Source organism: Peromyscus californicus, unplaced genomic scaffold (assembly GCF_007827085.1).
Source record: "Peromyscus californicus insignis strain IS unplaced genomic scaffold, ASM782708v3 Scaffold_4__1_contigs__length_199733344, whole genome shotgun sequence".
NCBI classification, from domain to species: domain Eukaryota; kingdom Metazoa; phylum Chordata; class Mammalia; order Rodentia; family Cricetidae; genus Peromyscus; species Peromyscus californicus.
The window spans coordinates 59,199,581-59,271,219 of NW_026294562.1; the positions used below are offsets into that span (position 1 = coordinate 59,199,581).

General features: G+C 46.6%; 1 protein-coding gene across 3 annotated transcripts; it reads right to left on the reverse strand.

The window, feature by feature from the left end:
- Positions 1–17,445: 17,445 nt before the first annotated feature.
- On the reverse strand, positions 17,446–48,193 carry LOC128125787 (uncharacterized). Of its 3 annotated transcripts, XM_052763499.1 has the most exons (9): positions 48,077–48,193; position 47,282; positions 45,328–45,485; positions 37,142–37,252; positions 35,076–35,160; positions 28,899–29,060; positions 21,775–21,963; positions 19,628–19,809; positions 17,446–18,206 (listed from the first exon to the last, which is right to left on the reverse strand). In XM_052763499.1, the coding sequence occupies exons 1-9, from the start codon at positions 48,191–48,193 to the stop codon at positions 18,063–18,065; spliced, it is 1,149 nt and encodes a 382-aa protein (XP_052619459.1). In that variant the 3' UTR covers positions 17,446–18,062. The 3 variants fall into 3 exon arrangements, with proteins under 3 accessions (XP_052619459.1, XP_052619460.1, XP_052619461.1); XM_052763500.1 differs by lacking the exon at position 47,282 and having other exon boundaries at positions 45,328–45,456; XM_052763501.1 differs by lacking the exons at positions 35,076–35,160; position 47,282 and adding an exon at positions 36,677–36,755 and having other exon boundaries at positions 45,328–45,456.
- Between the last annotated feature and the right edge of the window lie 23,446 nt (positions 48,194–71,639).

Below are 71,639 nucleotides of genomic sequence, written 5' to 3' on the forward strand. Positions count from 1 at the left end.
TGCTCAGCCTGCTCCCTGGCTCCTGGCCAAGAGATGAGGCTGGCAGAGGCCACACCTTCCCACCCTCAGGAGCTAGTCGGCCCAGCAGCCCACCCTGTGGGGACAGACCTACCTAGAGTGGAGGACTGAAATGTACATAGTTGGCTGTGTTCCCTAGTGATCTTACCCCACGAGATGCCAGGCCCACTCTCCCCACTACTCATGACAACCAAGATTGTCTTCAGACACTGCCCACTATCCCCTGGGCAGGAGGCGAGGTCACCACTGAGGGAGCAGCTGCTAGGAAACCAGCTCAGCCTGCAGCCTGCACTCATACAAACCCGAGACTTCCTTCCTGACATGGGGCTGCCCACATCCCTCTGTCCACAGAAGACAAGAAAAAAGCTTCCAGCCAAGTGGTTCTCCAGAAACTACCTACCAAGACCAGTAGTTGGAAGGATGCCAGAAGAATACCAGGGCCAAGAGGTGGTGAGATGGCAGAGAGGCCTGGGACAGGGAAGAAAGGCCTCTCTACAGCCCAGGAAGGGGCCACCATGGGGAGCCATGGCTACAGGGACTAACTGGGTGGCTGCAGTGGAGTGAGGCATGGGAAGACAGATGGGAAAGAAAGTAGAGAGGGTCCCTGCCCAGCCTGGCACAGCCCCAGGACTCCTGGGCATGTCCTAGCATGTCTTCCATCTCCTGAATTTTTGTCATCTGGATGTAACCAGGGGTCTCCAAGACCATAGCCCTGCCTTTGAGTATCAACCAGGATTCTGGAGGGGGTTGGAATTGGCAGCCACCCCTCCCTCTTGGTGCATTCTGTCAATGCCAACAATTGGCCTGCCTGACTGCCTAAGGGAGGAGCCTTCTGGGCCTAAGCTAAGCCCCTTCCAGTTAGTGAGCTGTGCATTTTCCTAGGGCCATGGGGGCAGGGGAGTGATACTCTGCCCTGGACCCTCCTTAGCTGCCATTCGGTCTGAAACTCCTCGGAAGCCTGGCTCTGCCAATGGAGGCAGGGTGGAGGGAGAAGGGCACATATTCCCTTTCTCCATAATCAGCATGTTTGTCTTCTAAAGCAAGATCAGCCAGAGACCTGCAGGTCCCCTGGAGCCCCATCACAGCTGTGGGAGCCAGCTTTACAGACTGATGCTGGACTGTCCCTTGAGGAGGGAACAGCTGGACATTCTGATCTAGCTGGCAGCCCTGAAGCTTCCCCATGGACAGAGAAGGACAGATGGTGACCCTCCGTTCATCCCTCTCCCAGCTCCCAAAGGCACTTAGCTATGCAGAGGCACATGGCTGCAGATGGCCATGGCAGGAGGCACTCTGCCTGCCTCCTCCACAGCCTGAGCGGCTGCACAGTCCTGGAAACCCTGAGCCCAGTCTCATGGAGGGGTGTGGTCTGGATATCTGAAAGGCTTAGTCCCTAACTCCAGCCTTGCAGACCCTTAGGTGGAGTCCCATTGAATTCTGACCCAAGTAAGAGTAAGCAGGGTGTTGAGAGAATAGGTTCTGACCCATGTGCTTCAGGACGAGTTGGGCCACATTTGGGTGGGAGCAAGCAGCCATGTCGACAAGTCTCTATGCCTGTGACCCAGACTACTCCAACAGCAATAAGAGCTACCACAAGCCACAGCACAATTCTGGTGTGGCCCTCACTCTCAGTGGGGTAGTCTCACCATCCCCCACTCACTAGTGAGGCCAAAGGATAGAGAAGCTTGGCTCAGGGCCATGCATGAGCCATCATGCCCTGACTCCAATAGAGCAATCTACCCTGGGAACCCTAGATATAGTTCCTGGACTCTTATCAGCAAGTCTTCTGCAGAGAGAGGATGCTCAGGGTTGGAGTATAGGAAAAGCTGTTAGATGGGACCTCAGGTGTCTGTGTCTGCTTGTCTTGGGACTGTGACCAATGATGCTGGGTCCCCAGTGGGTCCTTGTCCTAGTTTGGATTCTGTTGTTGTTATAAAACACCATGATCCAAAGCAACTTTGGGAGGAAAGGGTTTGTTTGGCTTATGGGTTGCAGTCCATCATCGAGGGACGCCAAGGCAGGAACTTGGAGGCAGGAACCTGGAGGCAGGAACCTGGGCTGGGCCCTTCCATGTTAATCAGCAATGAAGAAAAGAAAAAGCCCCGCAGACATTCCCACAAGTCAATCTGATGGAGGTAATTCCTCCACTGAAGTTCCCTCTTTGCAGCGTGTCAAGCTGACAACCACGGTTAGCTACCACCGTCCCCACCCGGGCCTCTTTCCACTGCCTCTCACTGGTGTCACCTGTACTTTTTAGTCTTTGTGTGTATGTGTGTGTGTGTGTGTGTGTGTGTGTGTGTGTGTGTGTGTGTGTGTCTTCACGAGTGTGTGTGACTATAATCTGTTCCTGGGAGGTGTCTTAGTTTGGGTTTCTATTGCTGTGAAAAGACACCACAACCACGACAACTCTTGTAAAGGAAAATGTTAACTGAGATTGGCTTCAGGTTCAGAGGTTTAGCCCATTGTTGTGGTAGCAGGAAACATGGTAGCATGCAAGCAGACATGGTTCTGGAGACGTAGCTGAGAGCTCTACATCTTGATCTGCAGGCAACGGAAGGAGACTGTGTGCTGCACCGGATGTAGCTTGAGCATATATGAGACCTCAAAGCCCACCTCCATAGTGACACACCCACTCCAACAAGGCCACACCTCCTAATAGTGCCACTCCCTATGGGCCAAGCATTCAAACACATGAGTCAATGGAGGTCATTCCTATTCAAACCACCACAGGAAGCAGAGACAAGAAGACCCCTAGAACTTTTAAGACAGTCGGACTACCTGACTATGACCATTGGGTCAGTGAGAGAACCTGACTTAGAAAATAAGAGAGTGGCTGAGGAAGGCACCCCACGCCAACCTCTAGTCCAAAGACACGCACACTCACCTATATGAGCATGTGCACACATGCATGCACACACAAAAAGCATTTCAAGACAAGGGGCTGGGAAGATGGCTCAGTGGTTAAGAGCATCCGCAGCTCTTCCAGAGGTCCCAGCACAGTGGCTCACAACTCCAGTTCCAGGGGACCCATCATTTTCTTTTCTCGTCTCAGTGGACACTGCATGCACATGGTGTATAGATATACGCTCAGGCAAAAACTCATACACAGAAAATAAAAATAAATAAACATTTGAAAAGGAGTTATTGGATGAGTCATAGTGAAGTCATGTTAATGAATTTGTCTAGACAGATATACAGGAAAAGGATAGCACACACACGCACATGGGTGCAAGCTTCTTGGAAGAACCCTGCTTAGGTGTGTTTACAAAAGTTATTCTATGTATTCCTGCTTCTTTCTGTGTCATATCCCTCTAAGGATGCAGTTTACAAGGTTTAAAGATTAAGACACGCTCAATATTTAAGTAAAATTTTAATATTAAGTAAAAATATATGCACTGGCCTTCTTATTTTTCCTAAGGATCCATAAATGGGATTGTAAGCATCAAGCTCAAGGTCAGAAGCATCCTTGGCTGGAGGTGAGCACAGCTCATCTGTTGTTTTGAGCATCCTTGTCTGGGTTGGCTTTAGGAAAACACACATTGTTCTGCAGGCAGTTTTGGCTTGATGCGCTGAGTTCTTGTATCATGACTCTCAGTCAGCAGAAAAGGCAGGTTGGTCCTGGGGTGAGAGGCTTCCTCTATTCCCATGTCTCTTCCACTTCTAGCCTGCGTCAGCTCCAGGAAAGCAGCCAGCCACCCAGACACCTGCATGGCAGGTGATGGGACCCACTGCAGGATTAAAGGCGGGGTCAGATGGGAAGTCTCCTTGGTGAGGGTCCCTAGAGTCCCAACTGTCCTGTGACTTTTCACTAAGTTCATGGACCCCTGATGAGACTACTTCTACTGTCTTCTGCTGACGTCAGAGGGAGGCCAAGGCATGGGGTGCCAGGGTTGTGAAGTTGCTGAACTTAAGTGTGCGCTTAGAATGTTCACCTGACCCAAAGAGTGTGGTGAAGGCACTATGCTCCTGGGTCTTGCCTGTCATTCAGCTTTGCCCTTGTCTCCCACCCTCTGGCTTGTCTCAGCCACCAAGCTGTCGGTGGTGTGAAGGCATTGAAATAGAATGTAGTAGTTAATATTGTCAACTTGAGAAGATCTAGAATACCATGAAGAAAAACTGCTGGGCATGTCTGTGGGGAATTTTCTAGATTAGGTTAGTAGGTGGGAAGACTCATACAGAATGTGAGTAGTGCCATCCCTTGGACTGGTGAATAGAAAGGAGAAAAGTGGGGCTAAAGAGATTGCTCAGCAGTTAAGAATACCAGCTGTTCTTCCAGAGTACCCTGGTTCAATTCTCAGTAGACAAATGGCGGCTGGCAACTGTTATTCCAGTTCCATAGAATCCAACACCCTCTTCTGGCCTCCTCAGGCACTGCATGCAGGCACGGTACATAACATGCATGAAGGAAAACACCTGTGCACTCAAGAATGGGTTTTTTGTTTTGTCTGTGCCGTGTTAGTTATGTGGGGTGAACAGACATGTTTGTGTTCACATCTCCCCAGAAAAGAGTCACACCCCAGAAGATTGGACCCATCTCAGTCCTTACAGGAAACAGAATCTGCCCTGAAATGGCTCCATAGAGATGTTATGAAAGGACTCTCTACAGATGTCTGAGCAGTGCCTAGGGAAGAAGCCAGAAACTGTGCCATGACCATGCTAGCAGTGGCTGGAGAGCTGGGTTCTCAGAGTCCCAAAAGTTCACCTTGAGACTCTTAGGAGGGCATCGAGAGTCACTGCCTTCCCACAGCCACTCCCTCACATGGTCACTGATGTCCCAAACAGCTACCCAATGAGACCTAAACCGAGGAGAGGGCTGGGGTCTCCAGCTCCAGCATGATCAGAGTGATTCATACTTAGCAGGTATGCAGTGAGGTTGATAAGAGGGTACACACCATCCCAGTACCACCACCCACAACAAATGCCACTGACTGAAGGGCGACGTCATAGGCTCTCCGGCATACCTAGCACACCCCAGTGTGATGGACCTGCCTCTGCCTGAAGACACCTAGTGTGATGATTGGTTCTGATTGTCAAGTTGACAATTTTACTGGGAAAGACAGTCTCAATGAGGGCTTGTCGAGATCAGGCTGGACTGTGGACCTGTCTATGGGGGACTGTCTTGGTTATGTTAATTGACGTGGGAAGCCCCAGCCCGGAAGGGGGGGGGCACCATTCCCTGGGTTTGGGTCCTGAACTGCCCAAAAGTGAGAATGGTAACTGAGCACGCATGCAGATCTATCTCTGCTCTTGGTGGGTGTCACGTGACTAGTTGCTTTGAGTGCCAGCCACTCGACTTCCCTGCAATGGTGGACTATAACAGCCAAATAAACCCTCCCTTCTCTAAGTTGCATTTTGTCAGGGTATTTTATCACGGAAGCATAGACCACCCTGCTGTGGAATAATTCTTTTGTATACTGTGAAGATTTGTTGCTGTGATTGTTTTAATAAAGAAGCTGGCTGGTCGCTGGGAAGGAGAAGGGCGGAGTTAGGAGTCACCAGCCAGATACAGAGGGAGCAGGAGATGAACGTGCCGTGCTAATAAATGTATTGCCATGTGGCAGAGTGAAAATAAGGATTATGGGTTAACTTAAAATGTAAGAACTACTTATAATAACCCTGAGCTATTGGCTGAGCATTTACAGTTAATATAAATCTCTGTGAAAGTGGCTCCTGGGGTGAGAAAACTCTGCCTACACCACCCAGGGCCCCACAACAGTGTTAAGGTGCAAACTTGGGCCTGGGATGGGTGGGAGCTCAGGTCCAGTCCTCAGCTTCCAGCGCAGCCCCCTTCCTGGAGTCTCTAACCTTGGACATTTGTCAAGGACAGGCTCTCCTAACCCTGATTCCTCCTTAAATGCCAAACATGAACCGTGCCTTCCTTATCTCTCTGCGTCCCTCCCTCAAGGCAGGCTGTCCACCCAGAGGCATGGACAAGCAAGCTGAGAGGTGATCCCTGCTATTCCCACCAAGGTGCCTCTGAAACCTTCACCAACCTTGTCTTCAGGTCAGAGTGGGATCTGGCAACCAGTGCTAGGGTGACATCTACTGGTGGGCTCTAAAATTGAGGGATTCCAGTCCAAACTGGAAGACACAGAGCTTTTGGGGACTGAGCTCTTGGGTCTTGGTTCCTCCCCAGAAGCCCCAAATGGTGGCCTGGGGCAGGGCATTTCTAACAAGTCTGTGTGAGATGCAGTGCTGCAGGTCTGAGAGCCCCAATGGCACAGAGCCCATCTCTGCAGAGATGCAAATATTTATGGGGAGAACAGCACCAGGCATCGGTCAGAACACCCAGAGTGTGGCAGGGGAGCACATAGACAGGGTCCTGCTGCTGGGATGTGCCTCTGAGACATGGGGTTCAGTGGGAAGGTCTGCTGGTGTGTGATGCCAGTCAGGTGACATCACAGCTCTGTCAGACAGTTCCCACCTGAGGTTTGGGAGTATTGGTCCTGAGCTCCACAAAAAGAAGTTTGGAGCCCATGGACAGTTGTATTCTGTGGACCATATGCTGTGGGATGGTCTGTATGTCAAATTGCTCTGATTGGTCAATAAATAAAACACTGATTGGCCAGTGGTCAGACAGGAAGTATAGGCGGGACTAATAGAGAGGAAAATTGAGAGAACAAGAAGGTGGAGGGAGACACTGCCAGCCGCCGCCATGACAAGTAGCATGTGAAGATGCTGGTAAGTCATGAGCCACGTGGCAAGGTATAGATTAATGGATATGTATTAATTTAAGCTATAAGAACAGTTAGCAAGAAGCCTGCCACAGCCATACAGTTTGTAAGCAATATAAGTCTCTGTGTTTCTTGGTTGGGTCTGAGCGGCTGTGGGACTGGCGGGTGACAGAGATTTGTCCTGACTGTGGGCCAGGCAGAAAAACTCTTAGCTACAACCATACCCAGCCACCCAGAGCCAGTCAGAACCACTGCGGTGTGTGAACTCTCAAGGTGGTGGTGTAGTCTCCTCATGGCTTTCAGAAATGGCTTGTGAAGGAGCAAGCCACAAGTGGCTCCCTAACACATACAGTCAAAGTTAAAGAGACCTCTGTGGTGGTCAAAAAGGTGTTGGTTGTCAGGGTTACAGGATGTCTGACTGTTGTCAAGGTTACAGGGCATCTGATGAGCAGACATTATTAGTAGGTAGCTGCTTTGTTTGTTTGTTTATTGAAGACCCCAGGAAGGCGGGAGTTCCTTCAATCACACGGCATAGACAGACCAGTGGCCATTACCTCTTCAAGTCTGATTCTCCAAGCCGTTAGACTGGCTGTCCTCTCTGTCCACGAGTCCGCCTTAGAAGCCCTTGCAGTCTCAATTGGCATTACTCACTGTGCAGGAGTTGCAATAGTGCCAAGCCTTCCTTGGCCAGGGCCTCGTGACATAGAACAGGAGCCTCAGGTAGACTCAGCCATGCTCTGGACAGCCACTCTGTTGGCCCCTGTTTTAGAGATGCTCCTATGTCCTGGTCACCATGTTGTGCTCCCTGCTCTCAGATCCCTTCCCAACAAGAGACTCAGGGACTCAGTGAAAGTGGAGCAGTTTATTTATTTTTTTTACTTTCTTCTTATTTATTCTTTGTGTCTTTCTTTTATACCCCTCATGTTTTGTTTTATTTTATTTTATATAACCACAGTTTCCCCTCCCTCCTCTCCTCCCATCCCCTCCTCCACCTCCCTTCTCCCTCCTCCTCCCTCTCCATTCAGATGAGGTAAGGTCTCCCTTGAGAATCAACAAAGCATGGCATATCAAGTTGCAGCAGGACAGAACTCCTCCCCACCCTGCATCAAGACTGAACAAGGCATCCCACCATAGGGAATAGGTTCCAAAGAGCCAGCTCAGGGACAGGTTCTGGTCTCACTGCTAGGGGCCCCACAAAAGACCAAGCCAAACAACTGTCATCCAGATGCAGAAGGACTAGGTCAGTTGTGGTATTGTGTTCCCCAAAATATTGTGCATGCTAATAAACTTATCTGGGGTCAGAGACAGAACAGCCACAATATTAAACACAAAGGATAGGCAGTGGTAGCACACGCCTTTAATCCTAGCATTCCAGAAGCAGAAATCCATGTGTTCAAGGACACAGCCAAGCATGGTGACTCACGCCTTTAATGCCAGAAAGCGAGCCTTTGATCCCAGGGAGTGGTGGTAGAAGGCAGAAAGGTATATAAGGCGTGAGGACCAGAAACTAGAAGCATTTGCCTGGTTAAGCATTTGGCTGGATAAGCTTTCAGGCTTCTAGCACAGTTCAGCTGAGAGCCATTCGAATATGAGGACACAGAGGCTTCCAGTCTGAGGAAACAAGACCAGCTGAGAAGTTGGCCAGGTGAAGTTAGCTGTGGCTTGTTCTGTCTCTCTAACCATCCAGCATTTCACCCCAATAACTGGCCCCAGGTTTGATTTTATTAATAAGAACTTTTAAGATTCCTGCTACAGTCAGTCCCTTGCTGGCTCCCTAGCTGCCGTCCAGAGTCCATGAGCTCCCACAAGCTCAAGTCAGCTGTCTCTGGGTTTCCCCATCATGATCTTGACCCCCTTTGCTCATACAATCCCTCCTCCCTCTCTTCAACTGGACTCCTGGAGCTTGCCTGTGGATCTCTGCTTCTGCTTCTATCAGGTACTGGATGAAGACTCTATGATGACAATTAGGGTAGTCACCAATCTGATTATAGGAGAAGGCCAGTTCAGGCACTCTCTCCATTATTGCTAGGAGTCTTAGCTGGGGTCATCCTTGTGGTTTCCTGGGAGTTTCACTGGCATCAGGTTTCTCCCTAACCCCTTAAGGGCCCCCTCTATCAAGATATCTCTTTTATTACTCTCCCTCTCTGTCCTGACCCCAATTCAACCATCCTGATCCCTCATGTTCCCATCCCCCATTCCCTCCTGTCTACTCGCCCCCCTCCCAGTTCACCTAGGATATCTCATCTATTTCCTCTTCCTAGGGAGATCCATGCATCCCTCTTAGGGTCCTCTTTGTTACCTGGCTTTTCTGGGGCTGAGGATTGTAGTCTGGTTATCCTATGCTTTACATCTAACATCCACTTATGAGTGAGTATACACCATGTTTGTCTTTTTTGGGTCTGGGTTACCTCACTCAGGATGATTTTTTTCTAGTTCCATCCATTTGCCTGCAAATTTCATAATGTCATTGTTTTATTTTTCTGCTGAGTTATACTCCATTGTGTAGATACACCACATTTTCTTTATCTATTCTTTGGTTGAGGGGCATCTAGGTTGCTTCCAGGTTCTGGCTATTATAAATAATGCTGCTATGAATATAGTTGAGCAAATGTCCTTCTGGTATGATTGATTATCCATTGGGTATATGCCCAAGAGTGGTATAACTTGATCTTGAGGTAGATTGATTCCCAATTTTCTGAAAAACCACTACACTGATTTCCAAAGTGGTTATACAAGTTTGCATTCCCACCAACAGTGGAGGAGAGTTCCCCTTACTCCACATCCTCTCCAACATAGGCTGTAATTAGTGTTTTTGATCTTGGCCATTCTGACAGGTGATGGTATCTCAGAATCATTTTGATTTGCATTTTCCTGATAGCTAAGGATGTTGAACACTTCTTTAAATGTATCTCAGCCATTTGAGATTCTTCTGTTGAAAATTCTCTGTTTAAATCTGTACCCCATTTTTTAATGGGATTATTTGGTATTTTGATATCTAGTTTCTTGAGTTCTTTATATATTTTAGATATCAGTCCTCTGTCAGATGTGTGGTTGGTGAAGATCTTTTCTCATTCTGTAGGCTGCAGTTTTATCTTACTGACAGTGTCCTTTGCTTTACAGAAGCTTCTCAGTTTGAGGAGGTCCCATTTATTAATTGTCAATCTCAGTGTCTGTGCTACTGGTGTTATATTCAGGAAGTAATCTCCTGTCCCAATGCATTCAAGGCTACTTTCCACTTTCTCTTCTATCAGGTTCAGTGTAACTGGGTTTATGTTGAAGTCTTTGATATACTTGGACTTGAGTTTTGTGCAGGGTGAGAGATATGGATCTATTTGCATTCTTCTACATGCTGCCATCCAGTTATGCCAGCACCATTTGTTGAAGATGCTGTCTTTTTCCCATTGTATGTTTTTTGCTTCTTCTTTTTAAATAATTTTTTATTTTTATTTATGTCCATTGGTGTTTTGCCTGTATGTATGTCTGTGTGAAGGTGTCAGATCTCAGAGTTATAGACAGTTGTGAGCTGCCATGTGGGTGCTGAGAATTGAACCTGGGTCCTCTGGAAGAGCAGTCAGTGCTCTTAACCTCTGAACCATCTCTCCAGCCCCTATTTTTGGCTTCTTTGTCAAAAATCAGGTGTTCATATCTGTGTGGATTTATGTGTGGGTCTTCAATTCGATTCTGTTGATCCACATGTCTGTTTTTATGTCAATACCAAACTGTTTTTATTGGTATAGCTCTATTGGAGAGCTTGAAGTCAGGGATGGAGACACCTCCAGAGGTTCCTTTACTGTACAGAATTGTTCTAGCTATCCTGGGTTTTTTGAAGTTGAGTATTGTTCTTTCGAGGTCTGTGAAGAAATGTGTTGGGATTTTTTTTTTTTTTTTTTTTTTTTTTTTTTTGGTTTTTCGAGACAGGGTTTCTCTGTGTAGCTTTGCGCCTTTCCTGGAACTCGCTTTGGAGACCAGGCTGGCCTCGAACTCACAAAGATCCACCTGGCTCTGCCTCCCGAGTGCTGGGATTAAAGGCGTGCGCCACCACCGCCCGGCTTGCGCCACCACCGCCCGGCTGTGTTGGGATTTTGATGGGGATTGTATTGAATCTGTAAATTGCTCTTGGTAAGATTGCCATTTTTACTATGTTAATCTTACCGATCCATGAGCATGGGAGATCTTTACATTTTCTGATCTCTTCCCCAATTTCTTTCTTCAAAGACTTAAAATTCTTGTCATATAGGTCTTTCACTTGTTTGGTTAGAGTCACCCCAAGATATTTTATATTATTTGTGGTTATTGTAAAGGGTGTTGTTTCTTTGATTTCTTTCTCAGCCCATTTATCATTTTTTTTTTTTTTTTTTTTTTTTTTTTTTTTTTTTTTTTTGGTTTTTCGAGACAGGGTTTCTCTGTGTAGCTTTGCGCCTTTCCTGGGACTCGCTTTGGAGACCAGGCTGGCCTCGAACTCACAGAGATCCACCTGGCTCTGCCTCCCGAGTGCTGGGATTAAAGGCGTGCGCCACCACCGCCCGGCCCATTTATCATTTTTATATAGGAAGGCTACTGGGTTTTTTTTAGTTAATATTGTATCCTACCACATTACTGAAGGTGTTTATCAGCTGTAGGAGTTCCCGGTGGAATTTTTGGGGTCACTTATGTATACTATCATATCATCTGCAAATAGTGAAAGTTTGACTTCTTCCTTTCCAATTTGTATTCCCTTGATCTCCTTTTGTTGTCTCATTGCTCTAGCTAGAACCTCGAGTACTATATTGAATAGATATAGAGTAGACAGCCTTGTCTTGTTCCTGATTTTAGTGGAACAACTTTGAGTTTCTCTCCATTTAGTTTCATGTTGCCTAACGGCTTGCTGTATATTGCCTTTATTATATTTAGGTATGTCCCTTATATCCCTGATCTCTCCAAGACCTTTATCACGAAGGGGTATTGGATTTTGTCAAAGGCTTTTTCAGCATCTAATAAGATGATTATGTAATTTTTTCTTTCAGTTTGTTTATATGGTGGATTACATTTACAGATTTTCGTATGTTGAACCATTCTTGCATCTCTGGGATGAAGACTACTTACTACTTGATCATGGTGGATGATTTTTTTTTTTTTTTTTTTTTGGTTTTTCGAGACAGGGTTTCTCTGTGTAGTTTTGGTGCCTGTTCTGGATCTTGCTCTGTAGACCAGGCTGGCCTTGAACTCACAGAGATCCGTATAGCTCTGCCTCCTGAGTGCTGGGATTAAAGGCATGTGCCACCTGGCATGGATGATTTTTTTTTTATGTGTTCTTGGATTCAGTTTACCAGTATCTTTTGAGTATTTTTGCATTAATGTTCATGAGGGAGACTGGTCTGTAACTCTCTTTCTTTGTTGGTTTCTCTGTTTGGTTTGGGTATTAGGGTAGCTGTGGCCTCATAAAAAGAGTTTGGCAATATTCCTTCTGTTTCTATTGTGCAGAACAATTTGAGAAGTATTGGTATTAGCTCTTCTTTGAAATTCTGATAGAATTCTGCACTGAAACCATCTGGCCCTCGGCTTTTTTGGTTGGGAGACTTTTAATGACTGTTTCTATTTCCTTAGGGGTTATAAGTCTGTTTAACTTGTTTATCTGGTCTTGATTTAATTTTGGTATGTGGTACCTATCAAGAAAGTTGTCCATTTCTTTTAGATTTTCCAATTTTTTGTGGAGTACAGGTTTTTGAAGTATGACCTAATGATTCTCCGGATTTCCTCAGTGTCTGTTGTTATGTCCCCCTTTTCATTTCTGATGTTGTTAATTTGGATATTCTCAATTTGCCTTTTGGTTAGTTTGAATAAGGGTTTGTCTATCTTGTTCATTTTCTCAAAGAACCAACTCTTTGTTTCATTGATTCTTTGTATTGTTCTTTGTTTCAGCTTTACTGATTTCAGCCCTGAGTTTGGTTATTTCCTGTTGTCTGCTCCTCCTAGATGAGTTTGCTTCTTTTTGTTCTAGGGTTTTCAGGTGTGCTGTTAAGTCACTTGTGTGAGATTTCTCCAAATTCTTTATGTGGCACTTAGTGCTATGAATTTTCCTCTTAGCACTGCTTTCATTGTATTCCATAAGTTTGAGTATGTTGTGGATTCATTTTCAATGAATTCTAGCAAGTCTCTCATTTCTTTATTTCTTCCTTGACCCAGAGGTGGTTCAGTTGAGCCTTGTTCAGTTCCCATGAGATTGTAGGCTGTCTGTAGTTTCTGTCGTTGAACTCTAACTTTAGCCCATGGTGGTCCAATAAGACACAAGGGTTTATTCCAATTTTTTTGTATCTATTGATATTTGCTTTATGACTGAGTATGTGGTCAAATTTTTTTTTTTTTTTTTTTTTTTTTTGGTTTTTCGAGACAGGGTTTCTCTGTGTAGCTTTGCGCCTTTCCTGGAACTCGCTTTGGAGACCAGGCTGGCCTCGAACTCACAGAGATCCGCCTGGCTCTGCCTCCCGAGTGCTGGGATTAAAGGCGTGCGCCACCACCGCCCGGCGTATGTGGTCAATTTTAGAGAAGGTTACATGAAGTGCTGAGAAGGTATATTCCTTTGTGCTTGGGTAAAATGTTCTGTAGATGTCTATTAAGTCCATTTGAGTCATAAAATCTGTTAGTTCCCTTGTTTCTCTGTTAAGTTTCTGTCTGGCAGACCTGTCCATTGGTGAGAGTGGGGTGTTGAAATCTCCCACTATTAATGTGTGGGGTTTGATGTGTGATTTAAGCTTTAGTAACGTTTATTTTACAAATGTGAGTGCCCTTGTATTTGGGGCATAAATGTTCAGAATTGAGACTTCATTTTGATGAAATTTTTCATTGATGAATGTGAAATGTCCTCTCTCTTTTGATTGATTTTAGTTTGAAGTCTATTTTGTTAGACATAAGGATAGCTATACTGACTTGCTTCTTACGTCCATTTGATTGGAAAAATTTTTTCCCAACCCTTTACTCTGAGGTAATGTCTGTCTTTGAAGTTGAGGTGTGTTTCTTGTGTGCAGCAGAAAGATGGATCCTGTTTTCGTATCCATTTTGTTAGCCTGTGTCTTTTTATAGGTGAATTGAGTCCACTGATATTAAGGGATATTAATGACCAGTGACTGTTAATTCCTGTTATTGTTTGGGTTTGGTGGTGGTGGTGGTAGTGTGTGTGTGTGTGTGTGTGTGTGTGTGTGTGTGTGTGTGTTTCCCTTCTTTGGGTTTTGCTGTTATGGGATTCTATTACCTGTGTTTTTGTGTATGTAGCTGAGTTCCTTGGGTTGGAGTTCTTCTTCTAGTACTTTCTGTAGTGCTGGATTTGCAGGTAGATATTGTTTAAATCTGGTTTTGTCATGAAATATCTTGTTTTCTCCATCTATGTTGATTGAAAGTTTTGCTGGGTATAGCAGCCTGGGCTGGTATCCATGGGCCCTTAGTTTTTGTAAAACATCTGTCCAGGACCTTGTGGCTTTTAGAGTCTCCATTGTTTAGTCGGGTGTAATTCTGATAGGGCTGCCTTTATACAGTACTTGGTCTTTTTCCTTTGCATTCTTTCTTTATTCTGTATATTTAGTGTTACAATTATCATGTGGCAAAGGGACATTTTTTTTAGAGTACAGCCTATTTGGTGTTCTGTAAGCTTCTTGTATCTTCATAGGCATGCCCTTCTTTAGGTTGGGAAAGTTTTCTTCTATGATTTTGTTGAATATGTTTTCTGTGCCTTTGAGCTGGGATTCTTCTTCTCCTTCTTCTTCTTCTCCTTCTTCTTCTTCTCCTTCTTTTCTTCTTCTTCTCCTTCTTCTTCTTCTTCTCCTCCTCCTCCTCCTCCTCCTCCTCTTCTTCTCTATTATTCTTAGATTTGGTCTTTTCATACTGTCCCAGATTTCCTGGATGTTTTATGTTAGGAATTTATTGGATCTAACATTTTCTGACTGATGAATCTATTTCCTCTATTGTATCTTCAATGCCTGAGATTCTCTCTTCCATCTCTTGTATTCTGTTGGTGACACTTGCATCTGTAGTTCCCATTCAATTCCTCAGATTTTTCATTTCCAGAATTCCCTCGGTTTGTGTTTTCTTTATTGTTTCCATTTCAGTTTTCCAGTCTTGAACTGTTTCCTTCACCTGTTTGATTGCTTTTTCTTGGCTTTCTTTGCTTTAAGGGATTTATTGATTACTTTCAATTTTTTGTTTGTCTTGTGCTTGACTTATTTAAGGGAATTTTTCATTTCCTCTTTAAGAGCCTCTATCATCTTCATAAGATAATTTTTAAGTTAGTTTTCTTGTATTTCAGCTGAATTGGAATGTTTTGCTATTGTAGGATCATTGGGTTCTGGTGGTGCCATCCATATTGCTTTTTTGTTTTGTTTTGTTTTGTTTTGTTTTGTTTGTCAAGACAGGGTTTTTCTGTGTAGCTTTGCACCTTTCCTGGAACTCATTCTGTATCCCAGGCTGGCCTCAAACTCACAGAGATCTGCCTGCCTCTGCCTCCCGCGTGCTGGGATTAAAGGCGTATGCCACCACCACCTGGCCTGTTGAATATATTTTACACCACCAGTGTTTACTCATCTTTTCTTCCAACTGGTGTGGCTTGTGCCTGTGCCTGTTCTTCTAACTGTTGTGGTTTGCACTTGTGCCTATGAAGTTTGCTGTTTTCCAACTGGTGTGGTTTACACCTGTGCCTTTGTAGTCTGCTGGGGTTGCAGGTGAGGGCTGGCCACAGGGAGGATGCTCAGGTGCTTGGGGTTGGGCAGTAGAGTGGGTCTTGGCAGGACAGTGTCCAGTGGGTGGCAGGGGTGGGGGCACAGCCTGGAGGCAGGTATCTCACATCATGCATCTACATCCCATTCATTTCCTATCCCTTCATATCTACCCTCTGCCTTTGTAACCTCCCCCTCCCCCAAAAAAAAATTAAAAGGAAAAAATTCAACTCGGCATGAAAGCTGCAGTGTGACACAGTGAGTCACACAGTAAACCCTTTTATCCATATATCTTTATTTTCAAGTGTTCATTGCAAACAGTGTTGGTCTGGTTTGAGCCCTCTGGTTTCTGTTACACTATTGATGCTGGGCCCTCACTGGAACTCCTCTTGGATATCCTGTTGTTGCCCTGTGTCATGGAGATCCTGCAGCTTTGGGTCTGCAAGACTGGTCCCTTTATGTGCTCCAGCAGATCACAGATGTGGTGGATGTTGGGGTGAGTCAACTCACAACCCTGGTTCTGGGTCTAGGTAGTTGCAAGATTGATCAGCCCACCAGCTCTCCCTTGTCCACACTACTAGGGTGAGCTCTCCTGCATTGCCCTGGCTAGTTCACGCCTTACAGCAATGAGCAAGGGGCGGGGCCAGTTCTCTGGCTTTCACATTCTCAGGGTTAGTTCACCTACACCTACTGTGTTGCTCAGGCAAGGTGTAGGGGCAGCTGCTGAGCAGAAGCTGCTGCAGCTGAAGAGGGGCAGGGACAGGTATCCAGCTCTTATGACTTCAAGGCCAACTCTCCTACCTGCCTCAGGCATTGATGGGCTGGGGTGGGGGAGGGCATCTCTCCCCCACCCATGCTGCCACATGACAGATGAGTAATGGGAACAGCTCTCCCATGCTCACAGCTTTGAGGTTGGCTCACTCATACCTCCACCAATAGGGTTAGCTCTATTGTGCTGCCCAGGTGAGGTTCAGAGCCAGAGCAGTTTATTTTTTAAAGATTTATTTATTATGTATACTGTGTTCTGCCTGTATTTGTCCCTGTGGGGCAGAAGAGGGCACCAGATCTCACTATAGATGGTTGTGAGCCACCATGTGGTTGCTGGGAATTGAACTCAGGTCCTACGGAAGAATAGCCAGTGCTCTTAACCTCTGAGCCATCTCTCCAGCCCAGCAATTTTTTTTTAACCTTGTAGAGTTGGGCATCAGCTTAGAGAAAAGGTAGAAACAGCTGGTGCACTGTTAGCACAAAATACATGTTTCAAAATTCCTGATCGCCCTTCTCTGCACCCTAAATTCCTCACTGGCTGAGTTCTTCAGAGAGGCACAATCTTCCTAGTGTCCCCACCCTGTTGGTTCAGGACACAAAGCCTTGTCTAATGTAAGTCCTGGGGCTCAAGATTCCTCCTTTTTGATCCGTGGATTCAGTCACATAGCAAACTGCCTGTGACTTTTCAACCCTAGGATGAACTGAGAGTCTAGACATGCAGGCGACAGCTGCCAGCTAGGGAGGACGGGACCTAGTGTCCCCTGCTTATCCGGGAGTCTCTAGTTAGCTCTGAACATATCTCACACTGAAACTGGACTGGAATGATTCATGTCTTACAGCCTGGGGTTGCCTTCCTTATATGTATCAGCTTATATTTTCTGTTTTCAGTCCCCAGTGCTCCCACTCACTCATTTCAAGTCCTTATGTTGACCTTTATGCTGACCTTTATAGCCTTGATCCAGTCTACCTTGGCTGCAGTTCCTGCATCTACAGTCAGACCCAATAAAATGGGCCTCACAACAATCTCATGAGGACTACATCCCCTGAAGGGTTGAGACCCCTTGCACAGTGTGTGCTGTTAACCCCCTTCCAGCCCCTGTGCCATCTAACTCTGCTCCTTCCTGTCCTCTTGGGGTTGGGGTGGGGCTTTGTGTGACTTGTGTCTATTGTGATATACACCCACCATGTCCCCTGATTGCCAGTGGGACCCAACAGAGGACTCCTAACTTCGGCCACTGGTGTTTAAAGATGTCCCAAATCTATATGTTAATGGTATTTGGAGGCTTTGGAAGGTGGCTGGGATTAAATGAAGTCATAAGGATGGGGCCTCTTGATGGCATTAATGGCTTGATAAGAAGAGGAAGAGACTTAAACTTGCATGATGCTATTTCAGTCCACAGTGTTCCACACTGTATTTTAATGAGGCACAAGACCCTCAAAGAGGCTGGTGTCATATTCCTGAACCTGTGCCCTAAATAAACCTCTGTTCTTTATGAATTATCAGGTATAGGATATTTTGTTATAGCAACAGAAAATGAACTAAGAAACTCACAGTGAGTGAATGCTAAAGATGGTATCTGCTTTACCAGAAGGTCTCAAGTGAGGGTAATCACCCCTACTTCAGGATGCAGGCAGCAGGGTGATAGGCAAATCACTTTGTGCCACTGGGAGCTGGGGATGCTTGTTATGCAGCATCACTGAGTTATCTTGACCAACACACAGGAAGAATCAGCACCTGTTATACTGGAATGCTACAGGGGCCACCCAGACACCAGGCAGAATCAGTCCTGTTACACACTTTTACTGTCTTCCAGGAGAAAAGGGGCCTTGCTGTAAGCTTGTTCTAACTGTGGCCTGCTCAGTTAGGCTGAGGCTCAGCATGGGCATGGTGATGTTGGCCCGGGTGATGGAACCTGAAAGCCACCAGTCAGAGGTTTCTTCTACACATGACGGAAGGGCCAATTTCCCTATATTCCTGACTTGTGACCCACATGTCCTTGAACATAGGGAGAGAGCACAAGATGGAGGCACCTACCCAGGCACCATACTTGGCATATGGAGAGATGGCCACCTAGAGGGAGGGGAAGAAAATCCACATCAAAATACCACTCTGGACTGATGAGAAGGCTATTCAGTAAACACAGCTGCCCTAAGGCTGACAAGTTTTGTTCAGTCCCTGGGACCCACATGGTAGAAAGAGAAAACTGACTCCTTCAAGTGGTCCTCTGACTTCCACACATGTGCAGTAGCGTGTGTGCACATGCACACACACACACACACACACACACACATATGCACACAAAATAAGGATTAAAAAAACTGTTCTTGCGGCTGGTGAGATGCCTCAGTAGATAAAGATCCACCCACCAAGCCTGTACCTTGGTTCAAATCCTGGGACCCACATACTAGAAGAAAAAAAAATGGCTTCCACCAGTTGTCCTCTGACCTCAGCACACATGCTGTGATGCATGCACACATACAGACACAAGAAAACAAGTGCAATTACAATTTTTTGTTTAGACAGTATTCCTTTGTAGTTGGAACAATGGCTGAGTGGTTAAAAGCATCTGCTGTGCTGACAAAGGACCTGATTCAGTTCCCAGCACCCACGTGGCAACTTACAACTGTCTGTAACTCGTTTCAGAGATCCTACACCCTTTTCTAGCCTCCATGGGCATTGCACGCACATGGTGCACACACACACATACATGGAAGTAAACACTTGTACACATAAAATAAAAACAAACCTTTTAAAAAGATATTCATTGAAAAAGAAAATGAACAGTTCTGAATGGGACCCATAATGTCCATACCTGAAAGAACTTGTGGGCAGTCATCTCTCTCCAGTGGAAAAGATAACTTTTTAAATTGGGAAATGTTGAAGCCTTGGTGGCACATATTTGTGATCCCAGCACTCGAGTGGCAGAGGCAGGAGGACCTAGAACAGGCTAGTCTACATAGCAAGTTCCAGGCCGGCCAGGACTACATAGTGAGATCTGTTCCAGAAGATGGGGTAGATGGGCTCAGGTGTGAGGACCTGAATTCAGATCTTCAGAACCCATGAATAAAGCTGGACAAGGCCTCTGTGTCCACATGCATACACACATGAATTCATATAAAAGACAAAAGAAGCCCATGTGCTCTTCCTGCCCCCCCCCATAGCTCCCCATCCCCTCTGTAGGGGTCACTTTGATGCCTTCTAAGCACATGTCCTCTGTGTTGAGCATCCCAGCCTGCCACTGCCCACCATGCAGACTACAGATCCTTCCCATCTACCACTCCTGCTACACTAGCTTAGCTTGTTGTCACTGTCCCCACCCCCACCCCATCCCCCACCCCACCTCCACACAAAGGATGTAAATGCCAGGGGCTTCTGCCACTTTTGCTATTGGTGCATCCTCAAATGGGAAGAACAATGACTGGAGCCTAAAGCCACTCTAGAACTACGTATGGGTCGACCCCTGAGGCCCCTGGTAAGGCTCAGGCCAATACCTTCACACAGAGGTCTGGAGAGGTCAGATTTGTTATCTCTCTCTGCAGCCGGAGTCGTAGACCTGAGGAGGCACCGGTGCCACCAGACACCATGATATGACTAAAAAGAGTCTTCCAATAGGAGCGGTCGCAGGATGTGATGCTCTCCTGGGCCTGAATGTGGATCCCCAGGTTGCTTTTCCCTGGGGGACAATGCACAAGAGGGCTTTGGGATCAATGGTTCCCAGTTTTAGTATTGTAAGGAGGGATACCTCCCAGGTTCTGGATGGCCCCAAGTGCTACCAAGAACCTCAAGGCCCGTGGACTTTAAGCAGGTCACAAGCCTGGCCTTCCAGGACCATCACTGACAAGAGTTGACCTCCCATGCCTCAGATGAGGTTGGCATCACCTGTTTTGTTGGCATCTGTAGGGCAGTGTCCCAACTCACAGTTAGCCTTGGGAAACGCCGCTGAGTAACTCTTTCACTTGCCTTTTGTTGTATAAGTAAGCAACCCACACCAGCCTTGAATGATGGGTATGTCATGTAGCTATAGCTCATGTTGTGAGTGTCTGGGACGGGGGCAGTGCATGCCAGTCAGCACCTCTCTCTCCTTACACAGGGTGACCCTGGGCTAAGGGTTGAAGAGCTAATATAACTGAGTGGCTTGGGGTGTGCCTGGAAGAGGGCTCTGCTGACATCAGGAGCCTGAGGCTGCACTCCTCCCTGGAATCCTCCTGGCCTCTGAAGAGTACTTTAATGACTTCAGCTCACTGGCATGTGTTAGGCCTTTCAGACTGTGTGCTCTACCATGCCTACAATCCCACATCTTGAGGCAGGAGGATTGCCTAGGCTACATGATGAGTTCCAGACTAGCCTGGGCTACAGAGCAAACACCTGTCTTAAAAATCAAAAGCAGAGAAAAACTGCATGCTTTGCACTATACAGCAGGGAAGGGAGCTAACCCAATGGGTCTTGTGTCGAAGGGGGAAGATGGCTTTAAGACTTTTATCTTAGGAAATGTTGGCTTTCCGTGTCTTCCCTGAGATCTCATTTCCCCTTGCTATAGAGATTTCATAGTCCATCATTTCCCCGTTTGTTGAAACCATGACTCACTGTGTAGCCCAGGCTGACTATGAGCTCATGGTCATCCTCCTGAGTCTGCATTCCAGTGCTAGGTGACAGGTGTGCACCACTAGAGAGAAGGTGGTTCTGGGAGTTAATACTGTCAGCCTGAAGGATCTAGAACCACGTGGAGACAAGCCCCTGGGCACAGCTGACGAGTGTCTAGACTGTATTACTTGAGGAGGGAAGACCCACCCTGAATGTGGGTGGCACCATTCCATGGGCCGGGGTCCTGGGTCAGAAAGGAGAAAGCGAGCTGGGCACCAGCCTTCCTCTTTCTACTTCCTGCCTGTGGGTGTGACCAGGTGCCTCGAGCACCTGGTAGACAGTAACCTTGAACTATGGGTCAAAGTTCTTCTCTTTGAGCCAAAGTTTGAGTCAGTTTCCTTGAGAACTATGATTAAATTTCTTTTCTTAAGCTGCTTTCTTCAGGCATTTTTTTTTCACAGCAATAAGAAAACCAACTAACACAGTGGTCAACCCAGCACTCATTAAAAACCCTCGAGAGCTGAGCAATAGTGGCTCATACCTGTAGTCCCAGCACTCGGGAGACAGGGGCAGGTGATCTCTGTGAGTTCCAGGCCTGCCTAGTCTACAGAGCAAGTTCTGGGACAGCCAGAGCTACACAGTGAAACAAATATTAATAACAAATATAATAAAACAAAAGCCTTCTGGCCATTTAGATGCTTAAAGCTCTCCCAAACTTCCATTGCTTGTGCTTCTGCCTCCACTGTCTTCACTGTTCCATTTCAAAGTATCCTGCACAGTGAGAGTTATAAATAGCACACTACTGAAGAGAGTGGTGCTCTGTTGTCCTCCAGCCCATCTGCGATTGGCCTAAGACCTCTGGGGTGGAGTCAAAGAGTCAGCAAAGTGACAGGAGTGTAGGAGGCAGCTGAGTGCGTGGCAGCCAGTACCAGGGAAACATTAGAGCAGGAGGCATTACTCCTGAAGTAGAATGCCCTAGTACTACCCTCCCACCTTTCTTCCCATGGCATTCTATGTGAGTGTCCATTGGCCCGCTGCCCCCTGATCCTGGACTCACCAATGAGGCTGGTGTTGAAGAGTGCCTCTGAGCACATGAAAGCCTCCTGCCCCATGTTGACCTCCTTGCCATCAGGCAACTGGAACTTTTTCTGGTGGGAGGGTGTTGCGGTTTTTGATATTTCCATGTCATAGTCCAGTGCCACATAGCAGTGTTTCTCTTTCAGGTCCCGGATGTACTCACGGTCAGCTGTAAGGTAAGGAAGACCAAGAAGCAGGGACATGTAGGGTGCCACTCATGAGAGTGGGCACAGGAAGGTAGTCCCACTCCTAGACAGTCACTGTGTCCATGCAACCCCTTCAGTGGGGTCTTGGCCAGGCTGTGGGCCAGACTTTGGAAGGGCACAGCATGAGGAAATAATCCTCCCTTCATAGGAGGCACAGAGCTAGGTCTCTTCAGCATCGCCTAAGATGCAACCCTGCCATGTGTGATGTTTGTGGGGCCTACAAAATCCAATTCACATTTATTACCTGGGTGTTCTGGACCCCCGCCACTGCTGTGGAACAATAATCTTTATATCCTGTAAATATGTATTATTCTCACTGGTTAATAAAAGAGCTGACTGGCCAATAGCTGGACAGATAGAGGTTAGGCAGGACTTGCAGACAAAAAGAGAGCACAAAGAGGAAAAAGGACAGAGTCTCAGGAGTCATGAGGAGATGTGGAGAGAAGCAAGCTGAACTTGCCATGTTGAAAACAAAAGGTACCACCACATGGCAGAGCATAGATAAATATGGGCTAATTTAAAATATAAGAGCTAGTTAGTAACAAGCCTGAGCTATTACCTAAGCAGTTATAATTAATAATATGTCTCTGTATGATTATTTGGGAATTGGCTGACAGGACAAAAAAGTCTGCCTGCACCCCCCCCCCATGCCTGCTGATCCTCTGGAGGACTAGTTATGACCAGTGAGGCCCCTTGCCTGGAAAACCTGGCAAGTGATGCCCTTTTCCTTCCTAGGTTTCTGACAACAGGTTTGAAGCCCAGATATGTCTTTTGATTAGGCTTTTATGTTTTATCTACTGTTGTCTTTGAGTTTTGACTAAAAGGGACTTCCCTATGTTGCTTACCTGGAGGCCTCTGTGGTCAGAAGTTTTCTCAGGTCCTGCCCAGCCCTGCAGACCTGCGGCCTGCTTATAAAATAATCACTCAGAAGCTTATATTAATTATAACTGCTCAGCCATTAGCTCAGGCTTAATTCTGACTAGCTCTTACACTTAAATTAACCCATAGTTCTTATCTATGTTTAGCCACATGGCTTGGTACCTTTTCTCAGTTCTGCCTTGTCATCTTGCTTCCTCTGTGTCTGGCTGCTGGTGACTCCTGACTCTGCCCTTCTGAGTGATTACTTTATAAGTGGTTGTGGGATGTGGAGCTGGGCCGGACCTGAGAAACCTTCCAACTACAAATGGTGCCCAGATGTGGTGGCAAGAGTTTCCACCTAAAACCTGAGAGAGCTTAAGAAGAGATTATAAATGTAGTTAAGAACACCTTCCTAGCCAGGCAGTGGTGGCACATGCCTTTAATCCCAGCACTCGGGAGACAGAGCCAGGTGGATCTCTGTGAGTTCAAGGCCAGCCTGGTCTACAGAGTAAGATCCAGGACAGGCACCAAAACAACACAGAGAAACTCTGTCTCAAAAAAAAAAAAAAAAAAAAAAAAGAACACCTTCCTATCTCATGGCACTCATGGTGGGCCACAGTACAGTGGCATGTCCCCTGGCCACAGTGGGTTCATGGCGTGTGGGCTTGAGCAGAGCATGGTAGATTCCTGCCTGGGTACACAGAGCTGTCTCCTGCTGTGGGCCGCAGGAATATATCATAAGAACTCAGCTGGTTATGGCAAAGTCACTACCTGGAGGAATCAGGGAATTCCTCCAGAGGAAGCCAAATCCCAAGGAGTTTTTGGTGTTACTTGGCTTGTTATGTATCAGCTGTCTTCTGTTATGAAAATCATGTGTGCCTTCATAGTTTTCCCAATTGACTTTTCCCTAAGAACGGCTAACAATGTGGACTGATCACTCTCTAGACATACACATTCCAGGCATTTGGAGAACAGCCTCAGGAAAGGCTTTCTCTGGAATCAGATATCTCCCCTAGCCACTTTCAAGGACTAAAGGAGACACCACCCAGGTGGTTGCCCAACTTCCGAGGACTAACAGTGATAACCACCCACAGGCGAGTCTCCTGACCTAAGGTAAATTCCACAAGGAGACACCGCCCAGGTGGTCGCCCAATTTCCGAGGACTAACAGTGATAACAGCCCACATACAAGTCTCCTGACTTAAGGTAAATTCCACAAGGAGACACCGGCCAGGAGGTGGACGTTAAGTAATAGCTTTACACAATTTAGCTCGGACCCTCCTTTTATATACCGGGACTTCCAGGGCAGAGGGTCGGAGAAGAGAAAAGAGAATGGAAGAACTAGATGGGTAAGAACTTGAGAGGAACAAACTGAGATGGGGAAGAACTAGATTGAAGGGCTAGAAGAGAGTACTAGAGGAATGAGATGGAAGATGAGGATGAGCCAGATGGGGAACAACAAGATGAGGAAGAACGAGATGAGGTGAGAGAAAGAGATGGGAGAAAAGATGATATGGGAAGGAACAAGATGGATGAGAACCTAGAAGGGGCAGAACAAGATGAAGGAATTAAGATAGAACCCAGAGGGGACCGCGGACAAGTGTAGAGAGAAATCAGGCAAGAAAAGACCTAAATATGAGAGCAGAATATAAGCTTGTAACTGACACAGAATAATAAAGTATATGGACTAAGGAGTTTCGTGTACATAGATTCATTTCTCCTCATCAAAGATTAATTACCAGCTGGTTGTAGATTCTTCCCGGACCCTGGGAGGGGACTATCGAGGGGCTGGACCCCCTTAGTCCCCGATAGTCTCCCAGCTGCACAGCATGCTGCATGGTGGATTTAGCCTTTACTCATACAGACAAAAGGGTTTATGGGCTAGCTGCACACTACCTGATGGCAGCATGGATCCCAGAGTTGACAGGGTAAATGGGACTCTCCTAGGTACCCCCACCATGTTGAAAAGCTGAGATGGGCGGAGTCAGCAGCCCAGGCTGCCGCTTCTGTCCTAGCCACGCTGCAGTTTAAAGCAATAGATTCACAATAAGACAGATTCAGATGGAATGAACCTCTAAACAGTTTATAAAGAAATAGATAGTTTAAAAAAATAAAGACTTTAAAGAGACAGCAAAAGTAATATAAAAATAATCCATGTAAAGATGGATATTACACAGAGAATCTGGATTGTGTTATCTTTGGGATTTCTAACTGCAGAAAGACATTTGATTGTAAAGGCTGCTAAGTTAAACCTATATATATATATATATATGGTATCTTGACTTCAAAATTTGTGTCTAAGAATACAGTGCTTTGGAAAAAGAGGTTCTACTTTTGTTTCCACAGAAGATGATAATCTGTGGATTGCTTCTAGGCTAATATGGTCCTGATCAACCAGGATACTCTGAAAGGTCTCCAATGACACCATGGCCCAGATGATCAACATCCAAAATCAGCTTCAAGGCAACTGGCTCAGACAATGCAGCTTCACAGTCTACTCCAGTCAGAATTTGATCATAATTCTTAATTTTCTCAGGACCCCTATTTGATTGCCAGTGCCCCTATCCAGCAGGAAGTAGTATGAGAAGCTATGCCCAAATTCTCAAAATATTGTTTATAAATGTTTATTTTTATTTAAAGGAGGTTGATTATAAATGTAATATCTTTCTAAAGAAGAAAAGGAGATATTATAGGTATGATAGGATGAAAGGGTAGATTATTGAATCTACTTTTAAAGAGCAACAACTTGTTTAAAATGTTTTATATTGCCATAGATTTCAGTTTATTACAAATTTAAAGTTAATTTTGTTATACTGTATATATTTCTAGTCTTGTTTAAGATATTATATTTGTGCAGCTCATTTAAAATTGTAATGTATAATTGAGAAATGCAGATTATTAGTCATCTATGATAATCAAACTTATAGTCATGTTAGTTAAAATTTCTAGGCATATATAGATATATTTCAATTAGGTAGGTAATCTTCAAATTCTTCAAAGACCTACAGAATATGACATTTAAAATGTTTTAAAAACTTAGGCTTTTCTGGACAATGAGACACGTCTGCTCCTGGCAGCATCAATTACTTCAAAAAGGAAGATGGGCATTGAAGACATTCCATATAGAGTTTTTCTTCTTCTTGGAAAAAAATAGCCATTTGGACAAGAGGCTGCTCTTGCCTAGGCTGATGATAATATGTTGTATAAACTGGATGTGCAGGACCCCTAAGAAGGTGACCACTGAACTTTGCAAGGTGAGATGGTCCTTCGGGTTCCTGCTTTGCAGAAGAAACTGCCAGGTATTCTACAGGACACAGAGAGAAGCGACTGAGAGACTCTTGGCCTGTAGGCTGAAGAAGGATGTCCCAACACTACAGAGGAACTTTGGATGACTGTCCAGACAGGCAGCAGACTGTCCTGTCTGTTGGAGTCCACTAGGTTTCCTAGTGGCTGTACCCAGCAGGACTGCATAAGAGGTTGATTGGACCATGAGCCTGGGTACCAGGTGTTTGTAAGGGTCTAACTAGCAAGGGGGAGGTCTTTTGCTCCACCCCTTGACATTGTTATAAATAGCCTTTTTGAACAAAGCTCTGGGCCAGTAGATAAGGTTCCAGGCCCACCTGAGTCTATCCCATGTTTTCTCTCTGTTTCTCTCTCTCCTTATTTCTAACTAAGTCTCATCCCTCAATCCTCAAGAGTTCCTGGGGTAAATAATAGTAGGGGCTGGTCTCCTACACCTGTCATTTCCAGAATTTTGGAAGTTGGTTACAATGTACTTCCTGTTTGCTTAGGTAATATTATATCCTTCTGGGGTCTCTGATGTAGTTGAAGACTAAATAGTTATAGCTATAATTTTCCTTGGTTATGATAAAAGATAAAGTAGATATGAAACCTTAGACTCACAAATATAGGATAGATAGAATATTTTCTTTAATTTTGCAAAATATAAATAGACTAGATATTATAACTATAATTCCTGCTTGATAACAATTCTATTATACATAATTTTGCTATGTTAAAGTTAAAACCTTCCTTTTTATTAGACAGAAAAGGGGAAATGCTGTGGAATAGTGCTCTTGTACACTGATTTAATAAAACGCTGATTGGCCAGTAGCCAGGCAGGAATTATAGGCAGGGTGAGCAGACTAAAAGAAGGGAAGAGGAAGGGAGGAGTCAGGAGTCGCCAGCCAGACACAGGAAGCAAGATGACAAGGCAGAACTGAGATAAGGCACCAAGCCACATGGCTAAATATAAATAAGAATTATAGATTAATTTAAGTGTAAGAGCTAGACAGTAATAAGCCTGAGCTAATGGCTGAGCAGTTATAATTAATATAAGCTTCTGAGTGATTATTTTATAAGCATGCTGCAGGACCGCAGGGTGGCCAGGCAAGACCTGAGAAACCTTCTGACCACAGGCCTCATCGGCTCTTTTCAGCCTGCAGACTGCCACTTTCACTTGAATCAGCCTCCTCCATCTCCTTTTCCTCCAGCTGATTGACTAGGATGGCTGACCAATGATTTCCTAGGGATCCACCTGTTCCCACTACTCCCTCCACTGCACTTGACTTTGACATGGGTTATGCTAAGGACCTGAACTCAGGCACCCATGCTTGCATAACATGCTTTAATGGATCTCCTCTTTCAACTCACTCATTTCCTCTATTCCCTCCTCTAACTCTTCCTCCTCTACTTCCTCCTCCTTCAGCTCTCCTTCCTCTTCCAACCCCTCCTCCATCTCCTCCAGTTTTCCCAACTCCTCCATTTCCTCCTCCTCTAACTCCTTCTCCAACTCTTCCTCCCCTCCTGATTTCATTCCTCCTCTTATTCCTTCTTCCTCTCCACGTTTTCTCCCCCCTCCTTGTCTTCTTGTTCTTCTTCCCCTCCCCCTTCCTCCCTCTTCCTTTTATTCCAGTTCCCCATCCCTCCTCCTCCTCCTTCTCCTCTTGCTCCTCCTCCTTCTCTTTCTTCTTCTTCTTCTTCTTCTTCTTCTTTCTTCTTCTTCTTCTTCTTCTTCTTCTTCTTCTTCTGAAACAGGGTCTCGTGTAGCCCAGGATGGCCTTTAACATACGTGTAGCTGAAGATGTCCTAGAACTCCTAATCCTCCTGCCTCCACCTTCAAGCTCCATGATTACATGTGTGTGCTGCCACTCCTGACCTAACCCAACCTCCTTGACCATGTCTCCTCCATCCTCCTCCTAGAGCCTGGAGGCCCCTCTGTTCCTTCCCTCCAACAAATGGTACCATCCGCTGCTCCTTTCTCTGTCCTTGGCTTCTGGAACTCTGCTGCATCCCAATGTTTCTCTCCTTCACTTTCCTGGATTGGGTTTTGGTGAGACAATTCTGGTTCATATCTCACTTCTGTCATTTATTTGGCTAATTGGTTAATTAATACTTAGGCAAATTAATTATTCTTTTTTATTTTCCTTTTTGTGGTTTCTTTTCTTTTTTATTTTGTTATTATCCTTTTTAAACTTCCACTTCCTTCATCTGCAAGGATGAGTATAATCATCAGCATTTGGGAAGACAGATGATGATGAACACATGGATCTTGCTAAGAGTGGGCAGCCAGGAACATGCAAGGACTCTGGCCTGACAAGTTTTTGCCATCCTTCTAATTGATGCTATTTTTTTAGGGCTCTAGGGCTCAGTCTTCCACTCCTTGTCTAAGACCAAAAAGGCCAATGGCCTATTGAGAATGGCTGTCATGCACACTGTATAAACTAAAAATATAGCCCAGGATGAGGGCACAAAAGGGTCAAATATTATCCTGTCTAAGCCCTTAATGAAAGACCCAAGGCCCTTGCTGCTTATGGGGTACTTATCAACTCTCCTCTGTAACAGAATAATCTCACATACCCTCATGGGGGAGCTCCAAGCCAATAGGAGACCTGTTTCAAAAGAGGTGGGTAACTGAAACCTGAGGTTGTCCTTCAGCCTCTGAATGCACACACACAGGTGCATCTATACACACATGCACTGAAAATGGAGGATGTTATACACAGCACTGGTTGGTGTATCTGAGAACAGTTGTTTCCTACCTGCACCCACTAACAAGTTCCCACTGTCTGAAAGCAGTTTCAGGAGATACGAAGTCAGGTCTTGGCCAGCTACATCCAGCTTGGTGGTCGACAGTTGCAAAGGATAGCCATTCATAATAGGCACGATGTATGTCATCCCTTCTCCAGATTCAATAGTTGTCCCTACATAAGAGGACATTCTGTCATCATGATGTGGGTTACACAGCACCCCTTGGCAACTGTTAGCTCTGTAGGAAGGGATAGTGGAGGAAGAAATACAGAAGGGAAGGGAAAGGGGCCAAGGAGCCAGCTTCTTCTAAAGGATGTGAACTGGAGTGAAGGCTGACCACCAGGTTTGGATATAAGCCTGTAGGTTTTCTCACTAAATCAGATGTGCAGTTTTACTAATAGCTGCCAAAGACCAGGGAGGAAGTGTTGCCTGTGCCTGGGCAGGCACTGCGACTCTCTGAGACGTGCCCTGTGTTGGGAAAGCCTGAACACCATGCCAGAAGTGTGTGCTTTAGTTAGCAAGGTCCCCACGTGTGCTAGTTCAGAGAGGGTATGACAAATAAGGGATGCACAGTAAGGGGCCCACTGCGTGTGACACAGTGGCTTCTGGGGCGGACTGGGGTCAAGGAGGTTCTCCGGTCTCTCTTTTTCCTTGTTGAGCCTAGGGATCAAGAGCTGCACATTTCAATTAAGCAAAGCTGAGTCCTGGGGACCTCCCCTTCCAGCCATAACAGGGGACAGAATCTATTCCCAAGACATTGGCCATCACGTACTGTACACCATGGTCCCTGGGAGATGGGAGAAGAACACAGTAAGCCATTGTCACTCATGACCGCAGACACAAAACTCCAAAGTGAAATTTTGGCAAGTTGATTTCAACAACATGGATTTTTAAAGAATTAAATGGCCTTTGTTCCACAGATCAAAATCAATATTAATATGATTTCACCAATAGATACATGTTCTAGCTTCATTTCTGTTGCTGTGATAAAAACACCCTGACAGAAGCCACTTAGGAGAAAAAGAGGTTTATTTTGGCTTATAATTCCAGATAATAGTCTCCACCATATGAGAAAGTTAGGCAGGAACTTCAGACAGCTAGTCTTATCACATCCACAGTCAAAAACAGGGAAGCAAATGCTTGCATGCTCTCTTTCTTGTTTGACATGCTCAGTCCATTTCCCCATTCATACAGTTCAGGACACTCTGCCTAGGGAACGGTACCAACTAGAGTGGGCTGTGTCTTCCCATATCAATTGACTTAGTTAAGCTAACCCCCCACAGCCATGCCCACAGGCAAACCCAACGTAAATCCTTCATTGAGACTCTCTTCCCAGGCGATTCTAGATTGTAGCAAGTTGTCACATCTAACGTCACTATGCATAAATTGCACTTTGACAAAATCCAATATCTAGTCCTGATTAAAAGAAGAAATTCTCATTAAATAAGAACACATGAGAACTCATTTAAATTAGTGAAGAAAATATGAAACCCTCAGCTGATGCAGTGCTTAACACTGTAAGGCTGAATGATTTCCCTCTAAAACTGGAGAAAAGACAAAGAATTGTATCCTCACTGCCTACACTCTGAACAGTGAGGCCTAGGCAGTCAGTAGAAAAGAATGAAACAATTTAAAAAACAAAAAACCCACCTGGCTTGGAAATAATAAAGTAAACGCTATTTGTCAAAATATGTTTACCATGGGGCTGGCCAGATGGCTTAGGCAGGTTAAGGCACTTGTCACCAAGCCTAATGACCTGAATGCAATTCCTGGGACCTACATGACATAGAGAAAGGATCAAATCCCAAAAGTTGTCCTCCAACCCCCACACATACACCACGGCACACACTATAAATTAATTAATGTAATTAAAAATTTTTAAGGATATATATTTGCCAGGTGGTGGTGGCACACACCTTTAATCTCAGCACTTGAGAGGCAGAGGCTAGCCTGAGTTTGAGGCTAACCTGGTCTACAGAGCAAGTTCCAGGACAGCCAGGGCTACACAATAAGACCCTATCTAGAAAAAAAGGCACACACACACACACACACACACACACACACACACACACACACACAAGTTTAAAGTGTTAAAATACAGTATCAATGTACAAAACTCAACTGTTATCTGTGCAATAGCAATGAGCAATCAAAAATGAGGAAATGACCCAGTGGGCCAGTGCCTGCAGCATATGCATGAGGACCTGAGTTCCAATCCCCAGCATCCATATAAATGCTGGGGATGGGGGCACATGTCTATAACCCTAGCTCTGGGTAGTTGGGGTTGGAGGATAGAGACAGGTTGGTCCCTGGAGTACATTGGCCAGCCAGTCTAGCCAATTGGTTAGCTTTAGTCTAGGTTCAGTGAGTCAAGACACTATCTTCAAAAAAATAAAGCAAAAAAAAAATTTTAATTTTAAAAAAGCAAAAATAAATAAATAAATAAAGCGGACAGTTGTAAGGAAGGCTGTTGCTATCAACCTCTATCCTCCATGTGCACATGTACAAGTGCACAGACACATACTTGCACGCATGCACACACAGCACACAGGAATGTGCATGCACACACATTTACTGTGTCAGTCTTGTGACAATTACTGGAGAACAATCATTTGAAAGGAGGAAAGATTTTTTTACTGATGGTCTATGCAGTCGGCACCCATGTTGAGAGGCTGAGCATCATGGCAAGAGCATGGGCTAGAGCAGATGTACTCACAAATGGCAGACAGGAGCCAGAGAAAGACGGGGACAGACAGACCCTGTCAGGGCATGCTGCCACAACCAACTCTCTCCAACCAGATCCTACTTTCGGTTCCCATTGCCTCCCAACCTCTGTGGAATTGTGACTCCATCAAAATGAGAGCCCTCAGGACCAGTCACCGCCCGGAATCCATGAGCGATAGCCCCACAATAACTCAAGCCTGCAGGGGACATTTCACACTCAAACCATAACAAATAAATCTACTTTCAACAGTACCAGAACCTGTGAGATGAAAGACAGGCCCGGCCTGACACCGTGAGTCCTCATGTAGTGCTGAGAGGGATCCAGAGACCTCCCAGACACGCCACAGTCTGTGGTTTCTGGACTAGATGCCTTTGAGATTCTGGCTCTTTCAAAAACTGATTCATGCTTTCAACACAGCCCCAAACAAAACCCAAAGACATGTGGTGCTAAGGGTTTTGTTTGGTTGGTTTTTGGTTCGCTTGTTTTCAGAACTGACAATCTGGTTCTAAAATCCAGGCAGGACCACGGAAAGACCTAGCAGAGCCCACATCTCAAACTCAAGAAATCTAGAGGGTAGAACAAACCACTTCCTTTCAAGACTCAGTATGAGCCACAGTCATCAAGACCATGTGCTATTGACCTAGAATCAAAAAAAAAAAAAATGATTGATTGATTGATTGAACAGGGCCATGAGCTCAGAGGTCAGCTGGGGCATACATGGGAAAGTCACCTTCAAACAGATGCAAAGGCATTTCAGTGAAGGAAAAGGAATCGTGTCTCTTTCTTAGTTTATAAAATGTGATTTTTATCACTTTGTGTGTGTGTGTGTGTGTGTGTGTGTGTGTGTGTGTGTGTGTGTGTATGTGTTGACACCCCAAAGGAGACTGATCCTCCCTCCCTCCCTCAGCACTCATCCCTTGTCCACAGCTAAGAGAGGTCTTCTTAATAAACACCACAGGAATAACAACACATGTGTTTCATTCCTGTCTTACAAGATACATTAAAAATCCATCCAAATGGAACATAGAACAGAACATTAAGCTAAACTCTATAAATATCTAGAAGAAAGAAGAAAGCCTTTGGGGTCCAGGAAATGATTTTTGGATGTGGCACCAAACATGAAAACATTGATAAATGGGACTCTCTTGAAAAGACTGTGGGAAGGGAAGAGGAAGCTGGGTGGGAGCACAGCTGATGAACCACGCTTCTGATGAAAGACGTTGGAGGAGGGGCTGGAAAGAGAGGGGTCGGAATACACAGAATCTGCTAAAACACCCGAGAGCCACTGTCACGGACGGAGATACAAGAGGGTGTGCTCAGAGTCCTTGGCTCTGAGGGGAGCATATATTAAAAGCAGGAGATAGCACAGTGCCACTTCTATGAGAATGGTCACGATAAGACTGGTCATCCAAGAGCTGGCAGGTGGGATGGTTAGTGTCACCAACTTGACAGGATCAGGAATCACCAGGAACACAAGCCTCTGGGTGTGTCTGTGGTAGAGTTTCCAGGCTGCATCCATTGAAGAGGGAGGACCCACCCCTGAATGCTGGTGGCACCATCCCATGGGCTGGGATCCTGGGATGAACACAAAGTGAGCTGAGCACCAATGTTACCTCTGTCTGCTCCTTGACTGTGGCTGTGGCCAGCTGCTGTGAGTGCCCACAGCCATGCCTTCCCTGCCGTGACAGACTGCGCCCTCAAACGCTGAGCCAGACCATCCCTTCCCTCCTTAAGCCGCTCCTGTCAGGTGTTTTTGTATCAGCAGTGAGAAGGGCAATACAGCAGAGCTGTGGAAAAACCATGGAGAGCCACTGCTGTTCCACACACTACAGGAAGATCCACTCAAAGATGTGTGGATGTCCATAGGAGCTTCATCACAATCCCCCAAACCGGAAACATGTCCGACTTCCATCCCCAGATAAGTAGACAAAAGCTTGGCACATTCCTGACATGGAACCACACTACCATGGCTCAGCAAGAAGAGGAAGTGAGGGGTTGGGGATTTAGCTCAGTGGTAGAGCGCTTGCCTAGCAAGCGCAAGGCCCTGGGTTCAGTCCTCAGCTCTGGGAAAAAAAAAAAAAAAAAGACGAGGAAGTGAAATATGGATGCCCGTGATAGCACAAAAGAACCGCCACAGAGTGAACAGTGAAAAAGGGACCCATGGCCGCGTGTTGGCGGCACTGTTCCATTCACAAAATCTGGAAAATCCAGCGGTTATCTCAACAGGTGGGAGGGAATGGCACAATGGGAACCTTGGGTGTGCTTGTGATGGTTTGTGAGCACACCCACATGTCAGCACTCCTTAATAATGTTCATTTCATTCAGTAACACTTTCGCAAATCGGTTAAGAAAAAAAAAATGAGTCTGCATTCTGGGAGCATGCTGTGTCACCAGAAGAAAGAAGGGAAGGAGTGAGAAGAGCCAGGTGTGTGTAAGAAATATTTCATTATGGTCCATTTTCAGAATACGGTGTATTCAAAGCTCACCAGAGGACCACAGGTAATGACGCGTTAGGCCCCTGTCCTCCCCAGTTAGCAGATGGCAACAGCTATTTTTTAGTTTTTCTTAGGTTGAAAAGTTATAGTCTGCCAGGTGACTGAGCTGAGTGTCTGGAGAGGAAGGGGATCTGGAGCCCCTGAGGACAGGGCATTGGGGAAGGGGACAAGGCTAAGGAGAGGATGATTTTAACTTTCTGGAGAACCAGCTTATGGGAAACAAAGGGCAGGGGTGTTTTTGCAATCAGGGACCATAAAAACCACTATTTGGGGACTTGAGCAGTTAAGGGTCTCTACTGCTTCTTCAGGGGACTCATCAGGTGATCCACCACTGCCTGGAACTCCAGCTCCAGGGGCCATGCTTCCGGTTTCTGAGGGCACTTGGTACACACACACACACACACACTTAAAAAACAATTCTTAAAAAATAAAGACCAGTTTTGCACCAAATCATCAGCCATTTTGCATTTTCTCCAGGGTGACACCCAACTATACAGGTCAGAAAATAAACTGCCTGACTGTTCACTACTCTGAGTTCCCAGTGCTCTTATTATGAAGTGAGGATCACTGTGTGTCTTAAAGAACATCCTTTTCTTTTTTTAATGAACACTTGCGCATGTGCGTGTGCTTGTGTGTATGTGTGCTTGTGTGTATGTGTGTGTGTGTGCATGTGTGTGTGTGTGTGTGTGTGTGTGTGTGTGTGTGTGTGTGTAGTGTTTCCTCAAGTGCCTGCCTGTATGTGGGGGTCAGAGGACAATCCTCAGGAGTCAGTTCTCTCCTTCCACCATATGGGCCGGGGGTATTAAACGGGGGCTTCAGGCTTGGCACCTTTACCTACTGACCCATCTTGCTACCCGCTCCTATGCTTTTATTTGTCAGGGAGGGGCTGAATGCTGTGGTGAGTATCCCCAGCCCCGAGAACTAGACAGTGTGTCTGGGAAGGATGGGGATCCCACAGGGCCACTCACCAGAGGTTCTGCCAGCAGCGTACATGGAGAGGACCCCTTGGTTAGCCATGTACAGGGCGGGGACGTTGAAGGTTTCAAAGAGGATCTGGGGAGGAAGATTGGCATGCTGGCTGGCCAGGTGGCACACACTGCCCGGGTGCTCATGAGTGCCTCTTGCAGCAGGCTGTGGATCCAGGGAGACTAAGCCCGGGGTGGCCAGCACTTATCTCCAGCTAGCTCTGCTGGGAAGCGGTTGCTCTAGTTTCACTCTGCGGCTGTGATAAAAACACTCTGGCCTAAAGCAACTTAGGGGAGCAGAGGGTTTATTTGGTGAATACTTGCTGGTCATGGAGCATCACTGAGGGAAGTCAGTGATGCACCAGGGCAGGAACACGGGGCAGGAACCATGGAGAAACAATGCTTGCTGGCTCACCCAAAGGCTTATGCTCAGGCTAGCTTTCTTATACAACCCAGGACCACCTGCAGGAATGATGCTGCCTAGAGTGGGCTGGGCCCTCCTACATCACTTAACAACCAAGATAATCTCCCACATAGTGCACATAGGCTAATATGATAATGGCAATTAGTTGAGCCTTTTTTCAGGTGGCTCTAGGCTGTGCCAAGTTGACAGTTAATGCTAATTAGGACACTGGTACTCTGGCTCCTTCTAGATACTTCTATAATGGATGATGAGAAGGCTAGTTGGATCAGGACATAATGGTGAGACCCACCGGGGGCCTCACCTCTCCCTGGCCACTGGACAGGTGTCAGCATTGTGAAAGGGTTAGTGTTAAGATAAGGTCTGTGAGTTCAGATTGTCAGCATGCTTTGGGGTGTATCTTCCTGTCACTAGGCACTGCGGTCTGACTCTCCAACTAGCAGCTCTTGGACACTCTCTTCCTGCTTGTGCTTGACTGTCAGTCAAATGGCTAGTCTGACTAAGCCCTCCCCTTGTGCCAGCATCTTCACACTCCACAGACACCTTGCAACAACTCTACAAAATATCACCGCTGATGACCTTCATGCCGGAGGGTGCGGTCCCAGAAAGGGCTGCTTGAAACTGTTTATAGGAGTCACTTTGCTGTCCTATATACCTGCAAGTATCTATCTAGACAAGTGATATTGAGTCAGGGGCTGAGAGGGGCAGGTGGTTTGTCCGAGGAGGAGGAGAAAAATGAGGGGATAGTCCCAGCCATGGGAGCCAATCATCTACTTTTCTGATGGGACTAGTCTTGAACCTTCATCTCTACGTGTCTTTGTTCTGCTGGGCTCCGCAGGGAGGGAGCACACCCGCAGCTCCAGCCGGTTGGGGTTGAGCTCAGCTGCTCAGCCCCTGCCTTCACAGTTTCTCACAGGCCTCCTTCCTGGCGTACACACACCCTCTTGCTCCGTTGTCTGCTACAGCTGAGGAGTGGACAGGCAGTTGTGTGGGGACAGTCTCATCCCTCTCTTGTCCCATTCTAGTTAGGCTGAAAACCTCATGGACATTGGATGCTTTTTGGGTGAAGCCAGCCATGCCCAGTCCTCAGGGGAGCCAGCTGTGGCCATTTCCATGATCTGACTGTCCACACTAGGGTGGGGATCAGGGGCCAGTTTGGGGCTTATTTGATGTGAGCTCACACCTGTGCTGTGATGGGTAGAACTGTGGTTTCCAGGTCTAAGTGGCCTCTGAGATAGGCAAATCATGCCTTGGCCCTGGGCCTGTATATGAGGGACTGATCACTGCAGGAGATCCCACTGAGCTCCAGGGATTCCAGCCAGATGAGCCAACTTGGCCACCTGCTTTATTAGCTTTCCTGTGTCCTCTGTAGGAGAAGTTGGGAGTCAGGATGAGAACTCTGGCAGCTGGGGAGGAGGCAGCTTCCTGCAGCCACTGCACCTAGCCCCACTGCAGCCTAAGGAGGACTCTGCCATCTGTGCTCTGGCTGAAGCACTCACAGACAGGGATCCACCCTCAAACTCCACCAATCCACCACCAAGTCCATCATGGCAGGAAGGACCAGGATGAGGCCAGAGCTAGGAAACTTTTAATTCAGGACAGAACAGCAGCCTCCCTTCCTGCCTCAGCTGGCCCCATACCCCATTACCTGTGTCATTCTTGATTTAACATCCTTGCTGTTTAACGGTGGCTCTGTTATCATTACAGGGTGCTGCTCGGGGGAGATGTGGAGGGCCTGGTAGAAGGAGTGATGCCAAATCTGTAGAGAGAGGACAGTAGGCGAGCTGTTTGCTGTCCAGAGACATGCTGATTGTTATCACCCATCTATTAATCTATGTATCAGATACATCTATTAGCTACCTAAATCATCTTTGTCTTCTGTTTACCAACTAGTCTCTCTCTCTCTAGATATAATCTACTACTACCCGTCTACACCTATCTGTTCATCTCACTACCTGTTTAACGCCTATTATTTATGTTCTGCATCTGTCTCTGTGTGTGTCCACCACCAATCTATCAATCTACCTTCTGTCTATCATCTATCTACCTATCAATCATCTACCTATCTAACTCAGTGGTTCTCAACCTTCCTAATGCTGTGACCCTTTAATATAATTCTTCATATTGCGGTGACCACCCTACCATAAAATTATTTTGTTGATAGTTCATAACTGTAATTCTGCTACTGTTATGAATCATAATGTATATATCTGATATGCTATCCAAAGGGGTTGTGACCCACAGGTTGAGACCCATTTGTCTAACATCCACCTATCTATGCCTATCATTTATTACCTATCTATCTATCATCTCTGTTACATATTCTTCCATCCTTCTGACAAATCAGTACTGTTGAGCTCCAGATCTGTAGATTCTACATCTAAAGATTTAGCCAACCAAGAATCAAAATGTTTGGGGAAAAACTGGGGGCATGGACTGTAACTCAGTTGCTAGAGTGTTTCCCTAGCCTGCACAAAGCCCTACAGTCCATCCCCAGTGCACACCTGAAATCCCATCACTCAAGAGGTGGAGGCAGGAGAGTCAAAAGTTCAAGGCTATTTTAAAGCACAAAACAAGTTGGAGGCCAGCCTGGGCTACACGAGACTCTATCTCAATAAAATAAAATAAAATAAAATACAATAAAATAAAAAGCTGTGCCTTCAGTGAACATATTCAGACTCATTCCCTTGTCACTGTTCTTTAAGCAAGTCAGTGTCCCATAATTTGTAGTCCATCTAGAGATGATATGGAGCATATGGAAGGACTTGGTTGGCACCCTGCAAATACTGCCATTGTACATAGAAATCCAGTGGTCTGGGTGTCCAAAATGCCCCAGGACCAGACCCCATAATTCCAAAGGATGGCTGAATTGTAGACAGCACTTCTGGATCACCATCAAAGCAAGATACAATGTGATTCAGCCTCCGATGATACACCAGGCCTGAAGTTATGGAATGGGGTTGGCAGGGATTGGCAGACCCAGCACTATCTAAAGGTCTCTTGGGTCTGATGGGTGACAGATACATGCACCAAAACTCAGGGATGAGGTGGAAACACAGGTGGTTTGGGTGTCACAGAGAAAACCCAGCAATGATGGAAGTTTGCCACATAACATGTGCTTGCCCAGGACCATGAAGGTGACCTTAGTTAGCCTCCATCCTCATTTTTAAAGTAGAAGAAACCATCCACCCCCTCAGGGAGTGTGGGCCTCAGATGACAGCGTTGCCAAAGAAGCATGCTGTTCATTCCTGTTGTAAGGTTCTGTCCTCTGAGCCAAACTGCCATCATCTTCACTAGACGAGCTCTGTCTGCTTGTAAAAGTGTGTCAGGACCAGCCTGTGCAAAAAAGTGTGTCAGGACCAGCCTGTGCACTGTTGACGTTCCCTCTGGAGAGGATGGGGAAAGATCATTAGATTCTCGGCTGAGTATCCAGCCACTCCTTCCAGCCATTTATATAACATTCCGCCCTAATTGCATGGTTTCTGGAGAGGCTAGAGTATACAGGCTAGGATGGCTAGGGGACAGCTCCATCCACTCAGCCATAGGTGTAATGGTTATTCTTGGTTGTCAACCTGACTGTATCTGGAATTAACTAAAACCCAAAAAATGGCTGTGTTGTAGAACATTAGTTGAAAATGTGTTACATTTGTGTATGCTGTGTGTGGGAGGTCTGCTCCCACTTTTCCCAGGGTTCCTATGAAGGACAGAGAGGGATAAGAAAATATTAGTTAGAGAGACCCTGCCAAAAAGAGGAAAGACAGAAACACAGGATAGCTTCAGGAGTACCTGAGTCAATACCCAAAGGCCCCTTCGGCCTCTTTTGTCAAAAGGACTTTTTATAACAATGTCAAGGGGCAGGGCAAAAGACCTCCCCCTTACTAGATCAAAGCACACCACACAGCCAAGTGTAGAGCCTTCCAAACACTTGGTAACCATGCCCATGGTCAAATCATCCCTTTATGCAGCCCTGCTGGGTAAATCAAACTCAGATTCTTGGACCCTGAGTAAGTTCTCACTAGGAAACAAACCTCTTTGGGACTCTACAGCTGTGGAATGTTTGTTTAAAGATGCAAAGATGTGTTGCATTCTTTTATGTTGTATTTGTTTAATTCTGTGAAGCTGGGATGCTTTGCCTGTCTAAAACACCTGATTGGTCTAATAAAGAGCTGAACAACCAATAGCAAGGCAGAAGAAAAGATAGACAGGAATGTCAGGCAGAGAGAATAAATAGGAGAAATCTGGGAAGAGAAAATTGAGAAGCAAGAAAAGAAGGGGGAGGACATCAGGGGCCAGCCACCCAGTCACCTAGCCATACAGCTAGACACAGAGTAAGAAGTAAAGAAAGGTATAGAGAAAAGAGAAAGATAAAAGTCCAGAGGTAAAAGGTAGACAGGATAATTTAAGTTAAGAAAAGCTGGGTAGAAACAAGCCAAGCTAAAGCTGAGTATTCATAAGAAAGAGTAAGTCTCTGTGATTTATTTGGGAGCTGGGTGGTGGGCCCTCCCAAAGAGTAAAAAAGACTAATTACATTGCTGGGAACAACTCTAAGGGACTTTTGCTTAATTAGGTCATCTAAAGTGGGAAGATTCACTTTTGTTCCAGATCTTTTGAGATGGGAAGATGCGCCTCTAATCTGGGCCACACCTTCTGCTGGTACCCTATATAAAGGACGTGGGAGAAGGAAGCTTATAGTGGGACTTTCTTTGGACTGCCAGCTCCCAAATAATGACACAGAGACTTTTTATTAATTATGAAAGCTTGGCCTTAGCTTAGGCCCAATTAGCTCTTATAACTTAAATTAACCTGTTTATATATTAATCTACAGTCTGCCACATGGCTTATTACCTCTCCTCAGTATTGTATGACCAACTTCCTCTGGGTCTCGCTGGTGAATTCCCCACTCCAAATTCTAACCCGAAGTACCTACCTCTGCCCAGAAGACTGCCCTATCATCTTCCTGCCTAGCTATTGGCCATTCAGCTCTTTATTAAACCAATCAGAAGGTACCTAGGCAGATGAGGTAAAACAGTGACATCTTCCCAATGTGATCAAATATCCTGCAACAGAATTGCTTTTGCCTGCTTCTCATTGGCAATCCATTCCTTCACTGGCATTAGAGCCTACTTCAGGATTTCAGCATATACTGAAGACCAGCTGAGACATTCAGCCTCAGGGACTGGACAATTACTGGATTCTTTGACCTTCTGTTCATAGGCAGTCATGTTGGATTAGCTGGACCACAGCCTGTAAGTCATTCTAATAAACCCCCTTCTATGTATAGAGAGATTAATTCTATAATTTCTGTTACTCTAGAGAACACCTGACTAGTATAGTGGGGAAGCCATCATCTATGCTACCTGAAGATATTCAGTGTGGCTGTTTTTGGGTCTCCCATGCTCTTTTGAGTAACCCCTCCCCTATGTTGTGTAAGTTGGGCCAGTAAACTCATTGGTTCCCCAATGTGAACTTTTGTTTGTCCATAGAACCTTGAGAGGGGGTTGGCATTCACACCTAGACTAGAGATCTGAGATGGCTGTGTCACTGCTGGCTCCTCTGGAGACTTGTCTCTTTGGCTTGCTGATGTTGTCTTCCCCATCTTCTCACATGGTCATGCTCTGTAGATCTGTGTCCTGAACTCCTTTTCTTAGGCCACAGTCTCATGAATTAGGATCCACTGTAGAGGCCTCATTATAATTTGATTACCATTTTGTATTAAGAAAGGGCCTCGTAGCCTAGGCTGGCCTTGAACTCCTGACTCTCCTGCTTTTGCTACCCTGGAGCTGGAATGGCAAATGAGTACCTCCACACAGCCCAGCTTTACTGGTCACTTGTAAGGGCCCTTGTCTTGGGCTGGATAACTCAGTGGTAAAGGGCACTGTCAGCTCTTGCAGAGGACCTGGATTCAGTTTCCAGTAGCCATGTGGTGGCTCACAACAATCTGTAACTCCATTTCCAGAGAATTTGATAACTTCTTCTAGTCTCTACAGCCACCAGGCATGCAGGTGGTGCACATAGACAGGACAGACAAAACAGTCATATGCATAAAACAGATACATATTAAAAAAATTAAGCCCTATACTTGCTAGTTTTTTGTCAACTTTGACACAAGCTAGAGTCATTAGAGGAGAGAACCTCAACTGATAATCAATAAGAAAATGTCTGCATAAGATCCAGCTATAGCCAGGCATTGGTGGTGCATGCCTTTAATACCAGTATTAGGCAAAGGCAGGTGGATCTCTGTGAGTTCAAGGCCAACCTGGTCCACAAAGCAGTTTCCAGGACAATCAGGACTGTTTCACAGAGAAACTCTGTCTCAAAAACAACAACAAAAAACAAACAAACAAACAAACAAACAAGATCCAGCTATAGGGCATTTTCTTAATTAGTGATTGATGTGAGAGGGCCTGGTCCATTGTGGGTGAGGCCATCCCTGGGCTGGTGGTCCTGGGTTCTATAAGAAAGCAGGCTGAGCAAGTTATGGGAAGAAAGCCAGAAAGCAGCACCCTTCCATGGCCTCTGCATCAGCTCCTGCCCCGAGATCCCTGCCCTGCATGAGTTCCTGTCCTCACTGCTTTTGATACTGAACTGTTCTATGGAACTCTGAGCAAAACAAACTTGCTTTTGGTCATGGTGTTTCACCATAGCCATGGTAACTTTAAGAAAACCCATGTCTTCAAAGCATCTGAGAATAGAGCTTGTGACTCCAGTATAAAAACTTCAGGGACAGCCAGGTGGTGGTGGTGGTACTTGCCTTTAATCCCAGCACTCAGGAGGCAGAGGCAGTCAAATCTCTGTGAATTCGAGGCCACTTAGTCTACAGAGTGAGTTCCAGGACAGCCAGGACTACACAGTGAAATCCTGCCTTGAAAAGCCAAGGGGGGGGGGGGAACTTTGGGGATATATTGTGGCCACCTACAATACTTAAGCACACTGTAGGTTCATAACAAACAGTCCTAGTTGTCCTGTGTGAAGCTCCTGCCTTCTCTGTCAAGGGGAGGCCATGCAGCACTCTGAGAGAGCAGCTAGGGATAACTCCATAGTCAAAGGACCCAGGAAGCAGAATGGTGTCTAAGAAGCCACAGAGCCAGGCAGACTTATTCTTTGATAGCTAGCCACTATCAGTGACAGGACAGTGACATAAGGTGCTGTTGTGGGGATGAGTGAGGGACAAGATGGTGGACAGAGGATGGTCCCTCAGAGATGCTGGCATGTGGGTAGATGTTTGAAACCAATATCTAGAGGCTTAGGAAGAGCCAGGAGCAATGCCACAAAGGTTTGGGACCCCCCCCCCAAAAAAAAAAACAGAGTGACTGGTGACAAAGGCCTAGTATCAGCCTGTCTACCATGCTGTGTGCTCCCCCTGGCCTGGTAGAGTCAGCCACCATGCTATGGCTTCATGCACCTTCAGACAGACCAGGAGATGTTGCATGAGGGTGCCATCTTGGACGTGTCCTGTTGCTGATGGCATGGCTCTTTCTCGTGCTTGTTAGTTCTCAGGCCCTCCATATGTCTAGAAATGAGTTCAAGATGGACTAGAAGGATTTCTGGCAGCTAGATTGAAAACCAGCATTCCTCGGAACTTGTAAAACTCTTCCTGAGTCATTTCCTTTCTCTTGCCTCTGGCAGAAGGGACATGACTCTCCATTAACATGTACTTACGGTAGTATATCAAAACCCCTGTTGGCCCCCGGGCTTCCTCAGTCCCTACTCACAAATCCTTGTTATACATTTCAAAGCCTCCATGCTGGCCCTTCTCACCTCCCAAGGCTTCCCTCCCTCTAGATGCCTGTTTGTTCTCTATATGGGTTCTCCCCTGCCTCCACTCCCTCTGCTATCTCTATCTCACTATCTCCACTATCCATTCTCCTCTCTCAGACAGCCCTGACCATGTCCAGTCTATTTCTCTTTCTCTCTGTTCTAGATTCTTCCAGATGCCTCTGCATATTTTCTCTCACTGATTCACAACAAAAAAACCTTCCCCTGAACCATACCATGGAGCAGCCACTTTGGTAGTTTCTTTTTTTTTTTTTTTTTTTTGCTCTCTAATGGCATTCTTTTTTTTTTTTTTAATTTATTTTGCAATACAATTCAGTTCTACATATCGGTCACGGATTCCCTTGTTCTCCCCCCTCCCGTCCCCCTCACCTTCCCCCCAACGCCCCCCCCCCCCCATTCCCATCTCCTCCAGGGCAAAGCCTTCCCCACAGACTGAGGTCAACCTGGTAGACTCAGTCCAGGTAGGTCTAGTCCCCTCCTCCCAGGCCGAGCCAAACAATCCTGCATAGGCCCCAGGTTTCAAACAGCCAACTCATGCAATGAGCACAAGATCTGGTCCCACTGCCTGGATGCCTCCCAAACAGATCAAGCCAATCAACTGTCTCACCCATTCGGAGGGCCTGATCCAGTGGGGACCCCTCAGCCATTGGTTCATAGTTCATGTGTTTCCATTCATTTGGCTATTTGTCCCTGTGCTTTATCCAACCTTGGTCTCAACAATTCTCGCTCATATAAACCCTCCTCATTCTCGTTAATTGGACTCCCAGAGATCCACCCAGGGCCTAGTCATGGATCTCTGCATCCAGATCCCTCAGTAGTTGGATGAGGTTTCTAGCACAACAATTAGGGTGTTTGGCCATCCCATCACCAGAGTAGGTCAGTTCGGGCTGTCTCTCGACCATTGCCGGCAGTCTGTTGTGTGGGTATCTTTGTGGATTTCTGTGGGCCTCTCTAGCACTTTGCTTCTCAGTCTCCACGCTCTGCCCCCACGCCCATCCGCCTGAGCCCCAAGCCTCTTCCTGAGACTTAGAGGCCGGCCCCCAGCTCCCATCTTGCTCTGGACTTCCCTTTTGGAAAACTGGTGAGGCTTGCCCAGGACCCCATCCCTGGGTAGTTTCTTTACTGCACCCCATCACATAGAGTGTCACCCTCGCCTTCAGGACCCAAGCTGTGCCCAGATTCTTGATCCACAGAAACCATGAGGGTGGAGGCATAAATCTGGGCTTGGAACTGACTGATTAAGCTGCCTTAGTCCATTGCTATATTCGAGTTATGATGCCCAAAACTCCTCTGTGGAAGCCCCAAGACCCCAGTGTCACCATTTCTGGAATAGACTACAGTGGGTGCTGTTGGAGAGCCTGAGAGGAGCTTCTACTGGAGTGGCATGTCCCTGATCCAGTTCAGGTACTACACTAATAAAATGGGGAATTCTGAACCAAACACACACAGGAGGATGCCCTGAGGAGATGAGTGCAGGGACTGAGGTAACACTCCAAGCGAAGGAGCCCCCAAACACTGTCAGCAAGCCTTCCAGAACCCGGGGAGCAGCCTGAGGCAGGCTTTCCCTCACAGCCCTCAGCAGCAGTCTGTACCAACAACACCATGGCCTTGAGGGTTGTGAGAGAACCAATGTCTGAGAATTTTACTGCCATGTTGTAGGATTTCATTACAGCTGCCTCAAGCACTTAGACCATAAGCAAGCAACAGGTCCTCAAGTGCAGGTGTTGTGGACAGCTGGTTAAACCGTTCACTGTGTGTTACTTCCCTCTGAGGCCAAGGACTTCTTTTCCATCCTTCCCTACCAGCCATGATGGCACAGGAACAATCATATCATCTTTTAAGACAAGGGATCTGAGGGTCCCAGATGTCGTGCCACATGTCCTGGTGGCATGGGCAGTAAGCAGAGGAGGCAGAACCGAAACAGAGGTCTCCTAACTGGGACCCCTGAGACTGTGACTATGGAGGGACTGAGAGCCACAGTAGAGATAGGCCCTGATCCTTCCCTCAGTGCTAAGTGCTTGGGTGTGATGGGCCCCTCCCCCAGAGGCTGTAGCTCACCTTCTCCACATTGTCCCAGTTGGCGATGGCTCCCCGGGTGATGGGGTGGTTCAGGTTCAGCTGTACCAGATTATTTTGGGCCTCAGCTCCAATGAAACAGTCTTCTTCTTCCGTCCCCACCAGCAGGTTCTGAAAAACATGGGCAGAACTGGACAGCCCTTGAGAGCGGCAGGCTGGGACTGGACCCACCATACCTGGCTCTCATCTATGGACATGAGCCAGTGCCCTGAGGATGCTGGAAGCTGGCACCAATCACTAACCCAGACATTGAGGAGGCTCTCCAACCATGCACACTTTCAGCAGTGGTTTGCTAGCAAAGGGGGCCATTGCCTGTAAGGTCCATAGCTGCTGAGGGTCACTATAAGGACACTCATACTGCAGGTGTGGAAACTGAGGCCAGAAGAGAAAAATTATTGGAGAGAAGGCACGTGGACATATCCTGTACACTTTGTCTGGAAGGCTTGATGGAAAAGGGCCTGCAGCATGAGCTAGCTCCCGAGTTTCAGGAAGATGGCCTACTTTCAAGGTGGATTGAACTTCCCATGCTGTCAGAGGGGCCTGGGCATCTACCTCAGTTGACCAAAAAACAGACATTAGGATTAGAGCTGTGAAGATTTAGCAGGAACTTGCCTGGTTAGATGAGAAGGAGCAGAGTGGGCAAGGGCACAGACTGAAGAGCCATCAGGCTATGCCCACATCTGAGTCTGAGCAGAGGAAAGAAGAAAACAAGGCAGGTGGGTGTTTCAGTGTACAAGGAAGGCTGATCCGGCGAGCTCATGGAGGAACCCTGAGCCATACTCACTCATCAGAGGAGTCCAGGGTCTCCAGGATAAGCTCATGCTTAAGCTAGATGGGAGCAGCAGTGTTCATAAGGCAGTATGCAACAGGGAAGAGGGACAAGGGGGTTGGAGGATATGGTACAAGTGTGACAGGACAGTCATAGAGCTGGGCAATGTTGCAATGCTGAGATGCTGCAATGCTGCATCAATGCATGGTACCATCTGTTATCATGCAGCTATGTGGTGGGACTATGCTACAGTGCTACAGTAGTGCATGGTGCAATGGTACCTTGCTGCAATGGATCAGTACAGTGATGCTATAGGGCTGCATGAGTGCATGGTGCCACGGTGCAGCCATGCAGCTGTGTGGCAATACCATGCTGCAGTGTTGCAGTGCTATATGGTGGTGCATGACACATGGAGCATGGCACAACGATACCTTGCTGCAGTGGAGTATCACAGTGATGCTGCAGGGCTACAGTAATGCCATACTGCAGGAGAACAGTAGGTTTCTGAGCCACAGTCCAGCTGCACAGAGCTTGGTGCCCTCAGCTATCCAGTCCTTTCCACAGCTTTGGCCTTGGTCTGAGCAAGACCTCAGGTGAGCAGCTCACCTCCCGAAACCCTCATCCCCTTCTCTGTCAAGTGGAAGCAATTCCCTCCGGACCCTCTGCACTGCTGGAAGCATGTGGAGTGAGACCTCAAAGACTGAAAGACCAAGGGGACATGGCATTGCCAATGCTGTGCCTCCTCTGATGCTTTTCTGAGTGTGGGGATTGGGTCTGATGACCCAGCTTTGAAGTCACCATTTACTGCAAGGAAGTGGACAGGGCTGGGCCTGGTTCCTGTCCCTGGGTGGCCTGTAGGCCAGGACTGCAATGGAAAGAATGAATTTGTCCTTGTTCAGCCTCTCTGTCCCCTCCAGGCCTCCCTCCAGAGACTGACCCACTGCCCTCACACGGCCGGTCACCAGCCCTGGGTAGAGATCAGGGTCACAGATGAGACAGCCGAGTCTCATGCCTGGGAAAGGAAAAAGGAAAGGAAAGAACTCTCCTGAACATAGGAGCCACTCCTGCTGCCTAGGGCTGGGGAATGTGGTTAATGGAAGGAGACAGGCTGAGTGGAAGATTTGCTTATCATCTTCATGGAGAAATGGAGTTGTCCCATGCTACGACCCTCTATTTCATCCCATATAACTGATCCATAAGCACTGCTGGCCCTCACATGCTCTTTGCACAGTACTCCCCCTTAGCCATGGTTCTTCAATCAGGGGTTCTGTGAACCCATATTCTGCAAACATCATCTGCCATGACTGCCTCTGCCACACGCACCCAACCAACACTGCAGCATCTCTCGCTTAATGTAGATGGGTACATGGTTTATAACTCACACGCTACACAGGTCTGAGTAAGAAAGAGTATGAAGCTTCAGGACTCTCCAGAGTCCCGGGCATCCCCTGGGGTTCTCAGGACACACCCACACATGAGAGGCTCAACAGCACTGTTAATGGGCTTCCCTCCCCCTGGCGCTATGGGAAGACTTCAGGTACAGCCCACATTAAGACCTTAAGCTACAGAGAAGGAGATGCCGCACTTCAGAGGAAGCTGGTGGCAGAGAATGCCAGAGGAGGAGGGAGCCACTACCTGTGGGGAGGGGTGCTGCCAATCAAGCGTAGAGGAGGGGTTCCTGAAGCAGGAGGAGAAGGCTGCCAGTGGCTCCAGCTGGGACTGGAGGGGTACTAGAGACAAAGAGAAGCTGCAACCAGAGGCAGGCGCCTCTTGTGGAGTGTGTGGAAGAGGCTGCAACCTGAATGGGAGCTGCTTGCTCGTGTCCTCTAGTCTGTCCCTAAGGCCACCTTCTTGAGATGTCTAACAGAAAGCAGTATGGAAGTCAGGACATTGGGAGCTATGACAGTCGCAGGAACCAAAGCAGCATAAGAGCCTGGAGGGTGAAGCCAGGCCGTCACTCACGTTATGTTTCAGTTTCCCGATGATGGTGGGGAAGACAGACAGAGGGGCCTCGGTTCCTGCAAAGCCCACCTTGCTGAAGCCAGAACCGTAGTCACAGATGATGGGTGTTTGGTCCATGGTGCTGTAGTGGCCTGGACACACCTGCAGGGAGAGACCACATCATCCCTTGTCCCAGCAGGCACTGGGCCAGCAGCGAGACATGGGCTCCATGTACCTAGAGCAAGGTCGGCCTGAGCATGAGCCACTCTGCAGGTGCTGTGGCAATTTAGGAATGGAGAGCTATAAACAGCTGTGTGCATACAGTCATCCCACAGACCAGCGGCCTGGGGGCCTGCTTCAGATGCTCCCTCTAAAACAAATGAAGCACTTACAGAAAGCTGTTTGGAGTGCTTAGTACACAAATCGGTCACAAGGAAACCAGTCCTGTCTGAGTGTGAACCTCTGGGTGGGTCTGCCTGGCTTGTCCTAGTTTCAACACTAAAGAAACATTGTCTCTGAAACCCCTGTTGTGGACAAACTGGGACAGATCCTGTGGTCTGGACAAGGCCAGGCCTCCCTAAGCAGAATATTGTGCATGTGGGCAGGAACGGGGCAACTGGCTTCCTTCCAGCATGGAAGAACACCACAGGAATTGGTGGGCTGCAGAGCTAGGCAGGCTCAGAGTTCAGGAAGCTGTACACCATGGATGTTAACAGATATTTTGTGGCAAAAGCCTGATCCCTGGCAGCCCCAATAAGCCAGGTTCAGCCACTTGTCTCCAGTACACCATTTTGGAAAGCAATTGTGAAAAGCAGAGAAAGATTTATTCAACGTGGCCATGTTGGAAAGAGAAACAAAGTGGCCCAGTTGCCCCCAAGTCTCTCTTCTGAGGCCCAGACATAAGGTTCAGGTTTAAACAAAGGGCAGGAGGTGTGCATTCCTAAACAGTCCTGGTCAAGGTGTGGTCCTGCCCGTCACTGACTCATCACTGTCCGCTCCAGTCTCTCCTGACAAATTCTCAGATCTCAGTGAAATCTTTCTGTGAGACAAGCTCTCCCCCTGGCTGGCACCAGACTTCAGCCTTTCCCTTTGCCAGTGTGGGACTCCTGGGGCAATTCCAGTGCATTGTTTCCATAGTCTCATAGCACAACTGATTCTAAAATATTCCCTCCTGTGGCTGAAGTGATTTCTCAGCAATTAAGGTCTCCAAGCACCTATACTGACAGCTTGCAACCAACTGTAACTCCAGGGGGTCTGGTGGCCTCTTCTGACCTCCACTGGTGCCTACATGCATGCAGTACACACGAATTCATACAGATGCATATACACAAAAATACAAATAATCTTTAAAGTAAGTTCTCTGTAGGGGCCCATAGCTTGTGCCTTGTGGCTTTGGCTTGTTTTCATCTTGACTCAAGGTCAGAGGTCCGAGCTTGTTTCCCCCTGCAAGGCTGCATAATAGGATGTTGTGGCCAAAGGTATGATCACCAGATGTCTTGAGTACTAGGGAGCTGTTTACACTTAACTGTACTTTGTACTTTGAACAGTGATGTCCTTCAAAGGGGGAGGTCTTTTGCCCCCTTTGCTTTGGGTATATAAAGGCTGTGAGTAATAAAACTCAGGCATCTGTGGTATTGACCCAGAACCCTCCCAAAGCTATTCTGTGTCTCTGTCTTTTTCTTCATCTACGTCTATATTTCATAGCTATCATTTCCCAATTCCACACTTTCCACTTCAGAACCCGTTCAACAGGTCGAGCGGGACTCGACAAAGGGTGCCCAATGTGGGGCTTTCTGAATCCAATGATGGAACACCAAGAGATGAAGGGAGTACTCCGGATGTCAAAAATGCAAATGCAGTGAGAAAACTCAGAGTAATAGTAAACAGTTGTTTGTACATTCGATGGAGATATTTTAAAAGCCAGAGGAAGTTAGAGATGCAGCAAGCATATAAGTCACGAAGGTTTGGGTTTGTAATTTTTTTTTAGGTCTGAATAAATCGTTTGAAAATATGTTATGCCTGGGTATGTCATGTAGTTTGAATGAGTGATAGCATGAGTCTGAGTGAATGATCTGGATATACTGAGGATGAGTCTAGAGTTGTTGGAGTCACTAGATGTGGACATCTTTATGAAGCTGAGTTTGAGGAGACTAAGGAGGGACTAAAGGGCTTGAGAGATTTAGTAGTTTCCCTTTCACAAAAATTGGAGATTCTGCAGGTCTCCTCTCTTCTCAGAAAGGCGCTGTTCTTCCTACTGTAATAGCTAGATTAGAACGGCCCAGGGGGCCTGCTGGTGTGGCTGGAGTCTCTGTTTCCAGAGAGACTAGGATGCTGTGGAAGAGGTAGCATGGCTGAACCCCGGAGGGCAAAGCCACAGCAGAGGCAGGGACATGGCCGCACTGGGCAGCACAGGGAAGCACAGGTACGGAGTGGCCGGCACACTTGCACACATGCACACATGCCCGGCCTAAGTAGGTGCTCACTGCAGGACATCAGCATGGTGCTGGGGTTCTTGCCTGATTGTGGACAGCAGCACGAGGGCTGCTAAGGCTGGGAAGCCTGGACTCCCAGCGGCAGAGGATGTTTCTCCCTAAAACAGATATAATGAAACTCTAGACTCAACTCTGTGTCGACAGAGGAACTGCTACCGGTTGATGTTTTTACAAAGTTATTTGATAATGAGTTTTGCTTGCCACATATTTACAGCTTCAGTGGGGCCTTGCCCGTGCAGGGTTATTAATTGCCCCAGAGAAAATGCAAAGACAACCGCCTTTTCAATATTTAGGACATGTATCATACCCTAAGGAATCAAAGGCTCAAAAATTAAAAATAAGAAAAGATGGGTTAAAAACTTTGAATGATTTTCAAAAGTTATTAGGGAACATTCATTGGCTACAACCTTATTTAAAATTATCTACTGATGATTTGGAGCCCTTAAATGATATTTTAAAAGGAGATAATGAGGATAATTCGCCCAGACAGTTAACTGAAAAAGGTAAGTAGGTTGTTTTACAAGTTGAGAATGCTATTCAATATCAACAGATACATTATATTAATTATGATCAACCTTGGCAAGCATATATCTTGCCCACTAGACATACTCCTACAGCAGTATTATGGCAAAATGGTCCTTTTTTTATGGTTTCATCTTCTTGTTTCACCAGCTAAGGTGTTAAACCCTTATTATGAAGCAGTAGCTTATTTAATACAAAAAAAGCCAGATGGAATCTAGGCAATATTTTGGTGAAGAACCAACTTCACCAACCAAATGTGATCAATGTTCCTTTTACTAAACAAGTTGGTTGGTTATTTCAGAATAATGATTCTTGGGCAATTGCTTTTTCTCAGTTTTGGGGCCAAATTGATAATCATTTTCCAGCTGATCAATTCTTGCAATTTGCCCAAATGCTTTCCTTTATATTTCCTAAGGTTATGATGAAAGATCCCGTAAAAGATGCTATGCTAGTTTTTACTGATGGTTCCTCCAATGGGAGGGCTGCGTGTGTTATCAATGGTAAAGGTTACATAGTACAAACAACTCCAGCTTCAACTCAGATAATAGAATTGAGAGTTATGACTATGGTATTTCATTAAAGATAATTCATTTAATTTATATAGATAGTCATTATATTCATAGAGCTCTTCAAGTTATAGAAACTGTTCCCTGCATTTGGACTAATAATGGTCAGGTTAGGATGCTGTTTCAACAAATTCAAGATGCCATTTCATCAAAAACAGTTATGATAAATTCACAATATTGTGAAATTTGGTAAATTAAAATACATGCATATGATAATAGATACTTATTCAGGATTTTTGATGGCCAATAAGCATGTAATTGTTCATTGCCTAAAATATTTCTCCTATATGGGGATGCCAAAAGTTATTAAAACTGATAGTGGATCTGGATATATTAATAAACCATTTCAACAATTTTACTCCCAATAGAAAATTGAGCATAAAACAGGCATTCCTTATAATCCTCAAGGACAAAACATTGTTGAGCAAGTCCATGGAAGTCTCAAGATGCAGCTTCAAAAAATTAAGAGGGGAGAGTTGTACCCCCAATCATTGAATCATGCCCTCTTCATTTTGAATTTTTTTTGAATGTGGATGCCTGGGAGCAATCTGCCACAGACAGATTTTGCCTTGATGGCACCCGAGTGACTTCTGCTCAGGTGAAATGGAAAGATTTTTGCTCTGGATTATGGAAGGGTTCTGACCCTGTTTTAATATGGGGTCAAGGGCATGTTTGTGTTTTTCACAGGAAGAAAATGAAGCTCAATGGCTGCCTGAGTACTTGGTATGATGTGTGGAACAGAGGGATGCTGGCCCTGATGACACCATGGTTGCTGACCCACCTCCAGAGGAATTGGAGTGAGATTTGCTGAACCTGCGTTCCTGATCATCTGATGTTACATCCTGCAGTCTGGGAAGGGAAGGAATGATTCCCAGTTTCCTGATAGACCTGCTGCACAAATTTCCTAGACCTCTGTGAGTTCCAGTTATTCTGAATCTGGCTGAGAAATGACTGTCTGTTTGTGACTGGGTGTTTGGCCATTTATCCACACTATATCTTGGGACATGGAGGTCACCTTTGCCAGCGTTCACCTGCTGATTGCCTAGAGGAAATAGAAGGCCTGGAGAACAGTTGCTCTTTGGAGCAATCAAACACTATTACAGAGGCAGTATACTGGTTGAGAAATCAAATTGGAAGTACTGAAGAGGCCTCCCAGACTGATAAGGAGGAACTGGGACAAAAGTTTTGCTGCTGTTTGGTATTCTAGGACTGGGTAGCTCAAATGTATCTTTGGAAGATGATGGCAGCAATGCATTGGATTTTAGGAGAGGAAAAAGAGAAGGTTCAGAATTATGGAATTACTCATACCTCACCCACCACAAAAACATTTTCTTGTCCCTTTATTTGGAGTTGTTGAAAATTGTAACTTAACCAATTGTGTGTCCACTGCTAAGTTCATATTAGAATTAGGATGTTAACCTGTTAATGTTAGGATATTGTTATGAAAATGGAGCATAAGCTGAATGCTTTATTTGAAATAATACAATTGTTAGGAGATGAGATTTGAGGGTTAAAGATAAGAGCTCATTTGAAATTTCAGTCTAAATTTAACTGGGTGAATGTAACCTCTTCTGTTTACAATGGAAATGTTAGCTTATCTGAGAGGAATTTGGTATGATGCTAAAGTAGTCCTTAAATTTGATGCAGTTGCAACAGGAGTTCACTGATTTTAAAAGGGCAAAGTTGGGTTTTGATACAGCTAAAATTGCTGTGGACATCATGAATCATTTAAAAAAGGCCATTCTATCTTGATCATCCTTTATTTCTTCACTATGAGGTATAGCAGCGATAAGGAGCAGATGTATTGCTATGAGTATTCAAGTTACTTGCAAGCTCTTAGTGGAAAACTGATCTAGAGCTGCATAAAGTTAAGCTTTGCACCCTCCCATGCCAGAGGCTGGTAGTCAGAAACAAGTACATTCTTCTTGCTAGCTGTCAACCTAAAACAGAGTGCACTTGGTGGAAAATGTATCTCGAAGATGGGTAAGGCTGTCTGATTGAAGAAGGCAACCTAAGACAGACACAGTCACCTGAGGGGTCTGAAGGACCCTTTATATTATAAAGAAGGGGGGAGTTGTGGGGGCTCACACCCAGAGACCCCAGCTTGTGGCTTGTTTTCCTCTTGACTCAAGGTCAGAGAGTGTGAGCTTGTTTCCTGCCTGCAAGGCTGCATAATAGGATGTTTTGGCCAAAGGTGTGGTTACCAGGTATCTTATACTTCAAGGCCTAATTACAGGATGCTTTGCTGTAAGGCGTGGTCACCATATGTCTTGAGTACTAAGGAGGTGGTTATGCTTAACTATATTTTGCACTTTGAACCGTGATGTCCTTCAAAGGGGGAGTCTTTTTGTCCCCCTTGCTTTGGGTATATAAAGGCTGCGAGTAATAAAACTCAGGCATCTGTGGTATTGACCCAGAACCCTCCCAAAGCTATCCTGTGTCTCTGTCTTTTTCTTCATCTACATCTATATTTCATAGCTATCATTTCCCAATTCCACACTCCCCCCTTCAGAACCTGTTCAACAGGTCAAGCAGGACTCGACACTTCTCTCCTATCATGAAGGTTACAACTGGGCAAGGAATGAGGTTGTGTTCCCGTGTGTGTTAATCCCTACCTCACCCAGAACCCCGAGCTAGATAGCCCACAGGAACATTTTGGTCAGCACTCTGGGCCCCCCACAGAATCAAGCCAACTCTGCCTGAGGCTATTGCACATTGGGCCAATATCTCTGTCTCCAAAATACCTGCACAGCTTTTCTCTCAGATACCAGGCCACCCACTGACACATTGTGGATCTCTAGCTCAGATTCTCACATAGGGGAGTAAGTTACATCAACAGGGATATGGAGGGGATTGTGGCTACCCTTCTCCTGCCTCCTATTTGGAAATCAGAGAACCTTCAGACTCCATTTGTGAAAACTTCCTCTTCCTCTGAGAGCTGTAATAAGAAACCTACCTGTGGGCCCTGATTTCTTTCTTTAGAGCATGCTGTTCTGTCTGCCCATGTCCTTAACAACTCTTCTAATAAATTCCTTACCCTACCAGTCTACCTCAGGGTCCCCTGTGAGCCCACATCTGAGAACTTTCAGTCATTTGCTTATTCCTCTTCTGGAGGCCCTGCCGTGCTGCTGGGAGTAGCTGTGGTTCATTTTTCATCTTTGCATAGTATTTGTGCTTCACTGTGTAGATCTAAGAATATCTCAAAGACACTTGGTTCCTCTCAAAGATACAACAGTAAATCAGAGTGAAGAGCGTAATCAGCCCTTTTGGAATTTTCCAGGGCTTTGGTGAACCATCCTTTTGCTGGTGGGGATCCTGCCTCTGGACTTACAGTGACAATTGAGCAGGCAGCGGCTGCTGGAGGCTGGAGTGATGGTGGCAATTTCTTAGAAATAATGACAGACACCATGTTGTCCAGTTCTTCCTTCCATGAACAGTCTCTCCCTAGTGTATGGTGCCGTGTGATTGCATCTTACCAATAGCAGATGAGGGGCTCACTCTGTAGCCCAGGCTAGACTCAAATTAATAGCAGTCGTGACTCAGCCTCCTCCCGAGTGCCAGAATTGCAGGTGTGAGCCACTGTACCTGGCTAGAATTTCAAAATTCACATGTACACCTGTGAAGCCACTGGTCTCAACAGTGTGCTGGAAAGACTCAATATGGCATTCACAGGGAAACTGCCCCCCAGACCCTATTCTCTTCTTAGCAGCACAGAAATTAGCATCGGGAGTTTTCTGAAAGAAAGACTACAGTATCTGCCCCCACAGAATGCCACCAGCTGCATCTGCTCTGACTGGAGAGGCAACCTGGGCTTCAAAGCTAGACATGGCCTCTCTTCTCCATGATAAACTGAAGTTCCCAGAAGAAACACACACACACACACACACACACACACACACACACACACACACACACACACACACACCTGTGTTCAAGACTGCACACGGCTGACTGACTGTGGTTCTCAACCTTCCTAATGTTGCTACCCTTTAATATAGTTCCTCGAGCTGTGGTGACCTCCCCAACCATAAAATTATTTTCATTGCTACTTGATAACTGTAATTTTGCTACCGTTATGAATTGTAATGTAAATATCTGATATGTAGGATATCTGATATTGTACCCTATGGGGTCATCACCCACAGGGTGAGACTTGCTGGAGTAGAACTTCATGATTTGGAATGCTGCAGATTCAGAGCCAAATTATCCTGGGCTATTATGAGTCCCATAGTCACTAATGTCTGGCCTAACCTTGTAACCATGGGGTGAAGGAAAACCCATACTAACTTTTGAAACATACTAACTTAGCAGACTACCAGCCTCCACAAACCCATGCTCTATGGCAGAGCTGATAGGTTGTGGAAGCTGGCCTTTTCAGAAGTTACCAGCACTGCTGTAAAATCTGGCCCTTTCCGAAAGCTGTCCACTCTGGCAGAATGAGCCAGTGAGATCCCATGACAGGAGTGAGGAGTTACTATCAGCCTGGGAGGAAGCTTGACTTGGTTTCTAGTCATTTGCTCATTTAAAACAAATGTTTGTGGCTAGGCATGGCAACTCATGCCTTTAACACCAGCACTGAGGAGGTAGAGGCAAGCAGATCTGAGTTCAAGCCCATCCTGGGCTACATAGTGAGTTCCGGGCCACCCAGGACTACATACAGACACTCTATCCTAAAACAAACAAAACAAAACAAAACCCCCCAAAAATAAACAAACAAAAGTCCCACCCAAAACAGGCAACTCTTGTTTCTGACCAGGAGGAGTTTTGCACATGTCACCATCTGCTCAGGCCCATGGAGTCACAGGGCTTCCTGCTTTCTGAGAATAAACAAAGTCCCAGAGACGATCTGGTCCCATTTCCACCTAGAAAGCAATCTTTCTTTCTGCAGAGCAGGATGAGGCAAGCAAACAGCACAAACCATTGACTTTTGCTCAGAAGAAAGCAGAAACTCATCAGACCTGGTTCAGGGTTCTGGAAACAGCCAGGCGGGAGGCTAGGGTCTCCTCAAGGTCTTGTGCTCCCTGGGGACAGCCTGGGCATCTGTGGCCGGTCTCACGCGTGTTCATTCAGGACCAGCTGATCTTGCTTGGGAACATGTCCCTTTCCTAATAAAAATAAGAAAGATGCCACTTAAGACACTTAAGCAGCAGAGACATCCGAACCGAACCTGAGAGCCCAACAAAGGGCGACGGCAGCCGTGAGGGCACAGCCTATCCTGCCCTCCATCAGGGAGAAACCCCCCTCCCTTGAACCAAATCATAAAGTTAGTGGAAAATGGAACTCACTGGTGTCTCTGAGGGAGACCACAGACCTTCCCCCACCCCCCACCCCCTCTGCAATGACAGGGTCCCTGGGTGTTGTAGGCCTTTCCCTGTTGCTGGGACATTTGGACATTGTGATGTAGCTGTGATCTCAGGGCCTCACCCAGGCAGGGGCATCAGCCCCTGTTTGAAATGACCTTGAGAGAGAAGCTTCTGGGTTTTACACCCGTTCCTCACTGTCCCTGAGTTCATTCTTATTTGGGGTTCTGTGGCCCTCTAGATGTCTGTTCTGCTAGGACCTGACGGTAGATACACCAAGGCCGTCATCTGGGGATAGCAAAGGGATCCAAAAGTCAGAGAGAGATCTGAACTCCTATAGAGGCCCTGCCCTCAGCCCTGGCCCCGAACTGATAATCCAGGGCATGGTGGGAGATCAAAAGGATACTCCAATTCCAGGGGTGAAGGAGGAAGCCAGGGCTTTGGGCAGGTCCAAGGTAATGTCAGAGAAAGAACCTGGTACATTTGTCAGATGGGAGTGCATCCCAGTACCTTGTCTGGAACCACAGTACAGAGTCAATGCTCAACATAGAGCATTCCAGAAGGGTGTGGCCAGGCAGTGTAGCTTAGAGTCCTTGCCTAGCATGCAGAGGCCCTGGGTTCCACCACGAGCACCACATAAACCAGCATGGTGGTGAGGATCTGTACCTTCATTCCAGCACTTGGAAGGTGGAGGCGGGAGCTACATAGCAAGTTGGAGATGAGCCTGGGCTATGTGAGACCCTGTCTCGCAAAATAAAAGTGATGAGAACTGGGACTTGAAACTCAACTTCCTCAGAGGCCCTTTGGTGTTGCCTTGGTGAGTCAGGACATGGACATGAGGGGCCACAATGGACTAGTGTAGCATGAATCTTCAAAGGTCTTACTAATAAAAACAAACCTGGAGCCAGGTATTGGGGTGAACACTGAAAGATCAGAGAGAAAAGGCCACAGGTAACCTCACTGGCCAACTTCTCAGCTGATCCTGTTTCCTCAAACTGGAAGTCCTCATCTGGAATGAATCTCAGCTGAACTGCTGCTCAAAGCCTAAAAGCTTAACCAGGCTCTAGTTCCTGGTCCTCACAACTTATATACCTTTCTGCTTCCTGCCATCACTTCCTGGGACTAAAGGCATGAGTCACCATGCCTGGCTATTTCCACTGTGGTTGTGGACTCACAGAGATCCAGATGGATCTCTGCTTCCAGAATGCTAGGATGAAAGGTATGTGTGCCACCATTTTCTGGCCTCTATGTTTATCTAGTGGCTGTTCTGTTCTCTGACCCCAGATAAGTTTATTAGGGTGCACAATATATTGGGGAACACAATATCACCACAGACTAGCTTTGGGGTCCAGAGATTTTATTCATGTCTAACTGGACCTGAGGTGGCTCAAGGCACTTTGGAAATCTATTTCTTACAGTCCCATGTGACAGTGGCTGCAGTGGATCCTGTCCAAGGTTCCAGTTGAGAGAGGCCACAGACACACAGCCAGGACCTCTAGGCTCAGTAGACACAGTTGCTACTTAACCAGAAGCCAAGGCATGGGAACAGGTAGGGACAAGTGGAAGACTTTCCAATAGAACTTTCCAGACTCTGATTCACAAGTCACAAGCCATTGCTAGAAGGATGGGTTATATCTCCCCCCTCCTCACCCCCGCCACCCCCCGCCTTTGAAACACCCTCCAATGTAGTAGTCCAAACCCATTAACGATAACCTTGTCATGTATCACATCATCACTGAGGTGTGGGAGTCCAGAAGCACTGAGCTGGGTAGTCCCAGGCTGAGCTGCCCTGTGAGGCAATAGAAGGTGACCTTGGAGGGTGCCATCTCATCTGAAAACTCAACAGGGGCAGGGAACCTGTTTCCAAGGCAGCTTATGTTTGGCACATTGGTGTGGCTGTGGGAGCGAGGCCTCTGCCCCAGTCTGCTAAGTGTCCTTGGGATATGGTGGTGACTCTCAGAGACCACAGGCTGAAAACTATGACCTCCATGCAGATCTGGAAGATGGACTTGCACTTTGTGTTACTACAGGCTACTGATTACACAGGTCAGTGCTATTCTGGGTGGAGAGCTCTTCAGATAACAGGATTGCCTGCAGGTGGGTCTTGAGGTACCATCTTGGAGGCTGCTACAGAAGAGCCCAGAGCAAGGAGACTCAGGATGGCCACTGAGAGGAGAGGCTTGCAACCAGGACCAGAGCTCTAGGGACTGAAATCTCACCATAACCAGAGCTCTAGGGACTGGGATCTGATGATCCTCCACTGGCTGAGGGAGGAGGATTGAGAGCAGGTCCTCCAGTTTCCGAAGTTCCTTCCTGGCTTCTGGCCTTGCACGGCCCTGGGAGAGTTCCCAGCCAAGGTGCTGGAGCCAAGTAGCATGGCTGCAAAACGGAACTGTGGCAAGAACAGATGAAGACAGAGGACTTGGAAGGCATCGGAGACACATGGTCTCAGTGCCCTCGGTATGACATCCGTGACTTCTGGCTCACACCTGCCTGCCTACCTGGAAAGGCAGAGGCCTGGGGCTCTCAGAAAACAAAATTACTCAAATGAAAGCCAGGAGCAAGACAGCTTTCTGATAACTAACATTGGTGGCTTGTGGAGGAGGCTGAGGGAGAACCAGATGGAAGCTGCCATCTCTGAGCCTCTAAGGGCAAGAACAATGGGCCCCTGTGGATGGCTTAAATCACCCTTTGTGTGTGTGTGTGTGTGTGTGTGTGTGTGTGTGTGTGTGTGTGTGTGTGAGAGAGAGAGAGAGAGAGAGACAGAGAGAGAGAGAGAGAGAGAGAGAGAGAGAGAGAGAGAGAGAGAGGGAGAGGGAGGGAGAGAGAGAGAGAGAGAGAGAGAGAGAGAGAGAGAGAGTTGTGGAAGGGGGGACCACCTCAGGTATTGGTCCTCACCTTCACCTTGTTGGAGAAAGGGCTCCCTGCTCTGTCCAAATGCATCTGGCTCCCATTTTGACTTGAACCTGGGATTATAGATGCTCATATCTGGCTTTTTGTGGATGAGGACTCAGGTCCTCAAGCTTACAGAGCAAACACTGTACCCATTGATCGCCAATTCACTAGGCTGGCCAGTCAGTGAGCCCCAGCAACCCACTGGTCTCTTGTCTCCTCAGTGGATTCCCAGCTCACACCACCACACCCAGCTTTCTCATGTTTGTTCTGAGAATCAAACTCAGTCCTCATGGTTTCATAGCAAACACTTTACCAACTGAGCCAACTCCCCAGCCCTCAAAGGCACATCTTTTTAAAATATTTTAAAGCAAGGCCTGGAGTTCAGTTCCCAGCACCCACATGGCAGCTTACAACCATCTGAAACTCCAGTTTCAAGGGTTCCAGTTCCTTCTTCTGGTCTCTGGACATCAGAACTTCATTCAGTGCTCTTACATACTGTGGGAGTTTGAATGTAATTGGCCCCCATAATCTCATAGGGAGTGGCAATATCAAGAGGTGTGACTTTGGTGGAGTGGGTATGGCCTTCTTGGAGGAAGTGTGTCACTGCAGGCTTTGAGGTTTCCTATGCTCAAGATACCACCCAGTGTCTCAGTTGACTTCCTGTTTTCTGCAAGATGTAGCACTCTCAGTTCCACCACAATTAAATGTTTTCTTTATGAGAGTTGCTATGGTCATAGTATCTCTTTGCTGTGGATATTGCTCTATATAAATAAAACACTGATTGGCCAGTGGCCAGGCAAGAAGTATAGGCATGACAAGCAGAGAAGAGAATTCTGGGAAGTGGAAGGCTGAGAGAGAGAGAGAGACTGCCTGGAGCCTCTGCCAGGACAAGGAAGATGTAAAGTACCAGTAAGCCACGAGCCACATGGCAAAGTAAAGATTAATAGAAATGGGCTAAATATAAGAGTAAGAGCTAGACAATGATAGGCCTGAGCTAATGGCCAAGCAGTTTAAATAATGTAAGCATCTGTGTGTTTATTTTATAAGTGGGCTCCAGGACTGGCGAACTTGGTGGGACCTGGAGAGAAAATCTCTCCAGCTACATCTCTTCACAGTAATAAAACCCCCAGACACATCCACACTGGCAGGACACTCATACACATAAAATAAAAATAAATACATCTAAAAAAACTTTTTAAAACATTTTCAATCCAAAAGCGAGGCAAGCATAGGAATACACATCTGTAACCATAGGACTTTGGGGTTGAGGCAAAAGGTTTGCCACAGGTTCTGGACCAACCTGGGCTACATGGGAGACTTTACTGTTTAAGGGAAAAAAACTAAAAAGATAAAAACAGTGTATATTAACAATGGCTCCTGTGCTGTGGAACAGATCTCAAAATAATGGTCCTGTGTGTGAGCACTCCATGCACTCTGCCCCAGGTCTCCTGGCCTGTCCCTTGTAGTTGGGCTGGAGGAAGAACCTACTTTTAAACCTGGTCTCAGCTACTTGCCAGGCACATTTTTCAGGGCAGATTGCTTCAATCCCCTCATCCCATTTGAGTCACCCAATGTTGTCACAAAATGTCCATGAAACCGATCCTCTCCAGGAATGCAGATGTGTTACATTGCTGTGAAGTTGTGTTCTGAGGGTTGGTTGGAAAACAAGTTTGCAGATGTCTTGGCCCTGTTGCTGGAGATCCAGTTTTTATCTCAAGGGACAAAGGACAAATGATCCCTACAGTCACTCTGATTGTACCCATAGTATCCAACACTCAATCTCTCTGGGTCTGTCTGATGCCTGATGGGGTGTGAGGAGACTGTCAGGGTGCCTCTGGCCAGAGCACAGTTCAGCTAGCCCCACCTTGGAAGTACCACGAAAAGCCTGGTGGGAGGCTGTACTGAGAACTGTAGCTGGTGAGTGGCAGAGGCTGACACAGTCTATGGTCCTGGGCTCTGTGGCTTACTGTGTTCACTCCAGAGGGAGTGGGCTTCATCTGTGGTGGCAGGATAGGCAGGACAGACAGGCCCACAGCAGGCAGAGCTCTGGGAGTGCAGACCACAGTCCAGCAGTCACTGAGCACCACAGGTAAGGCCACCTCTAGTGAGTAGCTGTTCCAGCTTTGACCTTGAAGCACTGCCCCTAGTAAGGCAGCAGGTAACTGCCACACAAGCCTATGACCTGCCCCTGGGTCATGGCCGAGACGGGAGCCCTGAAGACCTGAGATGCATACATGCCGGCTCTCTTGGCTCCTCATGATCCTGGACACTGGATGGCAGACCGAGTCAGAGTTCTCCAGAGAACCATGCTGGACTGCACCTCACCTCTCTGGATCTTGTAACCAACCCGTTTACTGGTTGTAAGTTATCCCAAAATAAACCTCTTTTAACTACCAGATTAACTATGTGGAGTTGCCTTGTTAGTTCCCTGCTTTAGGCACCACACACCAAAGCCCCAGGCTAAAACAAACTGTGTAACCATATAAGCAATTGACAAGTACTACAGACATTTGAATCCAGGCCTCCTATCACAGGAGCTTAAATGTCTTTCTCCAGCAATACAGGAAGACTGACCTCTGACCATCAGCACACACAAAGGAGGATGCTGAGGCCACAAGAGGGTGGGTCACCTACTCAAGGTTTTATAGCCTTCAGAAGGCAGAGCCAGAGTTCACAAGTACACAGTGAGACCTGATATCTAAGTTACAGCCACCACATCCCAGCCACTTAGGACCTTGTTAAAGGGAGAAATGAAAGTGCCAATGTGTGGCCAATAAAGATGCCTGAAACCGCTGTGTCCACATTCTCAGACAGGCCAGGAGAACACCAAGTTAGGCTGGTGGGATCCACGACTCTCTCCAGGAGCAGCTGTCAATGTTCAACCAGCTCTAACCGGAAGCTGACCAGCTCTGCCAGGGCTGTGGGCTAACACAAACAATAATAGGTTCAGCCTATTATTGTTTGCTCCCATGATCTGCAGAAGAGTCTACCAAAGAGCTGAGGATTCTAATCTGAGGGATATTCAATGAATCTAAGCACACTGAGTTCTTTACTCCATTCACTTTATTCTTCTGAGTCAATTCTATCTACAGTTTCTTTTCTGCTCTCTTACTTAGCTCCTCTCGGTTCCTTCTGCTCTCAGTCCGTTCTGCAGTTCTCTCATGTCTACCCAGTTCTTTCCATGTTCATTCTCATCTTTGTTCTTCTCCATCAATCCTCCCAGTGCTCTCAGAGAACCAGTATATATACCCACACAGTAATTCTTTGGTAAACAATGTGAGGTTTGAAGTTTTCAGGGTCACAGAGAGAGGTGATAAGGATCCACACATAAAGCAATTAATTGTCAGCTTCCAATTACAACCCATAAGGGGAATGACTAAAGGGGAGTTCTCTGGTAGGGGCAACAAAAGGCTAAGATCAGTTAGGGAGTTTATGTGCTCAAACTATAATCTAGAAATGGCTAGGTAGAATGTTAGGGGTCAACATGTCACAAGAAATAAACTGTCTTTGGCGCCACTTCTCCCGCTCGTCCCGGCTGCAGCTGCTTTCTGATAGGGAGGGGGACATATGCTAGGTGGCTAAGCAACCTATGTCAGAGCATGTAGCATTTGGTTAGTAAAAGCACTTTCACTCAGAGTAATTGCTGAGGAGAAAATCTAGGAATAGCACCTGGCTGAGGAGGAATAAAAACTGAATTTGCACAAGAAAGAAGCTTGGCACCTATCCCTGGCCTGGCCTTGTAGGCAATCCCCTTGGGTCAGTAGGAAGAAACTGCCTTAACTCAGTATCTAGCAAATGGCTAAAACATCATCCCAGGAATGTGAGCAGTAAATCTCTTAAGTTAGGGTCCTGTATAAATAACCCAGGGTGAAGGTAAGGGGTTGAGGATTTAATAGTTAGTGGTTCTTTTCTCTATCTGTGAGTGAGATGAGCTAACGTTTGTCTATGTGCAGTTTTGTCCTTAGAAAAAGGTATCTTTGCTGAAATACTTTTGTCTGGAGAATGGCCCTGCACAGATATATGTTAATGAAAAATAAACACAGATGGGGATAGTTGTCCAATTACCCCAAATATATAGGGAAAGGTGTGCCCAAGATTGAGGTGCAATTGTGAGATTCCATGTACACATAACATGGAGATGCATGGTAAATGGGGAGAATCATAGCTGTTATTGCACAAGAAGTTTACAACAAGAGACAGCCAGTTCATTCAAAAGGCAGTACTTCCATAATGCCTTGTGTGATGGTTTCCTCTAACAGAACCCTTAGTTCTGATAGGTTGGCCTTCTGAACTCTAGTTGTCACTGCTGTATACTCTCAGGGACTTTTGTTACCAGCCGCTCTCAATGGTGGGCACCACTCACCTCTCATTCACCTCCACTTCTCCAGAAACTAAAGTCCAGGGTCAGCTGTGTAGCTTCTGCATTTCTTTGAGGCAACTAACCATGCTGGCTTCCTGTCACTGCAAATTGAATGGACTTCTCGCCTCCAGCAAGCAAAGGACCCAGCAAAGTCTGGACTGATGGGGGATTACAGAGGTCTGGGGCACAGTTCACCCCATATCCAATAGCATATGTAGCCTTGATAGTGCCCTGTGCACTGCTTCTGATACTTCCTGGGGTTCCATCCTACGCCGTATACACCCCCCATCCACACTCTGGAACTGGTCAGTGTAAGGATTGTATACTTAATTATGTCACCAGCCTGTGATGGCATCCCAGCCTAAAAAGCAGGCAGGCCCGTTCTGTGCCTTCTCTTTCTGCACTCTCTCCTTCCATATTCTCCCCCCTCCGCATGCTCTCTCTCTCTCTCTCTCTCTCTCTCTCTCTCTCTCTCTCTCTCTCTCCCCCTATAAAGCTCTAGACAGGTAACCATGGCCTGTGACTCTCCTCCAGCACTCTCCTTGGTTGGCATGGCCATGAGCACTGCAGCTTAACCAACATTTGGTGCCATTCAGACTCAGGTAGACCTCCGAGACCTGCTGTGACCACTGCTGCTTGCTGCCTCCTCCCCCATCCAAGGAGACACTGAGACCACAAGCTAGCATGTGCAAGTCCCCCACCTCTGCTGGACCCCCACAGAGCTACCACTACTGACACTGCCATGATTCTTCACCACAATGAGTGAGTCTGCCATTCTCAAGGCTGTAGTCTGAGCTATATCTTTGCGACGGACACCCCAGGGGTTGTCCTCGGGCTGGCCTGACAATGGCAGGCACATTTCCTCTCCTGACAAGGGGGTAAATGCTGTCCCGGGTCCACAGTGGACCAACTGCAGCACAGATGCAGCCCTTCCCATCCCTTCACAAAGAGGATGGCGAACATGAGCTGATTCATAGATCTCTCTCCACTCCTTGGGCACGCCCGATATTGGAGTCTGATCCTGGTTTGTTATTTTAATTTTTTATCTTTCTCTCGATAACAGCCTCGGGACAAAGGGGCAGATACATTTACCTCTTACATTGGTAGATAGGGGCGGGTATCGATAAATCAGCTTCTCGGAAACTTCTGCCACCAAACAGGCAAATAAAAGAGTTACTTTATCCCCAAGCTTTCTTCTAAAGCTCTGAACCCTTCTCCTTCCCCATCTCTGCCTCTGCCACGTGCAACCTTTTCTGTCTGACTTCTGCTGGCAATGGGGGGGGGCTCAAATGGTTGGGCTTGGGTGGCTTCTACTGACTCTAGCCCTAACTCACCTTAACTCCACCCACTCATTCTCAAACTGCCTTGAGAGACACAGACAAGTCTGGTAGCGACTAAGATCCATACAAATAAGTTTACAGTAGTCAGAATGGCTCTTAAGCCAAAAATCAACTTATAAACTCAGACAAGTCTTCCAAAAGGATCGGTTTATACTCTGCACCCTGGCAGATCTTCCAAAAGCTGCCCTTAAGCCATCAATCATCAGGAAAAAAAATTCAGGAGAGAGAGTAAAATTCTTCTCTTGTTCCCCAGACCTCCCCGACTAAAACTTAAGCATCTGGAGAGCAAGGCTCCTGACCCCACAGGCCAAAGAGTCATCTGTGGCATTTAAGGTGTTCAAGGGAAGAAATAAAAGCCCAAAAACACAATTCCCGAGTGCTGGCACTCGCTGGCTCCCAAAAGCTGTTGGGTCCTTGTTTTAAATGAGGAAAAGGCCACGGGCTAGTGAATGCCCTGCCAGGCCATCAACAACCTTGTTAAACATGCCACCAAGAAAGACAAGCAGTCAGCTGACTGCCCCCAGGCACCAAGACGCATGAGTACATCAAGCTAAGACCTCCAGCAGACCTAGGCTTGGCTACAGACATGGCAGGGGACCCAGAATGCAGCAGGGAAGCGATCCATTTCTGTCCTTCTGGACACCAAAACCACTGACTCAGTCCTGGGAGTTTTGGGATGTCACCTCTCCTTTCTCTATTGTCGGGTACAGAGGACAGCCTTACCACCTCACCTGATTTAATTGCACTTTCAGAGTTACTTAATGAAAAAAGATTTCCAGTAAGATAAGAGCTCATTGCTTCACTCCAGATCCACTGCCTGTGTTTCTCACGTGCATACAGACAGGGTCCTGATTTTTGACTTGTTCCTAATTTCAAAAAAAATAAATTCTCATGCACCACAAGCTTTTCTCTTCCCAGTTCCCTGTTCTAACTCACTCTTCAGCCAATGATACAGGACCACCACAGAATCAGAATCCAAAGATCATCAAGTAAGAAACTGTAATAGCTAAAAGGTATTTACACTCCCAGATCCAAAAGCGCCTGGGCACTACAAAAAAGACTTTAATGTAAACATCTATTATTGTGAGATGCTTTTAACAATTGATCACCTGTCTCCTGGATACCGAACTAGTAAAGAAAACAGGTACTTTAAAATAATCTGTCTCTGATAAAGCTTAATATGTTTCAAAATCCATCTGGACACGCCGGATCTACCAACATAAAATAATAATGATTCTTTTCTCTCTAAGCTTTTTCTGTGTCACCAGCATCTTGTCAGACAGAAGGTTCCCAGCCACAGCCAAGAGGGCTACATGTCTCCAGAACAAACGAATGGCAGACAGCATCCCACAATGCCTGTCTACCTCGGAAGACTCCTCCAAGAGCCAACCAACGTCCAATTGTCAGCTGGAAGCAGCTTTTGAGAGAAATGACGCCCCTATTCCCATCTACCTGCTTTTTTTTATATTAAGCAAAAGTCTGGGATATAAGGAATCTGTCCTTAATTACATCACCAGCCTGCGACAGTGTCCTAGCCTAAAAAGCAGGTGTGCCCTCCCTGTGCCCTCTCTTTCCGCACTCTCGACTTTTGTATTCTCCCAGCTCCGTGCGGTCTCTCTCTCTCTTTCTCCCTCTCCCTCTCCCTCTCCCTCTCCCTCTCCCTCTCCCTCTCCCTCTCTCTCCCTTTCTCCTACAATAAAGCTCTAGAAAGGTAACAATGCCTCTTGACTCTTCTGTAACCAATACATCCAGCACTCTCCTCCTTCGGCAGGATGCTTAACCAACAGTCAGGCCCATTCAGGAGACAGCACAGTGTGGCACATTTAAAAAGGCAGATTTAATAGAAAGAATCTTCAGCAAGGGTAAGAGAATCCTATCTAGTTTTACAGGATACCCTGACCACAAGCCATTGAATGACCAAAAAAACATGCACCTCACCTTTTGGGAATGAGGGCGTCATTTTCTTAAAATTACTTCTTGCCTCCTGGGGGGAAAGACATCTTTAGTGAATCCTGAAAAAAAAAATTTTGGATTAATTGTCAAGTCCTAAGAGAGTTAGTTAGTTGTGTCATTTGTCCAGTATTTGCATAATGGGAAAGTGCAGGCCTAGTCTCAAGTCCTTGCTTGAGTAGTCTGTGAATCTGGATCAACTCAGCTAGCATCTGAAAATTGTCCTGAGCAATTTGTAGTCCAAAGCCAATCTTTCCGTGCTATTAATCAGCTTAATGGCTTTACCAAAGTCTGTGTGGAACAGTCATTGTGGAATCCTGTCATCTTTTTCAAGATTTCAAAGTCAGTGTTAGGCAGGGTCCTGGTTCATGGCAGATTTTTTTTTTTTTTTTTTTTTTTTTTGCCTCCTCTGTGGTTAGGAATAATCACAGTCTAATAAATGTCTCTTGGAACAACGAATGTTCTTCCCAGAAGAGAATATCTTCACAGCAACTTCTCCCCAAGATTTACCTCACCAAGCTTCTCCAAACTGTCCTTTGCTGAAGCGTTCTTACAATATGATGGTCCTGGCAATTCTTCTCTGAACAAGCAGCAGTAAATCCTTTGTCCCAGGTAGCAGCATCAACCAAGTCACCAACACGATGAGAAGGAGCCAGCAACTCGGAGCAGTAGCCACTGCCTCCATGGTCCCACCTCCACCGTTTGTGGCTCGGCCCTAGCCAAAGCTTCTCCTTAGCAAGCCTCCTAGGTCAGCCTCAAACTTGGGATCCTCCTGCCTATACCTCCTTCATTAAATCCAACCAGTGTGCCACCACAACTGGCAACCTGTAGCTTGGGTCTGAACTGGGCCTACAAGGCCACAGGCAAGTAGCTTTTCCTTGAATTCATACCATGAACATTGGGTGCCAGATGTAACATGAAGCTTAAAAGGTCTTATTAATAAAAACAAACCTGAAGCCAGGTATTGGGGTATGGGATGACTCATCACTAGCAGGCTTGAGACCCAGCCAATTAAAAAAGATACTTTCTGAGAGCCAACCTGGGTCTGCCTAAGGGCCTTAAAAACAGCAGCTGAAATATGATCTGGAGATGACCTGGACCAATGAGAGACAGCCATGTCACAACAGCAGATGCATATTCATCAGGCCTCCCCCCAGGGAGGGGTGGAGGGTACATAAGGCTTGCCATTAACTGAATAAACTGAGCTTGTTGTTTCAACATTCTCCCTGAGTCTGTGTGGTTTGACTCTGTGCCTACTTGGCCCCCTCCCTCAAAGGGAAAAACAGCACAGGACCCTGCCACATTGGGGTGAACAATGAACGATGAGAGAGACAGAACAGGCCACAATAACCTCACTGGCCACCTTCTCAGCTGATCCTGTTTCCTCAAACTGGAAGTCCTCATCTGGAATGAATCTCAGCTGAACTGCTGCTCAAAGCCTAAAAGCTTAACCAGGCTCTAGTTCCTGGTCCTCACAACTTATATACCTTTCTGCTTCCTGCCATCACTTCCTGGGACTAAAGGCATGTGTCACCATGCCTGGCTGTTTCCATTGTGTCTTTGGACTCACAGGGATCTGGATGGATCTCTGCTTCCAGAAGGCTAGGATTAAAGGTGTGTGTGCCACCATGTTCTGGCCTCTATGTTTATCTAGTGGCTGTTCTGTTCTCTGAACCCAGATAAGTTTATTAGGGTGCACAATATATTGGGGAACACAATATCACCACAGACTAGCTTTGGGGTCCAGAGATTTTATTCATGTCTAACTGGACCTGAGGTGGCTCAAGGCACTTTGGAAATCTATTTCTTACAGTCCCATGTGACAGTGGCTGCAGTGGATCCTGTCCAAGGTTCCAGTTGAGAGAGGCCACAGACACACAGCCAGGACCTCTAGGCTCAGTAGACACAGTTGCTACTTAACCAGAAGCCAAGGCATGGGAACAGGTAGGGACAAGTGGAAGGCTTTCCAATAGAACTTTCCAGACTCTGATTCACAAGTCACAAGCCATTGCTAGAAGGATGGGTTATATCTCCCCCCTCCTCACCCCCGCCACCCCCCGCCTTTGAACCACCCTCCAATGTAGTAGTACAAACCCATTAACGATAACCTTGTCATGTATCACATCATCTCTGAGGTGTGGGATCCAGAAGCACTGAGCTAGGTAGTCCCAGGCTGAGCTGCCCTGTGAGGCTATAGAAGGTGACCTTGGAGGGTGCCATCTCATCTGAAAACTCAACAGGGCCAGGGAACCTGCTTCCAAGGCAGCTCATGTTTGGCACATTGGTGTGGTTGTGGGAGGGAGGCCTCTGCCCCAGTCTGCTAAGTGTCCTTGGGATATGGTGGTGACTCTCAGAGACCACAGGCTGAAAACCATGACCTCCATGCAGATCTGGAAGATGGATTTGCACATTGTGTTACTACAGTCTATTGATTACACAGGTCAGTGCTATTCTGTGTGGAGAGCTCTGAAATCTCACCATGACCAGAGCTCTAGGGACTGGGATCTGATGATCCTCCACTGGTAGAGGGAGGAGGATTGAGAGCAGGTCCTCCCAGTTTCTGAACTTCCTTCCTGGCTTCTGGCCTTGCACGGCCCTGGGAGAGTTCCCAGCCAAGGTGCTGGAGCCAAGTAGCATGGCTGCAAAACGGAACTGTGGCAAGAACAGATGAAGACAGAGGACTTGGAAGGCATCGGAGACACATGGTCTCAGTGCCCTCGGTATGACATCCGTGACTTCTGGCTCACACCTGCCTGCCTACGTGGAAAGGCAGAGGCCTGGGGCTCTCAGAAAACAAAATTACTCAAATGAAAGCCAGGAGCAAGACAGCTTTCTGATAACTAACATTGGTGGCTTGTGGAGGAGGCTGAGGGAGAACCAGATGGAAGCTGCCATCTCTGAGCCTCTAAGGGCAAGAACAATGGGCCCCTGTGGATGGCTTAAATCACCCTTTGTGTGTGTGTGTGTGTGTGTGTGTGTGTGTGTGTGTGTGTGTGTGTGTGTGAGAGAGAGAGAGAGAGAGAGAGAGAGAGAGAGAGAGAGAGTTGTGGAAGGGGGGACCACCTCAGGTATTGGTCCTCACCTTCACCTTGTTAGAGAAAGGGCTCCCTGATCTGTCCACATGCCTCTGGCTCCCATTTTGACTTGAACCTGGGATTGTAGATGCTCATATCTGGCTTTTTGTGGATGAGGACTCAGGTCCTCAAGCTTACAGAGCAAACACTGTACCCATTGATCGCCAATTCACTAGGCTGGCCAGTCAGTGAGCCCCAGCAACCCACTGGTCTCTTGTCTCCTCAGTAGATTCCCAGCTCACACCACCACACCCTGCTTTCTCATGTGGGTTCTGAGAATCAAACTCAGTCCTCATGGTTTCATAGCAAACACTTTACCAACTGAGCCAACTCCCAGCCCTCAAAGGCAATTCTTTTTAAAATATCTTAAACCAAGGGCTGGAGTTCAGTTCTGAGCACCCACATGGTAGCTTAAAATCATCTGAAACTCCAGTTTCAAGAGATCCAGTTCCTTCTTCTGGTCTCTGGACACCAGAACTTCATTCAGTGCTCTTACATACTGTGGGAGTTTGAATGTAATTGGCCCCCATAATCTCATAGGGAATGGCAATATCTGGAGGTGTGACTTTGGTGGAGTGAGTATGGCCTTCTTGGAGGAAGTGTGTCACTGCAGGCTTTGAGGTTTCCTATGCTCAAGATACCACCCAGTGTCTCAGTTGACTTCCTGTTTTCTGCAAGATGTAGCACTCTCAGTTCCACCACAATTAAATGTTTTCTTTATGAGAGTTGCTATGGTCATAGTATCTCTTTGCTGTGGATATTGCTCTATATAAATAAAACACTGATTGGCCAGTGGCCAGGCAAGAAGTATAGGCATGACAAGCAGAGAAGAGAATTCTGGGAAGTGGAAGGCTGAGAGAGAGAGAGAGACTGCCTGGAGCCTCTGCCAGGACAAGGAAGATGTAAAGTACCAGTAAGCCACGAGCCACATGGCAAAGTAAAGATTAATAGAAATGGGCTAAATATAAGAGTAAGAACTTGGCCGGGCGGTGGTGGCGCACGCCTTTAATCCCAGCACTTGGGAGGCAGAGCCAGGTGGATCTTTGTGAGTTCGAGGCCAGCCTGGGCTACCAAGCGACTCCCAG

What these genes read in the sequence shown, in the direction of transcription:
- LOC128125787 (XM_052763499.1), bottom strand. Translation starts at nt 48,193, where the DNA reads ATGGACCAAACACCCATCATCTGTGACTACGGTTCTGGCTTCAGCAAG. An exon ending in ACTGGGACAATGTGGAGAAG is followed by an intron (nt 37,253 to 45,327) that starts GTGAGCTACAGC and finishes CTCTCTCTACAG; the next exon opens with ATTTGGCATCACTCCTTCTA. An exon ending in TTAAATCAAGAATGACACAG is followed by an intron (nt 35,161 to 37,141) that starts GTAATGGGGTAT and finishes CTTCCTCCCCAG; the next exon opens with ATCCTCTTTGAAACCTTCAA.